This window comes from Lactuca virosa, chromosome 1, assembly GCF_052849685.1.
Source record: "Lactuca virosa cultivar CGN04683 chromosome 1, Lactuca_virosa_CGN04683_v6, whole genome shotgun sequence".
Taxonomy (NCBI): Eukaryota; Viridiplantae; Streptophyta; class Magnoliopsida; order Asterales; family Asteraceae; genus Lactuca; species Lactuca virosa.
This window is the reverse complement of record NC_136426.1, coordinates 146,950,398-147,022,486: the sequence shown is the minus strand read 5'-3', so window position 1 is coordinate 147,022,486 and position 72,089 is coordinate 146,950,398. Positions and strand designations below refer to the sequence as shown.

Genomic DNA, 72,089 nt, shown 5'->3' with positions numbered 1-72,089 from the left:
TTTTCTTTTAGGATATTATACTTTGAGCAACCTGCCCAATTATAGCAGTAAAATCCGCTTTGTATTTAGATGGTATTGTATTGCTACAGTTTGGTAGTTTTCTCAATGTAGAATGTTGCAATAGGAAGAAATGAAAATCAGATGCTATGATGAAGAAAGTTAGGAAAAGTATGTTGCTATTTCTTGCATTTAACCCTAATAGAAAATGACCATATTATACAAGGAATCACAAAGAAGGTTGATATTAATGATAACCTAAAGGGATTTACCTATAGCATCCTACTTTCATTTCTTTCTAAAACAGCATTATACTTTCAACTTTTTTTTATCAAGGCATTGTACTTTGAATATTTAACCAAAACATAACATTGTACTTTCATTTTTTTTTTTCTATTTAGGATACTATACTTTGAAAAATCTACCCAATGATAGTAGTGAAAATTGCTTTGTATTTTCGATGGCAGTGCTATAGTTTCATAGAATTTTCAAGGTACAAATGTTGTAATAAATAGAATATAACAATAAACGAACCAAGAAAAGTACGTTGCTATTTCTCGCATTCCACCCTATCAGAAAATGACCTCATTGGACAAGGAGTCACAAAAAAGTTGTTAACCCTAACCTAAACGGGCTTACCTATAAAATCCAGCAAATAGATCTTTATCACTGATGTAGTCAAGCAACACTACTACCTGCAAATCAGTTCAATAACTCAATCACTTCTGCATTTGCGACACAGGACAGTGATGAGGGCGTTTACGTCTTTTGCACAGACAAAATAATGAGAGCGCGTTAAATTAAAATTGCATATATTTGTCCCATTTGACACCAAACACAGCAACCAACATACCTTCTTAAGTGTGTCCTCAATGGCTTCATCGCTCAATTTCTCACTTCCACTTTTTTTAAGAATATCATCACAAAATGTAGCAAGTAACTCTGCACTTGAACTTCCAGCAATGCCCTTGTTGCAAAATATTTGGAATGCCTCTTTAAGAGCCTAGAGGGGATATTTCAAAGGGTAAAAAACAAGTTGTTTTGCATAATGGGTTTTGATTATATTAATAGTTTATTGGTGATTTTACTATACTAACCTTGTGGAAAAGAGTATGGTTCATGAAACAATCATTTACATATGCCAGGTACTTGTCATGGAGCTCAATCACTTTTCTAACAAAACCCTGAAGAACAGCAAACAGATAAGGTTCTTGACACAAATAAATTAGTAATTTCTGCAAATTTGATTTTAACTGTTCCTGCAAGCCAACCACATCTCTCTTTTCGGCTTGCATACACTATAAGTTCAAAATTACTCATCATTGCAGCTTTTAATCATAAATTAAAGGGCTAAAACTAAATGCAATAACTACCATAAACTTCTATTTGTTTGTTTATTATATCCCTCTGCCTTTCATTTCTTTCTATTACAGCATTGTGCTGTCTTTTTCTCTTACTAGGGTATTGTACTTTAAAAGATATTTGCTTTGTAATCTGTATTCAGAAAACATGGCTATAATTGCGTAGATTTTTCAAAGTACAATCCTGTAATAGGAAGATAAGAAAGTAGGTATTTTGTTTTTATTCTCTTAATGGGATTAATGGGGACAAGACTTAATCTGAATATCTGATAAGCTATATATGAGTGTTTCTTTTAATTAATACAGAAAAAACGACTTAACAAAGGGTTTGCCTATTAAGTCCTGACCTTTACAAATCTGCCCTCATTTATTTTTTCCTTCCATTTCCCCAAGTTTGGTGTCATTTTCTCCAATATTTTTCAAACGTCATTCATCCAGATTCCAGAGGACAAAAAAGAGACACGATTGTACAAACCTTATTGGTACTTGCTGCATCTTCTGCCTGTTTAACTAATGCTGTGCCTTCAGCAGCGACATGCTATAGAACATAGAAGAACATGACAACAAGATTACAAAAAAAAAAAAAAAAAAAACCAAGGCGCAATGGGCTTTCTACTTTTTCAGAAAATGAAGTTCATTTCAATAGAATAGAACAAACCTGCTCAAACATACGAGAAAAAAGATCCAGTCCACTTTGTATCTTTGAAAAGAGTCTGTACATTCTTGATAAATCGTCAACCTAAATCCGTGAAAAAAAGAATGATCAGAGAACAAAAGTAACCAAGAAACTATTCTAAATAAGGCTAAATGAAAGAAATAGCAATCTAGTTTCATTTATTTGTGTTTTGTATCATCCTACTGAATTTCTTTCAGTTACAACATTCAATTTTCCAATCATTTTCTTATTAAGGCATTGAGCTTTGAAATGTCAAACCCATTATAGCATTGTACTTGAATCTTTTTTCTTGTAACTACATTACTTTTTTAAAAATTACCCAGAACTATAGCAGCAAATATAGCTTTGCATATGGATGACATTGCTATAAGCCTATAACTGGGTAGAATTTTCGAAGCACAATGTTGTGATAGGAACACATGAAAGTAGGATGCTATAACAAACAAACCAATGAAAGTGTGTTTGCTATTTCTTGCATTTATATTATATGCTTAAACAACAATCATTAAAAAGTGCATACCCTGTCCTCCCTGAGCAATGCAAGACAACCTGATTGTTCCTTCTCAAGCAATTGAGTTGCATAAACAGACAACAGCTCAGTTTGAACTTTCTACATACACCAAAATGGAGATAGACACAATAAATATATATATATATATATATATATATATATATATATATATATTTGCATACTATGTAAATAATGTATAGTTTTGACTCTAGTCTATATATTATTCAACTATAATTGATGAAAAATTGATTTATAAAGATAAACAAAATTGAACATAATTTAAGCTAACAAGAAACCAAATATGATTAAAATAAAATTTTATTTTCTAGGTATTAGTAAACAATAGTAACTTAACTAAGAATCACAGATTTATTTATTTATTTATTTTTAAATAAAATAAAGTAAAACTCTCACTCAAATTACATAAATAAAAATAAGCTATATTGCAACTTTTCATTCTATTTCATGATGGAATGAAAACACTCATCCACTAAGGAATGAAAATTAACAAAATGAAAATAATAATAATAATAATAATAATAATAATAATAATAATAATAAACATTCCCTCAAAAATGGTTCATTCCATGCGATCAGACAAAACAAACAAAAAAAACTAGTTCAATGGAATGAACGATTTCCTTCCTCCATCCTACCAAAGACTACCTAGATATGATTTCAGAAAATTTAATAATAAATATAGGGAAGAAAAAAAAACAGAAAAACTGGAAATCAAAACTAGAACAAGACCACAACTCTAGTCCCAGTTGAGTAATGAAAAACTTTCTTCTTAAAAAATTTTAAAAATAACTGATAAAACAAACCTCAAGAAGCTTTGGCTCACTGCTGGAATAAAGATAATGAGAAACTCTATCCTTTTCCCTTTTTAAGCACTCCTCTGCCTGAAATTCCACAACCGATGCTTGCTTTTCACAAAATAAAATAGAAGTTTATTTTCAAGATCAAGAAGGATATTAAAAGTTTACTTTAAGCATATAATCTGGACAAGAATATTCTAGAATCCACTTGGAAGCCTTGCGTGAATAATATGCTGCTGTGTCATTAAGCATAGATGCTTCAAAATCATTCTCATAGTAATCCATTTCATTGCCCTCATACAACAGTTGTCCCACTCCTATATCAACAAATATATCTAGAACATTCTTCAGTAAAGCTCGGTCAATCTGCTTGCCTTCACGTTCTTGATCAATCTGGTTAAAATTCATAAGGGAACATATCTCAATAGGAAAGTGGGACAAATCAAGTTAGTTAAAAAAGAAAAGGGGTTAAAAGTTAAAACATACTAAAGATATTACAGCATCTGTCATTTTCTGCTCCAGCTTATGGTATAACTATCAAGCATATCCAACAGCTAGTCAAAACATGGTGCCAATAAACTTCCACATATTCATTTCTTTAACCTTTGCTTCATTATAACTATCATTATCATTATCATCATGTGACTTAGCTCCATCTAATAAAAATATAATTATCAAAACAAATTATAATCATTAAGTTCAAACCAACATATGATTTTTACCAAATCATGAAAACACGAAATCCCGGCTTCTTTTAGCTTCGGGTAGTCTTTGCTGACAGTGTAAAAGCGGTCAAGATATTGGAAGAATCCAGAAAGCCACCGCACCATGACTTTATGATTTGACCACCTTCTCACAAGCTCTCTCAACAGGACCTCATCATGCTTCTCTATTAAAGAAGGTAAGACCTGCATAAAAGAATCTATGTTAAGACCAACATCACTTGGGAAACATAGAATCTTAGCATTTATAAATGAAAAGATGTGAAAAATACTAGCAAGTATCGAATTAAAGATCAAGGGTCCTAGATGAACATACAAGGCACTATGATTGGAGTTGTCAAGGTTCTTCATGTCACAATTTACTTGTGTGAGAAAATTATGACTAGATGTAAGAAGATATATATTAGCATTATCTTATAACAATTTACATGAAAATGGGACATAGCTGGAATCTCAGAGTATTGTTTGCATTAACTTTTCCTAGAAACAAGAAATGCACAAAGAAGGAATAGAAACAAGTTGGTGAACTTCAATTTGCAAATTGCAAGTTTAAGTCTGCTCGGTGTCCTAGATGGTGCATATCGCTAGCAAATAATCATTAGATTTTTATGATAATTACAAAAGCAATACTTTTTATCATTGGTATCAAGTATTTTGCAGTTTTTTGGTGATTGTAGAAAAGCTTTTCTAATTGCCTTGGGACACTCTCCATGTGTGTAAAGGACAGTAAACTCCTCAATAAAGAAAATAAATCAACTGTGATTTATCAAGAACTATTTATCATAATTTAGGTTATGAAAAGTAATTCATGTGTACCCTACTTCTGAATAAAACCATGTCCGTATCTGCTACTCGAACTACTTATAGACAATATCTATTTAAAGTCTATGCCATCGTCACCTAATAATAGTTTTTTTCATGTTCTTTACAAGTCCCCTTATCAATAATGTTTGAGCCATACTTTCTGGCTGTGAAAAGTCACTTTTGACCTTCACCCACCATCCGAACCATTATAATGAAGCTTTATATTGTCTAAAATAGCTCCTAAAGGTATGTGATGAATTTTGTATATACAAACAAGGATATAAGCTTCCTTACCGTTGAAGTAATGTACTCTTTAAAAGACTGACAATATTTGCGATATAACTGTATTGAACAATCGGATGGCGGTATCTGTGTGCACATGTTGTAGCAGGTTCTGGAGCATAAAGTTAAAAGTATTACACAAGATGTAACTTAATAGAGCAAATGGCCAATCACAAGGTAATATAGTCAAAGAAAATATAGGTGTAGAGCATCATGTATTCCTCTAAGCTGAATTGTGGCTCGGGAAGACCTTCTAGAATATTCTTCACCTTTGTTATGCCTTTCTGCATGATCTCCCATCCTTCCTCTAAGCCTATAGTTTTTCGTTCATTCATTTTCATTACAATGTTGAACCAGATTATACCTCTGAAAAAGGAATCAAGGTAGGTGTTGTTGTCAATAAGAGGCAGACCTTTATTCACCAAAAATAAAATGGACAAAGACACAGAAAGGGGAAAACAAAGTATCCAAATTGAAAATCTGTTTAGTTTATTGGAACAATATTGCAATTCATCAGATGAAAATTGGAACAGTTAATAATACGACTAGTATTCAAGCATCTAAACAGCTCTCGGTTTCAAATTAATACGAATAGGTTGGACAAAAATCAGTACAACAAATGTTTTTAAATGAAAAGAACTAACTAAAAACGTGTGTTGAAGAAAGAAAACAATGTAATTAAGATATGAAATCTCATAATGGTAATGATTGCAATTTATATCAATCATAAGAGAGTGCGATGATACATGTTCATACAATAGCCTACAACATGAAACTCAAACAGCCAAATCACTGAAAACTAAAGCCTGTAATGGTCGAATTTCAACTAAAACATACATAAACCTATGTACGCAAACCAAAGATTACTCGAATTGCCTTACCAGTTTATAAAAATACACGCCACCATTCCTACAAACGATCGAAAAATAACGTAATAGCAAAACATAAACCCTAATCCAATATTGAGAACCTCGCATAAACCCTAAAACCTAGAAAAACCAATTCCAAGAATAAACATAACCTCACCAGAACTCCAGCTCGAAATCCCCAACGCTTTCAACTCCAAAACATCCCATCGGCAGACAAAGGTTTCAAAACAGAAGCGGTCGCAATCGAAGTCGTAATCAATTGGCTGGGAGGATCCCTTGGAATCGAAGAGCAGAGTAGGAGTAGAGAGACGAAGGCAGATATTGAGCGGGTATTTGGTTTGATTTTCAAAACATAACCGAGTAAACAAAACGGGGAGATTACATGAATGGTCCCTGTGGTTGGGGTGATCTGCGTTTTTGGTCTTTAGTTCGGTTTTTTTTAATCCCTAAGATTTTTGTTGCATCTTTGGTCCCTGACAAATGTAAAATGATTATATTGTCCTTATCTATTTCTTTATTTCTTTATTTATTATTCTTTTATTATTTATAATTTAAAATAAATAAATAAAATGGGTCTGCATACCCCCCACCCCTCAATGAAATCTTCTCCCTCCCTCCCTCCTCCCATTTTAAGTTGTCATTGATCTAAATTCGACCAACGTCTCTGGCATATTGTCTCTGATAAGTGAGAAGCACGCCACCGCCGGCCACCGGATCACACCACACTATCCTCGATCCATACTTTGCCAGGCAAGACATCCATTGTTGCACTTAGTTGTAATTAAAATAAATAAAGAAGAAACTTGAAACAAAGCCTTTTCCCACTTGTTTCATCATCAGTCATCTACAACACCACCACCCACCTCGTTTTCGATCTCTTCCACCACCACCACCCAACCTGAAACCCAAATGAAAAGAAAAATCCAGAAAAAATAGGTAAAATGGAAGCTAATAAAACCAAAATCAAAATCAAAATGGATTTGTGAAAATAAACCAAATCTTCATGTATTGTTATCTTAATATTTTGATGACCGATTCACCATTTGAAATCGATTTTAGCATCATCTATTGTGGATCTTAAACAAAGATGAGAGGAGTGAAATCAATTTTACAATGAGCCGGTATGATAGGGGAAGACGCTAGGAATAGGGGTGTGTGTTGGATTAAGGTGTCTAACATCCTAACAAAATTGGTATAATACTGATGAATAAGAGTAAAGTCATTTTTAGATTGCCCTCATAACCAAGAAATTGTCTATATTGATTTAAGAGAGATAGATGGTTTATTAATATATTATATGATTAATATATTAATTAGAAATAGTTATAAATAATTTAGAATTAATCATAAGTAACTTGGTGTTAATTTTGGGTTAAATAGAATTAATTATAAGTTGAAGGACTATAGTTGCAGTTGTTCAAAAGTTTAGTAGAGGACAGTTTCTAAAACCCTCCTGCTAGGGACGGTTTTAGAGGCTCTTTAGGAGCCTTCTGGAAGCCTTCATAAGGATAAACTAGAAACCAGACAATTACCTTATTTGAAATAATATTATTTTATGTTCAAATTAGGATTTTTATGTGTTTCATAATCAACTATAAATAGGGCCTTTGACATGGAATTTTTGGCTAGTGTATTCAGACAAGCAATAGCCAAAAATTTCATATTTCTCCCCTTTATCTTAAATCTTATAGGATTCTTGTGTTGTGGGTGTGAACCATTAGAGGTTTGCACACAATTGAAGCTAGTTTTTCAAGAAGCTATTGGATTGTCCAAAGGGTTTATTTTACAATAACAAACTAGAGGTGTGTAATTTTCGATTTTACTAGGCTTAGTTTTGTTGTTCGTGGTTTGTTGCTTCAATAGAGTTATGACATAAATCAAAATTAGGTTGCATGTACCCTTAAGAGTTTAAGATGATTTTCTGCATCTCTATTCTAATAAAAGAATAGTTTCAATCTCCATTTAACATGTGTCACTCTAATACAAATCCTCATTAATATTATGTCACATGTCAAAGAGATATATTATGTAACATCCCAAAAATCATGACCAAAAATTTCTTTTTAAAACATTAATAAAACCATAAGTATCAAATCATTTCAACCATAACTAAAGGTTTATATGTCAAATCAGCGTATCGTATCAAACATGTTCTATTTATCAAAGTAAAAACATCCCAGACTAAAACTTCTTGGTGTGTGCCATGCGATCATCTCGAGCTCTTCCCTCCGCTACCGGAAGTACCTGAAACCAAAACTGAAAATCGTAAGCACGAAGCTTAGTGAGTTCCCCAACCTACCACATACCACATACGCATAACCATGAACACATAACCACATACTGGCCCCCCGCCCGCTGCATCGGGCCCCGCCTGGCATCGAGCCCCGCTCGGTATACAGATATGTCTCTCTTAGGCCCCGCCTGTCTCCGGGCCTCGCCCGCTATACACATACATACAATCAAATAACATACTAGTATATAAATAAACTCACTCTAACTGTACCCTGATCTAAGGCCTCGCCTAACTTGGGCCCCGCCCCTGGTCTGCTACTGAAGTTGTGGAACCCCGTCCATACTCCTGCTAGTAGTGAGATATGGGCCCTTGCCCACCCTCACTCCATTCCTATCACGGGCCTCGCCTCTACTATGCTAATATTGAGATATGGAACCCCATCCATACTCAGCTAGTTATGAGATATGGGACCTCGCCCACACTCACCTCCCTACCAGGCACATACAAGTATCACAGAGACAACAAGTATAATCTAACATACAACATAAGAACCTTCCTCGGGATTGCCCCGACATCGGACTCCCAGTCCGGAAACACACTATCATCTAACATACTTCGGGCTTACCCCGACATCAGACCCCCGGTCCGGAACCTATCATACCTACACATGCAAGAATCACAAAGACCTCTAGCATTCTAACAGTTCTCGGGCCTCGCCCGGCATCAGATCGTAACCCATATCATATAACAATAAGTGTCTAGGGCTAACCCCCGGGTCTTCCTACTATACATAAACATAAACATAATGGGACGGCATTGTGGTCGTAAACCCATGCACACAGTGAGGAGACTCACCTCGTACTGCTGAAGACTGGTTGAAACACTTCTGACTGCTAATCGGCAACTCTTGAACTGCTAATCCTTCGGCTTCCCGAACTATCAATACCCTCAATAACACTTAGACCACAATACCCTCAAAAGTCAAACCAAATCAAACCAGGTCAAAGTCAACACTCCGAGTTGACCCACCAACTCGCCGAGTCCCACAATCCACATAATACTTTTGGACTTCGATCCTACTCGTCGAGGTCTCCTTGAACTCGACGAGTTCAACTTTAAACACGTTGGGACCCTTTTACATCTGACTCGCCGAGTTCACCTTTGAACTCGTCGAGTCCATCTTCATAAGTTAGGGATATTGCCTTGGACTCACCGAGTTCCTTCTTGAACTCGTCGAGTACGATGATCTTCAGGTCAACTATGAACCCAAACTGGCTGAGTCCTTTTCTAGATTCAACCACCTTACACAGACGCATGAAATATTGGGGACCCACAACCCGACTTGCCGAGTCCAAAGAACAACTCGTCGAGTTCCTGTTGGATTAATGTCTAAGTCCATAACTATAATTGGTAAGACTTGACCCGACCCGGCATGGTCCATTTGGGTTGCATGGCATCATGCATTTGGATAGACTATAATGAGAGAAATAACACTTAAGGTTGGTTAATATATTATAAGTTCTAATATATTAATAAGGTTATTTAATTAGTATTGATCAAGAATTAATTTGGAATTAATTAAGTGATCAAAAGGAGACTAATTAAATATATGGGTTGATTGTGTAAATCATTCATTCTTATATATGTGGGCTTGTGATCCAAGATTCCTTATGTTGGACTAAGTCCATGGGGTGACCCATGGATACTCCATGGAGGTTAAAATCCATGGAGCATAAGGAATGGGTAAAGTTATGAGTTACATGGTGTAACCCTAATAGCCACCATATAAAAGAATCCCATGGCTCAAGAAATCGTGCACTAATGTGTGAATATGAGGGCTAGACGATTTCAAGGAGTGTTCCATTTCTCTCAAGTCATTCCATGTGCATTTGGTGTTGTGTGAACCATTTGAGGTGTCACACTTGGGGCACTAGGCACTCAAGCTTCATGGAGACAAGCTACATCAAACAAAGGTATGTATTATATCCATTTGATTACCTAAGTATCAAGTATTGTATGCTAGATGGGGTAATACCTTGGAAAGTTCATAATTGCATGTATAATAGAGAAAACATAGATCCAAGGTATTTAGGGTTGCATGTACACTTAGGAGTGTTAGAATGCGCAAAACCCATCAGTTCCCTAAGGTACAACTCTATTCAGACGATTTCTTAAGCCAACCATCGCTCCCAAAGGTAGATCCAACCTCCTAGAGCATGCTTTCCACGTAAAGTTGCAACCTTTACGTATAAACAATTCCCAAAAGCCAAAACTAAGCTACAAGGAAGGGTTTTGCTATGGAGGAGGGCTTCAACCCTCATAAGCTTGAGACTTTAATGCATTAGGGACCTTGGAGAGTCCAGATCTGAAGTTGCAAACTTCAGATCGTGCTCCATGCAAGCACTAGCCACAAATGTGCTAGAAAAGGCCATGAAGCTCAATATGAAGGGATCTATAAAATGAATGCTCAAGGTAACAACTTGTTACCTTCTATAAGCTGCCAAACTGAAGTATGAGATGGATCTACACTCCCTTCCTTGATCCTTGCTTCCAATCCTCCAAGATGTGTACTCAAAGTAAACTTTTATCTTCACCAAGCTCAAGAAATGAAGTTGGGTGGCTAGGATTTCGTTTGTGGACTAGAGAGGGTAGTAAGGGGTTGAGTGAGAGGTCTCATGTTCTTTAAATAGGGTACAAGGCCCGAATTTAGGGTTTTCCAAACCCATACCAACTCGTCGAGTCGGTCCACCGACTCGTCGAGTAGGTCACTTAACCCGCGACGCATGAATTCGCTCCTACTCGTCGAGTTCCTCCCTGGACTCAACAACTAGACCTCTTGACTTGGGGTTTTTCTTTCCTTTCTTGACCTTCTGAATTCAGGGTGATACAACTCTCCCCCACTTAAACTAGACTTCGTCCTCGAAGTCCGCTTCAACTCACAACCCCGCAACCTCTCACGACATTTCTAATCGTCACACACCTTGCCTGCTCGATCCAATCCTTGAAAATATCATTCTGAGAACAATCCACTCACCACAACCTTCGAGTACAACACTCTTACTCAACCGGTAATCCTTCTGGTACTTACCGAGCACTTACACTTGACATCCAAGGGGTTCACCCCTTTACCCTGTGCTGTCCCTGGCCTTCCCAAGGCAACTCGCCATAAGCAACAAACCTTTTCTATCTCCATCAAGATCAACCCTTCTGCTGAAACTACAGTCACGGCCATTCCCAGTCCGGTCATCACACCAATATCCACTGAATAGCTCCACTTACTATGCTCCAAAGCTGAAAACCCCACCCCGACGTGTGAATCAGATAATCCTTCGAGTAAAAGATTCATCCATGCAACGGTTACTCATATGAGAGCTGCGCAACAGAGTCAAATCACTTACTCTGGGATTATTTAATCCCACTTAAACCGAATCAATAAACTAGGAAATTTATTAGTTTAATCACTTGATAACTGCTTGAATTAATTTGTTTTCTAAGGATTAGTAATAGCGAAAGTGAACCTAATCACATTAATCGGTAGCCAATGCCAATTAATCCATTTCACTTGCCATAAAATCAACCATAGGAATAAATGATTCAAACCTAAACAGAAGACTCCTTTATTATTGAATTTAGTTGATTTTTGTTTGCTTTAGCTGTTAGTTGCTGAGTTTGAGTGTTAGTTAAGTATTTAAGTTTCTAGTCTTGCAAAACTAGAGAAAACCCTTTCCTTTTATTACTTGTTCTTAGATAATTATAGTAATTAGCTTAATTACCATTCCCTGTGTTCGATACCCTGCTTGCTTAATTATACCACCAATTGATAGGTACACTGCCTTTTGTATGTCTAAATCATATTTAAAAAGTAGGATTAAAACTAGTGCATTCAACACACATCAATGGTTGTGTCCCTCAGGTTGTCGGGTGACAGTATTCGTTGAGTTCAGAGTGGTTTGTTGGTTGTAGGTAAGAGTTATATACTCAAGTTGTATAGAGGTCATAGTGCTCCCAAGACTTCACCTTGTAAGGGTGACATCGGATTCAGGAAGCGGGGCTGTAAGCCCAGGTATATCGGTCCTTTCAGGGTTCGACCCTCGTGGGCAAGATTATGTATCGTGTACGGTTGTCGTGGGATCCTGCGGAAGTGACATGTGAGCAGTATCCGGAGTAGTTGCTGCAGCAGACTTCGAGGACGAAGTCTAGTTTAAGTGAGGGAGATTTGTAACATCTCGAGAATTTTAAGGTTCATATTGCATGCATGGGCTTGATCTAATTAAGTGTAGAGGTTTTTCAAACCTAGAACTTTTAATTGCTAGCTTGGTGTTGGAGGCAAGGCCGAACGCGGGGCGTTCATATCTTGAACACTCAACGTTCAGTGCATGAAGTTGGACGCGGAGGCCAAGACGAACGTGGGGAATTCCAGGGAGGAACGCAGGGCGTTCGTCGTCTGCACTTAAAAACCATAAGTATGCACTATTTAAACAACTTAAGACCCAAGGCTCTTCATTCTCTCAGCCTTTACTGAATCTTAAGCCTCTTTTCGAAACCCTAACCCTAATTGTGATTGTGTGAGCTTGGAATACCATCTTTGAGTGTATTTTGGTGTTCTTGAAGAAGAGTGATCACCTTGGAGTCTCGTTAATCAAGGAAGAGCTTTTGGATCCAGGTTCTCCAGCTCATTTGCAAGTTTCAGGAGGTATAAAGTTTCTATCTTGCTATCTTATAACTTAAGATCCAGATTAGGGCTTGATTTGTGCTTCTTGTGATCATGTGGATGCTCTTTGGGAGTTTGAGCCACTCCAAAAGCCTAGGATTATAGATCCTCACATTTCTGAGTTGCTAGAGTCAATAAAAATGGTAACTTGATGGTTGAGGACCAACCATGCAAAGGTTTTGAGTCTTGATTTATGGATTGGAAGCCTTAATGGATGTTTGGGTCCTTTTGGGCCATGCAAAGGTGCCAAGTTGAGGACTTTATGGCTTAAGACTCTGATAGGAAGCTATTTTGAAGATTTGAGCTTTGGACTTAAAGTATTAAGACATAAATGTAATTTTTGGTCCCTGGTCAGGAACGCAACGCGTTCATCTCGGAAACGTCGTGCGTTCCGGCGTTGAGTCGCGATCAGTGGTCAGGCAACGAACGCCCAACGTTCCACAGGGGAACGCCCAACATTCGGTCCCACAGTGGGCTGCTTAGGCTTGTTTATGTTGAGCTTCGAACTTGGATTGGAGTTTTTGCGTGTTGGGCTTTTTGGTCAAGTGGTTCTTAGAGATTTAGACTTTTGTTTGGACATGTATAGTTGGGCCAAGATTTTAAACTGGGCCTTGGTGGGCCCAATGGCTTTGGACTTTAGTGGGCCCAATGGGCTTGGACCTTTGGGCCATCGGAGAATTATTATTGGACCAGGAATTGTTGGTCTTTGGGTAAGGCCCATATGGGGTTGGGCCCAATTTGGAAAATTGGGCCAATATTGGGCTTGCATGGATTTTGTGGTTTTAGATCTTGTTGGGCTTGGGCCTTACTTATGAATCTTGTTGGGCCAGGGGTAAAATGATCATTTTACCCCAAGTATGGATTATGGATCATGGTTTGGGACCCAATTGCTAATTGGGTGATATTTTGGTGATTGTTAGCTCAAGGAGTTGTCAGAGCAGCAGCTAAGGATTTCTTGCAGTGAGCTTCAGTAGTGCGAGTTGAGTTACCTTCCCGGTATGAGTGGGTCGAAGGCACCAATGCCGGCCCACTAGTAGTTGTTTGTAGTAAGATATGATTGTTTATGTGATAATTGTCTGGTATGCCACTATTTGTTGAGGTTTATGTGCTTATATGCTATATTATTATGTGGTAGTGGTAGGGGTAAATAGACTCCGTAAGTGGTTGAAAGAGACCGAAGGGTAGGCCAACACCCAGATATGCTAGGCAGTATGTGATTTACGTGCTTATACGCTAGGATACTATGTGGTAGTGGTAAGGGGGTGAAATAGACCCCGTAACTGGTTGAAAGAGACCGAAGGGGTAAGCCAACACCCAAATATGCTCGGCAGTATCCGGTTGAAAGAGACCGAAGGGGTAGGCCATCACCCAGATATGATGGGCAGTATCTGGTTGAAAGAGACCGAAGGGATAGGCCAACACCCAGATATGCTCGGAAGTATCCGGTTGAAAGAGACCGAAGGGGTAGGCCAGCACCCGGATATGCTAGGCAGTATGTTTATTGTATGGTATGTGATATGATGGGGGGAACTCACTAAGGTTCGTGCTTACAGTTTTCAGTTTTGGTTTCAGGTACTTCTTCTTCGAAAGGAAAGGAGCCGACATGATCGCATCGAATCACACTATGGTTTTCCGCATTATGAGATCTTTGGGAGTTGTACTCTGATGCTGTTTTTTTATGACATGTTTGGCTATTGACATATTGGTTTTGATTATGATATGGGATGATACTATTGATGTTTTCAGACTACTATTTTTTATAATTACGTAATTAATAATGAAACTTTTGGTCATGAAATTTGGGATGTTACGTCTACATTGTGAAATCTTACAAATCCTTGTTACTGTTGAGTTTCTTTTTGAGTCATTGTTGTCACTTGTTTCGAATCTCCATGAATATGAGAAAGGCATGGATGACATTGCCACCAACCAAGGAAGCCTCTAACGGTGTAGTCAAGTCCTTTCTAAACGATTTATCTTCATGATAATCGTGGACTAGGGTCTGTAAGGATCGATTGGGTTAGGTATGTTTAGGTATGAGGTTTTATAGATATCTAAATCGGAAATATATCTATGTAATGTTCGGTAACGGTTGGTTTTTGCAGGATTAAGATTTTGGGATTGAAATCCCCATGTACTCATCAGGTTTCCCAACCTAACCCACTCAATTTGTATGCATCACATGTATCAAGACTTAAGCCACTGGAAGATGTCATAACTCACTAACGACACCTACTTCAGATCTATAATCCATATCTAAAGCCAAGACTCGATGGCTCGATTCTATGTCACATAAGTGTATCTTATGACTACTTACACTTAGCATAAAGAACCCAATATTACCAAAAACAGGTTAGGAACTTTGGTTTTTGTCCATATTTAGGTAACCATATTTTTTCGTACACATTTGACCAGTAAACGTGTTTGAACTGTTCATAATAGGGTACTATCACCAGCAATTACTAGTCATATTACCCTATTTTGAACATTCAAACAAGTTTAATGGTCAAATGTGTATGAAAAAAATATGGTTACCTAAATATGAACAAAAACCAAAGTTCTTTACCCTTCTAGGTTATTATGTGTCACAATGTCCGCCATTGTTCCTCCAACTGGTGGGCACATAATCACTTCTACATATTGCTATAGGAAAACAAGGATTTTCATTATGATATATTTGTCCAAAATGGTAGCCACAATTTGTGATCCATGATTTTTTACAACAATATATTTATGTTGTGCTAAGAGTAATGTCAATAAGAAAAAGTTTGTTATCTTTTTATTCCATAAAAAATGAAACAAGCTTCTATCTATATAAAAGACATGAAAAACTTATTCATCCAAAATATAAACCGTTGTTAATGTGTGTGTGTGTATATATATATATATATATATATATATATATATATATATATATATATATATATATATATATATATATATATATATAGGTAAAGGATCAAATGAGAACACCTAAAAGGTTGAGAACGTGAGAACAAGTATATTCATTTGTGATTACATGTATTCATTTGTGATTACATGTATTCATTTGTGGAGAAATGATAATTTTTTACGCACAATCAACATGAATATGTTTTTTCTCTTCAATTGAAATTAAAAGCGTAAAATTTTTATCATTTCTCCACAAATGAATACATGGTATCACAAATGAATATACTTTGTTCTCGCATTTTCAACCTTTTTGGTGTTCTCATTTGAACCTACTCCTATATATATATATATATATATATATATATATATATATATATATATATATATATATATATATATATGGGAGGGTTCATGCGAAAATGCAAATAATTTGCGAAAACGCGAAAACAAGAAAAAACTATAAAGTTGTGCACCTCAACCTTATATTTTGGACAATAATCCATCCAAACTTCGAACTACATGATGATAAACGATTATACATGAGAAACTGTTTCATATTAGCACAACATGATTTTTGACATTTTTATTATGAAAACATGAATTTAAAAGTGTTTAAGGACTTGAAAAAAAAATAGTTGTTAAAATAGCCTTTAAATCTATATTATCATAACACAATTCAATGTAAACTTATTATCTTTAATTTATTGCAAATAAATTTAATTTTTATAGTCAATATGTTTGATTTTTTAAGATAAAATCTGTTTTCGCGCAATATCTATGTTTTCGCATGAACCTACTTATATATATATATATATATATATATATATATATATATATATATATAATCTTTAGCATCTTATAAATGCTCTTGTTGTCTTAATGTGCATGCAATGCTTCTTAACCCTACTATTTATACATGCCTTGTAACTATGCTAGACAATTACAAAGTGAATAGTACAAAATCAAATCCAAAGTTTATTGCTTCCATGAATATATGCCACAAGTTGTTCTTACTTCAAATAGTTTCCTACCAACCCATTTCAAAGTTGTGGAATGCTTAAGGAGTCATTGGTTGCATCGATGGAGAATTTGCTACACCTATCGATGAGAAGGCTCTTGCCCTTGGTGCCGACATTGTTCTACACTCAACAATAAAAAAACATTGGTGGTCACAATGATGTTTTAAGTCCTTGTGGGTTGCATTAACGAGTCAACTACTATAACTTTTCAAATTTGTAAATTGTATCATGTTTTAGATGGTGTTTTCGACTCTATAAGAAAACATTCTATTTTTTGACATGCAATCTCTCAATATTTTTGAATTGCTTGACATAAATGATGTCTAAATGATCTAATCTTTATTTTGATGCCTGAACGTTGCATATATAATCATTTGAACGATGTTAACACTCTATCTATACGTTTTTGGTGTTATCATAACCATATAATTAAACCTCCTTGAAAAGAATACTTTTTAAAAGTATAACATATAGTTATTTGAAAAAGCAAAACTTAATAATTGCCGGTAATTTACATGCAAAGCAAAAAATGAACCAAATAAAAAAAAGCTCAAAGACAATTAAAAGAGTTTTTGAAAAAATAGAATATTTCATGACGCAAATAGTTTGGAATACTACTGAGAACTCGCGTTTTATCATTTCTAACACAATCTCACATTTCATATCTACATTCGAAATTCGTCACTATTAGAGGTTAGAATTATAAATAATGTTAGTAGAAGGTTTAAAGTGTAATTATGTATAAAGTTAGTTAGTTGTTATGGTCTTCTTCTTCAGTATGTAATCGTAATCAGATAGATGAATGAATGAAAGTTTGAGAAGTTTCTTCCTCATTTCTGTTGTCTAATAGTCACTGAAACGAAGGAACTTCTATGTGACAACTGTCAAATTCAGGTCATTATCGGACTCATGCATCTTTATAAAAACCATTCATGCACAACATGCCATGACCTAGTAGTATAGATTAGGTCAAAGTCTTGCATAAACTAGGATCCAACTAAGATCTAGGACTAATATACTTAACACTTACGATTCTAGTAAGTTGCTCAACTACAATAGGAAATGCCAATGCGATAATTTGAACGAAACTTCCGAGCTTTGTTATAATTGGAAAGAGGGTGTAAAACCCTAAAAATAAATGAAAGTATTCTAATTATACCTCATTGTGTTGATAAATATCAAGCAATATTCCAAAACCCTAAAAGAGTTAAAAATCCAAATTCATAAATTATAAAGCTTAAAATTTTTATAAAATTTGGCTATAAACTCTCTAATATCAAATTCTTATTAATCAAATGATGAATTATGTTCAATAAAATAAAAATTAAATTGTCAAGTATTAATCATAATTTATTAGTTAAAAACAAGATTTTTAAATAAATCAAATTTGCTTAAGAAATATTTTTATAAAAGTTAGGGTTTTTATAAAAATTGTTGGAGGGAGTTTTATAAAATTTGAAATTAGGAGAGAGGAGGCCTAACCCACTCAATGGCCAGCCATTCTCCCCTCTCCCCATGCTCTCTCTTCCCAAAACCATCATTAGGCAAAAACCCTCACTCCACCTCTTCTCTCTTCACTCTCTCTTCACTCTCTCCCACTCCATCTTCACTTTCACCCACAAACTCTCCTCCTCCCTCTCTCTAACCACGAAAATCCTCTCATTCTCAGCCAAAATTTCGAGATTTTGAAGACCTTGAAGTGTTCTTACTTCCTTCAAGATCAAAACCAAGGTAAACAACAACATCTTCTTCCATGGTTTCAAGTTCTACTTCTTCATCTTCTTAGTTTTCTCTTCTTTTTCGGATTCTATGCCTTTCCATGGCTAGAAATCTTTATTTTCCCCTTGTGGTTTGTAGATTCTCACCATAACACAATGCATGTGTTTGAAATGGTGAAAATCCGGGATCAAACCCATGCAATGAGTGAAAATGATGCATGCATGTTCATATGACTTCAAAAACTAGTGTTACATCTTCTTCTCCATTTCTTTGGTGTTCTTGCATGATTAAAAGCATTTACAACATTTCTAGTACATCTTGGATGCTCATTCACTCCATGCATGTGCTAGAAATCGGACCTTAACAAAGGCATGCATGGTGTTCTTGTTAAATGTCCTAAAAATGCACTCAAGCAAACATGCAATCTGCCAGAATATTTTGTTCAACTTTGAACGACCATAACTCGGTCATAACTTAACCAAATCATGATATTCGTTTTGCATTGGATAGTTCCATGAGTTAACTTTCAAACCCAACTGGTCTCACTGTAAAATATTAAATACCCGATTTTTGGCAATTTTTACAAAATGGGTGCGCAAACAGCTCTTTTCTATGATTACCATTTTTGTCTTGCATGAACAATGGCTTTAGACCCAACCATAAATCTGGGGAAAAATACCTTGGAAACTTAACATATCCAGTGAATGATGGTTAAAATTTCGTGGCTTAAAACCCTACTGATTGGGCTACACAAAATCATGAACTTTAGCCACCTTTACACCTCATGCATCATTGCATGCTACTTTTCTTAACTTGTTTGGGTTCAATACCCCTATTTTCCTTCTTAATAAATTCTGAATATTTTTCCTTTTGAAAGCCCTCACATGCATGTAATAATCTGTAAAATACCAAAAGCTTTTATTATTTCTTTGATTTATTAAAATTATTGCTAGAAACAAGGGCATAAATCACATAAAATACTTCCAGAGGTCAATAAATCCAGAATAAATTCATGGATGACCCTTATGGTGAATAATGACCCCTCACAAAATTTCATCAGTTTTTGTTGCTGTTTGATATGATTTCCGATTTTCTTTTTGTTTGGGTATAATAAATCACAAAACCACTTTAGAGAGTGTGAAAATTGTATCTAACAATTTTCGCATACCTTACCTGTGATGGGTGACTCAGAAAAATAATTTCAACATTTTTCATCATGCCTTGCTATTTTTCCCAATTTTTGGTCATTATAATGGTCTAAAAATAGGAAAAATAGTTCTGATTATCCAAAATTCATGAAAAATTACCAGAACATCATGTTAAACAGTAGGAGGTTACATAAAAATATTGAGGGTTTTTCTCCACTGTAAACTATTTTTCCCTTAATTTCCAAAGTTAATCACACTTAAATACACATAAATACCCAAAACCAGATTAGACAACATGAAAACCACTTTTGGCATTTTTCCCAGGTTATTCATACTGTAAATGATGTTACAAAAATTTTTGGTAATTTATTTTAACTGTTTAATATTTATTCTCCAATTAATGATTATTTAGAGGAATAAAACAAGGAAAAATAGAAATACCCACTGAAAAATATGTTTTATATTTTTCCCAGCCTAGTTATGTATAATAACAGCTAAATAAAAAGTTTGGGTAATTTTGGAAACTGTTTTCTATTTATTTCAATTTTTATTGAAATAAAGGCTCAAAAATCATAAAATATAATTAAACAGCTTGGAAATCCATTTTTATATTTTTCCCAGCTTAATATTGTGTAATAACAGTTAAATAAAAAGTTTGAGAATTTCTATCCTTTGAATGCTATTTTTCGTGAATTTATGTTGTAATAAGGACTTAAAATTTGGAAAATTTATATTCCAATGTTGTAATAAATCGCACGAATTGTAGAATTGTATTATTCAGAAAAAGTGTAACCAATTAATACAAAACCAAATACTAAAATGTAAATTGGCATTTCACTATGTGTAGAATTTAGTATATTAGCATTAGATTTCGACATGGAAACTCACTAGTGTGTGTTTGATGTCGTAGGATCCCGGTAGTAAGACGTTGGTGCATTCCGAAGTATTACTTGTATCTTCTCGAAACATTGTGAGTATTCACGCACTCCCCTATTTTCAGTTTTTATGTTTTGGGGTGGAAAAGCATGTCCAGAAAAACTATTATTTGCATGTTGTATTTAAATTGAATTGTATCAAACATGATTGCTATTGTATTGCTATGTTTCTTTATGTATGTCTATGCAACTCGGAACATGAGAACTTATCGTACTAAGGCCCTTCCCTTATCTCTAACCATTAACTCTTTGAGCCAATGGTCATTATGGATAGCGCTATTAGGAATTGACAACTCCTCACTCGCCCGAATCGCTGGAGTGCATGATACCATATTCATCTATGGAACGATAAGCATAGATCTCGATAGGGCTTCAGTCATAGGTTTGGTTGAGACTCATTGTTTGCTCATACACATACAAAACTCGTTTCTCGTTATAGCAATAAACTTGTATTCTTTAATAGCAATCAACTTGGTTTATCATTCAAGCAATGTACTTGTATTTACGAAAAGCTTTGTTTCAAGCTCGATTTTATATACTTGTGAACTCACCAACTATTTTCATAGTTGACGCTCGTTTTACATGCTTTTTCAGGAAATAATTAGTAAGTGGATGTAAAGATTCATCATCATAGAGCATGCTGCATCGTGTTGAAGCTATTATGAAGTTTTCTTTTGAACAATGTCGTTTTGGAAAACTTGTATTTTGTTTCTATTTAAGCTATGGGTTGTAAACTTTTAAATACTGCTATGGTGATGTATCTTTATCTTTTGCAATGAAACCGTTATCGCTGTCATACCTTGCGTTTCCGCTTTAGCGGGGTGTGGAAGCATTGCATATTATAGGCATGCATTGTCATTTATTTCATATCTCATTGAATCTATGTCTCAGTCCCCTATGTCAACATCGTCATCTTCCCGCGCTACCGCCTCAGCCGATGAGTCCGGCTACGTCACTGTTATCCCTCGACGTAACCCCCCCGCCTCGGTAGAAGAAGACCCATCGGAGGATACAGAAGATACAGGAAACTCGGTGGAGATCAGCAATGACAACGCCCCGAGTCAACGACGCGAGGCATCGCCTTCATCGGTGTTGCCACAGCCACCACTTTATGGGCTTCGTATTCGGAGGACGGCGAGGAAGAGTGTTCCTATTCCAGGAAGGATAGCCACCAGCACAGCAGGACTTGGCACGGCAGGACCTAGCGGGGTAGGACCCAGCGTTGCAGGACCGAGAGCACCCTCACCGCCGCGAGTCATAGGGATACCTGTCAGGCAGCCAGGTATGACCCCGAAGGAGTCACAGAGATTGCAGTCACTGGCAGCGGGCCTACGTCACAGTCTCGCTGTGATAGCTGGGCATCGGGAAGTTTTGGATGAAGTCTTGACAGGGATGGAAATCCTGTTTTAGCATTCGATGGAGACTGCTGACACTGCTAGTGCTGCTAGACGAGTGGCAGGTCATGCGATGACCGCATATTATGTGCTTGTTGGGCTATTACTGATTGTGGTGCTGATGATTCTTGCTGGGATAGCGATTAGTGTTTGGTTCTGATTTTAGTATTTTATTTTATTTTGTCATGAAATGAAAACCCATGTTGGGTGTCTTTTGGGAAAGACATTTAAAACTTTATTTTGGGATTGATGTATTGGTTTGGTTTTAAGACAATTTCAAATGGTAATGAAGAATTTTATTTTATGTTTGAAAACTTTTACTATGAGGTCAAACCCTAGAATTTAATTGGGAAATGGTCGAATAAAGAGATTTTTCTTTTCTTTTCTTTCTCAAATCTATATGCATGGTATTAATGCAACCCCTTTATTTGACAACACGTATGGTTTCCAAAATAGTAGTGAACTAAATAATATACATTATTTCATGTATTTATACGTATTTCTACTCTTGTGTCATAGAACCATGTCAGGAAGGCCTAATCGCGGGCGCCCACAGAACGAAACACCCGATGTTGCTCAAGTGGTAGCACAACAACTCATGGCAGCAATCCCAAACATTGTTACTCAAGTAACTGCAGGACTTAATGCTAACCAAGGAAGTAGTGGAGGAAATCGGGGAAACAATGAAAGAGAATGCAACTACAAGTCCTTTATGGCCTGTAAACCTAAGGAATTCCATGGAAAGGAAGGTGCGGTCGGGTTGCTGAAATGGATTGACAGTATGGAGTCGGTCCTTCACATTAGCAAATGTCTCGAACGCAACAAAGTGGAGTATGCAACTTGTTTACTTCAGGATAGGGCATTGACCTGGTGGAATACTCTAGTGCAAACCCGAGGCCGTACAGCGGCATATCAGCTAACTTGGGAAGACCTAAAGAAGCTGCTGATAGAGGAGTATTGTCCCAAGGATGAACTTCAAAAGCTTGAATCTGAATTCTGGAACCATTCTATGGTTGGAACACAGATAGAGAAGTATACAGTCCGATTTCATGAACTAGCAAAACTGGTACCTCACATGGTTACTCCTGAGGAGAAACGGATAGATCGTTACATCTGGGGTCTGGCACCAGAGATTCGGGGAATGGTTACCTCAGCAAACCCAACTACTATTCAGAGTGCAGTAAGCCTGGCAAACCGACTAAACAATGATGTGATAAGGATGGGGACATCGACAAAGGAAAACTCTAGTAGCAAGAGGAAGCCAGTAGAACAGGGAGAGAAGAAGTATGGAGGCAAGTCAGGGAGGAAGCAGAAAGTCTCAAGAAACTTTATGGTAAGAGCCCAGGAGCAAGAACCAGTGAAAACTCAAGAACAGGAAGTGCAGGAGAGAAAGCAGTACTCAGGACCGCTTCCGAAGTGCAATAAGTGTAACTTTCATCATAAGGGAGCGTGCCCAGTGTGCCAAAACTGTAAGCAATCAGGCCATTTCTCGAAGTATTGTAAGCTGAATAAGGAAGGAAAAAGGGCATGTTACGAGTGCGGAAGTATTGATCATTTCCGTAGAGCATGTCCCAAACTGAACAAAGGGCCTGGTAACAATGGACAAGGCCAAGCCAGGCAAAACTTCCAAGGAAATCAAGTTGGACGGCCAAGAGGTGTAGCCTTTGTGATTGGTGCAGAAGAAGCTCGTCATAACCCTGAAGTGATAACAGGTACGTTTCTCCTGAACAACCATTTTGCATCGGTAATATTTGATGCGGGAGCAGATAGGAGTTTTGTTTCTTTAGCATTTAGCCTGTTAATTGGCTTGAAATCGAAAAAGATGAGGAATGCTTATGCTATTGAACTTGCTGATGGGCATGAAATTAGGGCTAATGATATAATTCCTGGTTGTACTCTGAATTTAGCTGATAAGCTCTTTAGCATTGACCTAATTCCTATAGAGCTAGGTAGTTTTGATGTGATAATAGGTATGGATTGGTTATCCAAGAATAGAGCGGACATTGGTTGTTACGAGAAAGTCATTAGAGTGCCTCTCCCTAATGGAGAAACCCTTATCATACACGGTGAGAAGCCAGGAAGAAGTTTAAACATTGTATCGAGCATGAAGATTCACAAGTACCTGAAGAAGAATTGTATTGCATTCATGGCCCACGTGCTAGAAAGAGAACCTGAAGATAAGCAACTTAAGGAGATCCCAGTGGTTCGAAACTATCCCGAAGTGTTTCCGGAGGAATTGCCGGTCTACCCACCCTCAGGAAGTGTTTCCGGAGGAATTGCCGGTCTACCCACCCTCAGACAGATGGGCAGACGGAGAGAACCATACAAACATTGGAAGACATGCTTCGAGCGTGTGTCATTGAGTTCAAAGGAAATTGGGATACTCATTTGCCTCTAATTGAGTTTTCCTACAATAACAGTTACCATACGAGTATCCAATGTGCTCCATATGAAGCATTGTATGGACGCAAGTGTCGTTCTCCATTGTGTTGGACAGAAATCGGAGACAGACAATTGACTAGACTCGACCTTATCCAGGAAACAACTGACAAGATTGCTATCATCAAAGATAGGCTTAAAGCCGCCAGAGATCGTCAGAAAAGTTATGCGGATAATCGTCGAAAACCATTAGAATTCCAAGTTGGAGACAAGGTACTTCTAAAGGTGTCGCCTTGGAAAGGGCTTGTACGTTTTGGTAAGAAAGGAAAACTAAGCCCAAGATATGTTGGACCCTTCGAGATCATTGAAAGGATTGGTCCGGTGGCATATAAACTCCGATTACCACAAGAGTTAAGCGCCATTCATGACACGTTCCACGTCTCCAATCTTAAGAAATGTCTAGCCGATGAAGCATTGATAGTACCCCTGGAGGAAATCAAGATCAATGATAAGCTAAAATTTGTTGAGGAACCGATAGAAATCCTTGTCAGGGAGGTTAAACGACTTAAGCGGAGTAAGATCCCGATTGTGAAAGTTCGTTGGAACTCAAAACGCGGACCGGAGTACACCTGGGAGCGCGAGGACTTCATGAAGGAAACGTATCCACAACTTTTCCTTTGCGACGACAAGTGATGACATAGAATGAATTTCGGGACGAAATTCTTTTTAAGTGGGGGATACTGTGACAACTGTCAAATTCAGGTCATTCTCGGACTCATGCATCTTTATAAAAACCATTCATGCACAACATGCCATGACCTAGTAGTATAGATTAGGTCAAAGTCTTGCATAAACTAGGATCCAACTAAGATCTAGGACTAATATACTTAACACTTACGATTCTAGTAAGTTGCTCAACTACAATAGGAAATGCCAATGCGATAATTTGAACGAAACTTCCGAGCTTTGTTATAATTGGAAAGAGGGTGTAAAACCCTAAAAATAAATGAAAGTATTCTAATTATACCTCATTGTGTTGATAAATATCAAGCAATATTCCAAAACCCTAAAAGAGTTAAAAATCCAAATTCATAAATTATAAAGCTTAAAATTTTTATAAAATTTGGCTATAAACTCTCTAATATCAAATTCTTATTAATCAAACGATGAATTATGTTCAATAAAATAAAAATTAAATTGTCAAGTATTAATCATAATTTATTAGTTAAAAACAAGATTTTTAAATAAATCAAATTTGCTTAAGAAATATTTTTATAAAAGTTAGGGTTTTTATAAAAATTGTTGGAGGGAGTTTTATAAAATTTGAAATTAGGAGAGAGGAGGCCTAACCCACTCAATGGCCAGCCATTCTCCCCTCTCCCCATGCTCTCTCTTCCCAAAACCATCATTAGGCAAAAACCCTCACTCCACCTCTTCTCTCTTCACTCTCTCTTCACTCTCTCCCACTCCATCTTCACTTTCACCCACAAACTCTCCTCCTCCCTCTCTCTAACCACGAAAATCCTCTCATTCTCAGCCAAAATTTCGAGATTTTGAAGACCTTGAAGTGTTCTTACTTCCTTCAAGATCAAAACCAAGGTAAACAACAACATCTTCTTCCATGGTTTCAAGTTTTACTTCTTCATCTTCTTAGTTTTCTCTTCTTTTTCGGATTCTATGCCTTTCCATGGCTAGAAATCTTTATTTTCCCCTTGTGGTTTGTAGATTCTCACCATAACACAATGCATGTGTTTGAAATGGTGAAAATCCGGGATCAAACCCATGCAATGAGTGAAAATGATGCATGCATGTTCATATGACTTCAAAAACTAGTGTTACATCTTCTTCTCCATTTCTTTGGTGTTCTTGCATGATTAAAAGCATTTACAACATTTCTAGTACATCTTGGATGCTCATTCACTCCATGCATGTGCTAGAAATCGGACCTTAACAAAGGCATGCATGGTGTTCTTGTTAAATGTCCTAAAAATGCACTCAAGCAAACATGCAATCTGCCAGAATATTTTGTTCAACTTTGAACGACCATAACTCGGTCATAACTTAACCAAATCATGATATTCGTTTTGCATTGGATAGTTCCATGAGTTAACTTTCAAACCCAACTGGTCTCACTGTAAAATATTAAATACCCGATTTTTGGCAATTTTTACAAAATGGGTGCGCAAACAGCTCTTTTCTATGATTACCATTTTTGTCTTGCATGAACAATGGCTTTAGACCCAACCATAAATCTGGGGAAAAATACCTTGGAAACTTAACATATCCAGTGAATGATGGTTAAAATTTCGTGGCTTAAAACCCTACTGATTGGGCTACACAAAATCATGAACTTTAGCCACCTTTACACCTCATGCATCATTGCATGCTACTTTTCTTAACTTGTTTGGGTTCAATACCCCTATTTTCCTTCTTAATAAATTCTGAATATTTTTCCTTTTGAAAGCCCTCACATGCATGTAATAATCTGTAAAATACCAAAAGCTTTTATTATTTCTTTGATTTATTAAAATTATTGCTAGAAACAAGGGCATAAATCACATAAAATACTTCCAGAGGTCAATAAATCCAGAATAAATTCATGGATGACCCTTATGGTGAATAATGACCCCTCACAAAATTTCATCAGTTTTTGTTGCTGTTTGATATGATTTCCGATTTTCTTTTTGTTTGGGTATAATAAATCACAAAACCACTTTAGAGAGTGTGAAAATTGTATCTAACAATTTTCGCATACCTTACCTGTGATGGGTGACTCAGAAAAATAATTTCAACATTTTTCATCATGCCTTGCTATTTTTCCCAATTTTTGGTCATTATAATGGTCTAAAAATAGGAAAAATAGTTCTGATTATCCAAAATTCATGAAAAATTACCAGAACATCATGTTAAACAGTAGGAGGTTACATAAAAATATTGAGGGTTTTTCTCCACTGTAAACTATTTTTCCCTTAATTTCCAAAGTTAATCACACTTAAATACACATAAATACCCAAAACCAGATTAGACAACATGAAAACCACTTTTGGCATTTTTCCCAGGTTATTCATGCTGTAAATGATGTTACAAAAATTTTTGGTAATTTATTTTAACTGTTTAATATTTATTCTCCAATTAATGATTATTTAGAGGAATAAAACAAGGAAAAATAGAAATACCCACTGAAAAATATGTTTTATATTTTTCCCAGCCTAGTTATGTATAATAACAGCTAAATAAAAAGTTTGGGTAATTTTGGAAACTGTTTTCTATTTATTTCAATTTTTATTGAAATAAAGGCTCAAAAATCATAAAATATAATTAAACAGCTTGGAAATCCATTTTTATATTTTTCCCAGCTTAATATTGTGTAATAACAGTTAAATAAAAAGTTTGAGAATTTCTATCCTTTGAATGCTATTTTTCGTGAATTTATGTTGTAATAAGGACTTAAAATTTGGAAAATTTATATTCCAATGTTGTAATAAATCGCACGAATTGTAGAATTGTATTATTCAGAAAAAGTGTAACCAATTAATACAAAACCAAATACTAAAATGTAAATTGGCATTTCACTATGTGTAGAATTTAGTATATTAGCATTAGATTTCGACATGGAAACTCACTAGTGTGTGTTTGATGTCGTAGGATCCCGGTAGTAAGACGTTGGTGCATTCCGAAGTATTACTTGTATCTTCTCGAAACATTGTGAGTATTCACGCACTCCCTTATTTTCAGTTTTTATGTTTTGGGGTGGAAAAGCATGTCCAGAAAAACTATTATTTGCATGTTGTATTTAAATTGAATTGTATCAAACATGATTGCTATTGTATTGCTATGTTTCTTTATGTATGTCTATGCAACTCGGAACATGAGAACTTATCGTACTAAGGCCCTTCCCTTATCTCTAACCATTAACTCTTTGAGCCAATGGTCATTATGGATAGCGCTATTAGGAATTGACAACTCCTCACTCGCCCGAATCGCTGGAGTGCATGATACCATATTCATCTATGGAACGATAAGCATAGATCTCGATAGGGCTTCAGTCATAGGTTTGGTTGAGACTCATTGTTTGCTCATACACATACAAAACTCGTTTCTCGTTATAGCAATAAACTTGTATTCTTTAATAGCAATCAACTTGGTTTATCATTCAAGCAATGTACTTGTATTTACGAAAAGCTTTGTTTCAAGCTCGATTTTATATACTTGTGAACTCACCAACTATTTTCATAGTTGACGCTCGTTTTACATGTTTTTTCAGGAAATAATTAGTAAGTGGATGTAAAGATTCATCATCATAGAGCATGCTGCATCGTGTTGAAGCTATTATGAAGTTTTCTTTTGAACAATGTCGTTTTGGAAAACTTGTATTTTGTTTCTATTTAAGCTATGGGTTGTAAACTTTTAAATACTGCTATGGTGATGTATTTTATCTTTTGCAATGAAACCTGTCATACCTTGCGTTTCCGCTTCAGCGGGGTGCGACATTCTACCCTTTCTTCATCCGCGATTTAGGTATGTTTCTTTCTGAACGTAATTTCACAGTTTATTGTTAGTTGTCACTCACATTCAGTAGTTGTAATGCTTGATTCTGCTGTGTATAGTGCTGGATTATCCAATATTTGTCTAGCGTTAGGGTTATGTTATTTTTGATTCCGTCGGTGATTTTGTTGTGTAGCATTCCGTCGGTGATTTTGTTGTGTAGCGGTGGACTATCTGCGATATAATTGGAACTTCAATCTGCTAATTAGGTCAATAATTTCTAAATTTTATAATAGGATTTGGTAAACACTGAACTCTAAACCTGATAAGTCATCAAATTACTGATTCTACCGGTAAATGAAATCGATATTTGCTTCATTTCATTGGTTACTCTTTTGTTTATGTCTGCGTTAATGTGATACTCTCCTTTTTATGCATCGCCGGTAGTTGTGTTGAGCTTGCGTGAAGAAGTTAAATCGTTTTTTTTTTTCATACTGTTTGTTCCCTGTTATTTCCTATTGATTGTGTACTCTTGTTAGTTCTTACCTTGATTCACCTGATGTTTTTTTTCCCTCTGCTTGAACTGCCATGGTGTGGATTCCTGTAGAGTTAAGTTTTAATACCAGTTGATTGTGTGTGTGAATGTTAGTTTTTGCATTGGTGTTAGGTTTTCTTTCTGTAATTTCTCAAAAAGCACAAGTTTCTTTTGATTCCACAGAAAGAGCTAGCAAAGCTGATGTCTGGTGATAGGAAGAGATGTTACCGAATTGGCCTCATTGGTTGTCAAGGTGAGTTTGTTTATTTAATTACTATTTCTTAAGTTGTTTGTTCAAGTCCCCCTGCTTTTTTTTACCTGAACTAGTCTTTCTTTTAGACAATTAATCAATTTAAGGGTAATATAGAGTAGAGCCCTTACAACTAACTCATTATCTGATACATTTTCTTTTTTCTTCTTCTTGTTATAATATGAGTTATAGATGTGGGAAAGACTACGATTGCAACTCAAATCCTTGATTACAATGACACCATTGATGAGTACCCGTAAGTCGCTTCTGGACCTTCTTTTACCATTTTTAATTTAGGTTTTTATTCTCATGTATACTTTCTGTTTTTACCTTACACTAGGGAGCTTTTCTATTATCTTAAGGGTTGCACTGATGCTAAGAGATGTCGGGTAATGTATTACTAATCTATGTTTAGTATCATTGTTTTGGATTCTTGCTTCCAAATGCATTCTGTTAATGTCACGTAAGTCATGCAGTTGGATGCTAGGGGCTATCAAGATGATGCTACCTATCGTGAAGAACTAGATCTGAGACTGCACAGACATGTAAGTCTTTGCATTAAGCTTTTGAAGTAGCAAAATAGAATATATTCTTGAATTAAGCATTCATCTATGTCAAATGAACATTGCAGTTGGATTATGTACCAATGTGTCATGAGACAAGCAAGACACAGTTTTTCATAATGGACACCCAGGTAAAAATCTTTTCCATTATACTTTTGAAGTATGAAATAAAGAACACATTTTTTGTTTTGGCTTTGAAGTTGATGTTTATGTGAAATTGTTTTATTATTCAGGACCCACTAGACCCTTTACCTGGTGGTGTCAGCGTGATCCGCATGGTCTTGCAAGCAGAGATAGGCATATTGGTGTATTCTGATGATAAGATGAATGTTCTGGATGAAGATGGGCAATGGATAGACCGCTGGAAAACTTGTGAACATATCCACCTTGCGCGTGCTTTTGGTGTTTCTAAGCTAGTGGTTGCAGTGAACTACATGACTCATCCACGATTGGGTTGGAATCAAGAGAGGTACTTTAAAGATTGTGATTTTAATTTTATTTCTGGAATATATATATATATATATATATATATATATATATATATATATATATTACACACACACACACACTTTAATGGTGTTTATATTTGTAGGTATGATGCAGTCGTGGCGCAACTGGGTATCATTTGTGTCAATGCAGGCTACGAGGTGGAAGGTAACCCATTAAAAATTTATTTTATGTTATGTCAGGCTCCATTTGTTACATATGAGAGGATGGAGCATGACAATCTTGTACTATGTGTGACATGCATATAATGAAACATTGGAAGTACAAAAATGCTATGGCCGGCTTGATGTTTCAAAGTACAATACCTTAATAAGAAAAAAAGGATTGAAGGTACAATGCTGTACTAGAAATAAACGAAAGTAGGATGCCCTAGTAAACAGATACATGAAAGTAACCATTCCTAATCAAGTTATATGGACGGTCACATTCCCCTGAAACAGATAGAATTCTCTCTTTATTAACCTAGGATTAAGGAAGTATGAAGAGCACATTTTTTTTTTTTTGTTAATGTTTGTACTTAATAGTAATTGTAGTAATATCGGTCTCCTTTAATGCTTTACAGATGTTACATTCATCCCAGTGTGCGGCTTATATGATATGAATGTGCACACGAAAGTTGATAGAAGAGTGTCCAAGTGGTGGGATGGCCCGACGCTTCTTGATGCAGTTGATGCTTTCGAGATTGAACAGCACCAACCCAGTGATCCATTGAGGTTTCACTTCTAGTTCTTGACTATATTTGATACTGATTAAACCATTCCATTAAGCTCTCTGTCTGTTTTTTATTTTTTTAAATAAACATATTTCCTGGCTACAGTTTTTGAAGAAGGGCAGATACAGAAAAGCACAACATACTTTTGCTATCTGCCAAACTGTTGTTTTTAATGTATAGTTCGGGGGATAAATCGATAAAATGGTGAAAGTATGCTGTGTTTTCTGTAATTTGCCCTGATATCAGAACCAGGGAATATAATGTCTTATTTATTTATTTTTATTTTTTTATTTAAACGGTCAAGAAAAGTGTAATGGTTTAATCACTCCAGAAAACATTTAAGTTACTAAATGGATGAAACGATGGAAGTAGACTTGTCTTTCTGTATTTTGCTTTTTGTTTCTTCATTTTTTGTCTTACTTACTGCTCAATCTTGGAAAATGAATCAGATAGATTCTCTTACTTGATACTTGATCTTCAGGATAATTGTAACGGGCCAAATCATTATCGAGGAAAAGGAGTTTTTAATTGCAAAAGTAGAATCTGGCAGTGTACACATTGGCAATATGCTTCTGTTGATGCCAGATGAGGTTCTATCTTCAAAGACATCCTTTTACACAGGGTTAAATGCAAGAAACAGCTCATCTATTTGTGTGTTATATTTATAGCATCCTACTTTCATTTCTTCCGATTACAAGATTGTACTTTTTATCTTATATTTCTTACAAGAGCATGGTATTTTGAAAAATCTACCCACAAAGTACACTTGTGTAATAGGAAGAATTAGAAGTAGGATGCTATAATAAACAAGCCAAGCAAGGTATGTCGCTATCTCTTGCATCTAACCCTCTATTTTTTGTAGTATTAAAAAAAAAAAATTCTTCCTTCCAAACATCAATATCTAACACTACACGATGCATCATGCAGGTTCAGGTGGAGGTTTCTTCTTTACTTTCTGATAAGAATAAGATCCTTGACAGTGCGGGCCCCGGTGAGTGTGTACTTGTCCACCTTCTTGGATTTGCAGTAGGAAACCAAAGGAAGGGTCTGGTACTTTCAAGTATTGGTATGTTATCTTTCTAAGATCAGTACGTTATTAATCTCTAAAGCATTTACATGCTAAGTATAGCTATGGAAAACTCCTTTCCCTTAACTACCTTAGAATTCATAATAATGCATAGTGTAGGTTACATGTTTTGGTCCTTGAGTAATGATGATATTTTCAGTTTTGGTCCTTATTTGTGGGTTTTGTAACATTTCTGATCCCTGTTCCAAGTAAAATGACTAGATTTTTGGGACTAAAATTGAAAAAAATGAGCTATTCTTGGGGACCAAAGATACTCATTTTACCGCGTTACAAAAACCTCAAATAAGGACCAAAAGTGCAAGAGAAAACTTTGTTGGGACCAAAAATTTAATTTTCCCTAATACATACTCATAATCTATAGTGCTCATTCAAATACTAACATAGATATAATGATTTGTTGTTTGATTAATTATGTAATCTAATAAAAAGAAACAAATTCTTAGATATGTACCCATGTTGTGGTATTTTACATTTGTTATCTATCTACACTTGGATACTAAATGTTACTATTGTTTACAAATCAAAATATCACTGTTCAGTTATTATTGTGTAATCTTGATTAAATCACAAATTAAGAATTTTTTTTTTTTCATAAAATAATAAAGTCATGTGATAAACTATTTAATAAATAAATGTAAACATGTAAAATAATATGTATAGTGGGACCCACATTGTCAGCAGGTACTTTAGTACTTGTCCACCTATTTTTCTTTTGGATGTCTTTATAGGATTTGATGATCTCTGTTTTGTTCTTATGCAGAAAAACCGATACAAAAAGGTACCGAATTCATCGCTCGGTTGCTCACCATCAAAAGCCCGCGAAATGTATGGAACTAGAATATATTTCCTCTTGGATTTTGATATTAGGCTTCATTAGTCTTGTTTTCTTGTTAATCTAATTTTTGGTTTTGTAGGCTGGTGTTTTCTCAGTCGGCTTCTGTAGCATACTGTTATTACACACGGCTGTTGAGGACTGCGAGGTAATGGAGTTGATCGATCGTATTAATCCTAGAACCGGGAAACCCTATCCACGGAAGCCATCGTTTGTCAACTTCGAACAGGGCAATGTTGTTGTATGCCGCCTTCGGGTTAGTTTTCATATATATATATATATATATATATATATATATATATATATATATATATATGTTAAATGACCCTTTTGTCCTTTTATATTGCTACATTATTTTCTTTCCTCTTCCCTTTGCCCCTCAATGTCTATTTACTTTCCAGCCTTCATATTGCTACACATTCATCTTTCTGTCAAGGTTTTGAAAACCGGACCAGAGACTGAAAAACGGATGATGTCATAATTACATTATTGTTAATTTCAATTATACAAAAAATAAAAAAAATTTAAAATTCCCGGTCCGGTTTTCAAAACATGGCTTTCTGTCAAAAATAATGAAAAGAAAATGAATCATGAAAACACGTTTTGGAGGTATGACATTCATGCCCTTTTTTTGGATGAAATAAATCATTTCACACTCCCTTTTGTTACTTGGGTAGCGTTTGGTATGATGGAATCGGGACGGGAATGGAATGGTTCATTTCCATAGAATTGAGTTTGCTTCTTGAGTTTTTTTTTTTTGTTTCCCATAATGACAACATACTTACATTTCTCAACCGGTGATGACAAAAATATGTAAGTACGTTGCTATTATGGTTAGCAAAGAAAGTACATTTTTCAGGTTTTAGGTTACATATTGTCATTGTGCTATTATGAGTAAAACAGATGCAAGTAAGTTGCTATTATGTGTAAAATATTGATAGCAAGGTTCAAATTCCATCATTTTTTATGGTTGTTTCTCTGATGCCTTCCCCAGGTTCATAGGACCATATGTGCTGAGAATTACTCTGATTTTAAAAAGCTTGGAGGGTTTGCACTCAGCAGCAAAGGTGAAAATCTGTTTTAAATCTTAATACATCTAAACTTTTAACAGAAAAGCACTTGGGACTGCTTTCGCCATTTTATCTATTTTAGCCACTTATACACAACTAACTGTTTCTCTGATATCTACAGAGAAGATTGTCGCCACTGGAAAAGTAGTGCGGTTTCCTGCATGACAAACGTACTGTTCCTGTTCAGTGTCACATTTGTACACAACATTCAAACATTTAAATACCTTCATTTTGGCAACACAAACACAAACCACAGCATCAACATTTAATGGAATTTACCAAAATCATGTTTTACAACTGTCTTTTTTTCATGCAACAATCCTGCCTCTCTCACCAAAGATTTATGTTGAAAACTCCTTGCAAATTTCACTTCAAAGAATTACCAACGACTTGTATGCCATTACTAAATAAAACCAGCAATGTTGCTTTAACAACCGCTATCTGTTTGCTTACATAATACATCTTACCATACTTGCCTTGGTTGCTCTTTTATTCAAGATCTCTTCTTCTTCTTCTTCTTCTTCTTACCACATCACAGTTTATATGAGACAACTAATTTTTTTTTTCTTTCAAATATGGCCAAAACAATCCACATAATGAAAAAGAAAAAGCACATCTAAGGTTGCCTTTGGTTGTGGAAAACTCTTTTCATTTTCCATTTTACAAGTTTGGAAAACTATGAAAATCGCTTTTCTAGTTTACATACACAACTTGGAAAACAAAAAATTTTCATTTTCTTAGATATTCTTTTAAAACAAAATCAAACAAACGCCTTTTAGAATTCTCATTCTCATTTTAAAATTTTCCACAACCAAACACATTCTAAGCTATTCATATAAACCATATACGCCCCCCGTTAAATTTAGATATCTGGAATTTTAGATGCATATATGGAATACCAAAATATTAACCGAAATTTTGCTTTTTACTAAACCTAATTTTGTATCGGATTTCCCTACTTGATATCTCATACAGAATCAAACCAAATTAAACCGACTGACTTATCCCCTTTCTATACTTGAAACTATGGATGAGCTTCAGACCGAACCGGCCTGAAGACCTGAAATCGTGAATTACCTTACCCGAAAACCGGACCGGTTGTAGTAGTTCAATTAAGCCAACCATAAATTCTTCTAATTGATAATAGTAATTTGGGTGTATCGGGTCCGATTCTAGGTACCAAACCGGGTTTCGGGTTTTGGACTGATTTAGACTTTAACAGTGTTGTTTATGGTTTCGGTCCGGACCAATCACAAGAATTTAAAACCAGATATACACCATCTTCACCAATCAAAAATTTATATTACATCAAAAACATAAAAGTATTTGGACTTACTTTTGGTTTGATTGTCTTCCATGGAACCAATCCAATTTTCAATCACCACCGAAGAGGAGAGGGACATATGTTGTCTATTAGAGAGTAGAAGACTAGAAGATTACTAGGTTTTTTTTTTTGGGTGGGTGTGTGTGTGTAACAGTGGAATACTGTTAGCGGATATAGGCCTTTGTGTACATGACCATTATATTTATCTTTGTATAATTGTATTGTAGTTAGGCCCGTTTGTACTGGCCCATGTGCTTTGTATGTATCTTGTACTTTATATACGTATCATCTAATGAGAATACGTTTACCAGAAAATACCACTTAACATGGTATCATAGACTTAAACCCTATCCGATCTCGCCTCCTTCTTTCTCCCTTTTTCTCATGATCTTTCTTCTGTTCTTTCTTCATCACCATGATTGGCGAATGGAGCTCTTCTTCTAAACCCACTCATAATGTGTACGTTATTACTAATATTAAGACCTACGTCCCCCTTATTCTGGATCTCTCTGCTCGCAACTATGATCCATGGAGTGACTTATTCCATGCACACTGTATTGCATATGGCGTTCCAGACCATATATATGACACCTTTAACCCTCCAAACCATCCTCCCAGAGATACCGAATGAAAAGAGCTTGATCAAGTCGTGAAACTGTGGCTATTTGGTTCTGTATCCTAAAAATTAATCACATCTTCCTACTCCATTAAGGCATCTGCACGAAAGATCCGACAAAACTTGCATTACTTGTTTTATGTTGATGTTGAATCCATTACCTTGCACCTTGAAAACGAATTGAGGAACATCACATCGGGAGATTTATCAGTTCACAATTATCTAGAGAAGATCAAGCAGATTAGTGATTTACTTGAGGGGCTTGGCAAAAAAGTCAAAGATTGGACGGTTGTTCTTCATGCACTCAACGGACTGCCCAACAAATTTAATAGCGTTGCAGGTATTATACGTTTTTCCAAGCCTCTTCCATCATTCTTAGAAATGCGCTCAATGCTTCTTGTTGAAGAAATGAGACTCAACGGCCTTCGTCACATGGTTCCAACTCACGACACATACAGTTCCGCCCCATCACTCCTTCACGTTGGAACCTCATCCTCGTCGTCATCTCGTGGGGGTGGAGGTGGCGCTCACCGGGGAAACTTCAACCGCCGAGGCGGTGGCAGAAACAATCAACACCGCCGACAACAGCAACCGCTAGTCGCTACTGGTCAACATCACTACAAGAATACTAAGCTATGCCGACGACATCTATCCCGACGACAACGGTCGTCACTACAGGTCTCCCTATCCCGACGACATGTCGTCGCGATATCTTTTGGAACCTTTGACCGCGATATCTGTGCCGACGACAAGTCGTCGCCACAAGTCTGGGCGGGAACAACGAAAATAATCGCGGGAATCTGAAAATCTATACCGACGACATGTCGTCGGTATAGGTATCGAAAAATCTATTTTCCATTTATTTTTATTCCATGTGCCAGAAAAACAAAACGACGTAGTTTTAGGGAAGGCTATCCCGACGACAAGTCGTCGGCACAGTGTTTTTAATTTTTATATATTTCTTTTATTTCAGCAAAAATCGCAACGTCGTCGTTTATGTGGACCCTATACCGACGACTTGTCGTCGGCATAGGGGTTTACCCTAAAAAAGATACGCAGGCGTCCTTCATTTGCACACAGCGACTGTCTTTCTTTTGCACTCGACGAAAATTCCATCCCAACTCAAATCACCGGCGATTAACCCTATCCAAGGTTGTTTCTACCCCTATTTCGCTTTTTATTGTTGTTTGGTAATGATTTTTACCGCAAATTTGGTGTTTTTTGGTGTGTAGGGTAGTTAACAGGTGGTGAAGCACCACCGCCCGTTTTCCTGCCTCAACCTTCCCACCGGCGAGTTGTTCGTCGGCGACCTCGTTCCAGCCACCACCGGAGTTGTTCACTGGTCCGTTTTTCAACCTTGTTCATATATTTTTTTTTTCTGATTTTGTATTGCCGCCTGTGGCCACCACCAGCCACCACCGGAGGATTACCAGCTTCTTTGACTAGCCAGAATTCGTTCATCACACAAGAACAAAACACATGTTAGTTTTTTTGTTTTCTAATTTTTATTGAAATTGAAATTATATATATATATATATATATATATATATATATATATATATATATATATATATATATATATATATATGCACAAAAAATAACAATCACACATATAACAAACAAACAACAACACAATCACACATATATATATATATATATATATATATATATATATATATATATATATATATAGAATTGTGTTGAAATTGAAATTGATCCTCCTTTGATTATATAATTGTGTTGTTTGTTTGGTATATATATATATATGTGATTGTGTTGTTGTTTGTTTGTTATATGTGTGATTGTTATTTTTTGTTTGGAATATGTATATAGTTTGTTTAGGTTGGTATGAAATTTTGTATGATTGTTTAGGTTGGTATGAAATTGATATTGTTTAGGTTGGTATATGAAATTGAAATTGTTTAGGTTGGTATGAAATTTTGTATGATTGTGATCTTTGTTTAGGTTGGTATGAAATTTTATGTATAAAATGTAAAATATGTATGGTCGTGTTTAATTTGTTTAGTTATTAATAGCAACATACTTTTTTTTATCTTGATAATTGAGATTTTTGGAATATGTTTATTGAGATTAAAGTTTATTAAGTCAAAAATATTTAAACTATAAAAGTTATTAATAGCAACATACTTTTTTTTATCTTGTTAATTAAAGTATTTTATTTTCATTTCTATTTGAAAGTTATAACATAAAACAAAATAATAAAATTACGTTGTTATTAAAAGTAATATTAAAAGTAATTTTTATCTTGTTTATGGTGTTAAAAAAAACAAACAAAAACAAAATAATATTAAAAGTACAATGTTGTAATTGAAAAAAATAAAACGTATATATACTATAAATATGAAAGAGAAGTGAAAAATAGAATGTTTTAAATATATTTCTTTATATACTTGTAAATATATATCCATTACGTCCGTTTTTTTCTCAAACAAAAAGTCATACCATTTAACTATGTATAAAATATGTATGGTTGTGTTTAATTTGTTTAGTTTATTAGCTTAAGTGAATAAAGTGATCAAATGTTTAATTTTTAAGTTACAATATTTAAACTAATAAAAATATGTTTATTGAGATTAAAGTTTATTAAGTCAAAAATATTTAAACTATAAAAGTTATTAATAGCAACATACTTTTTTTTATCTTGTTAATTAAAGTATTTTATTTTCATTTCTATTTGAAAGTTATAACATAAAACAAAATAATAAAATTACGTTGTTATTAAAAGTAATATTAAAAGTATTTTTTATCTTGTTTATGGTGCTAAAAAAAACAAAAACAAAAAACAAAATAATATTAAAAGTACAATGTTGTAATTGAAAAAAATAAAATGTATATATACTATAACAAACTAATAAAAGTACATTGCTATAAAATGTGTTTAGAAGTCTACCCTTCTGAATACTCTATCAATTCCGTCCGATTTCTTCTTCCAGGGTATATATTTCTTTATATACTTGTCAATATCTATCCATTCCGTCCGTTTTTTTCCTCAAACAAAAAGTCATACAATTTAACTATGTATACAATGTTATTTTTAATAATGAAACAGTAATGACAGTCGATAAGAGTTGGATTCGTGAAAACCGAACGTCCCCAAAATTCTTGGAAGGTCTTAAAAACTTTATGGAGATTGCCAGTCAATAATATTTGTTAAACAGATGGCAGAAGTCGCGAGGGGACATGGAGGAGACGGTGGGGATAGACCACCACACGGGGTCGCACGCGGTGTACCATTGGGTTGCCAATCTTGTAAGTTACATGAAATTTTTAAGTATTAGATATATTAAAGTTTTAAATTTCTAAATTTTCAATTCTATATGTAAATGTAGCACATGCGAAGAATGTGAATGTGAATAAGCGTGGCAAAGGGAGAAACTTAAATTTGTACGACGAGTATGAAAACAACAAGTGTAATCCTTTGGATTTGCGAATTGATATCTCCGGGCGGACGTACCGATTTGTGGGGGACAACGGGCAAATGTTTGTCAGACTGATCTCAAATCTGGTGGGATCAAAGGTACCGTTGCATTATCATACTTGGCGTCGTGTTCCTATCAAATTCAAAGATGATTTATATCCCGAGCTAGAAGTAAGTATACAATATATTTTATATGTATTGAATTTTACACTTATTAAATATTTTTTTACTAATCAAATATGTTTTTCCTTTTGTAGACTTATTTTGATCTAAATAGGTATCGGGGCACAGACTTGTGGGAACCCCTTCGAGCGGGTATCCAAGCAGACATGCAAAGAGCTTATCGAGACCGCAAGCATGATATGAAAAAACATTTTGATAGAGTTGGTGGATATCATGATGTGGAAAGGGCAAGAAGATGTCCACCGACTGATTGGTCCGCCGAAGCTTGGAACAAAATGATTGATTTGTTATTTTTGACCGATGAATACAGACGCACGTCTGACAAAATAAAATTTGTAGGTCGAAACTTCCGCACACAAGTGCTCACGGATGTAGACCCTATGCTCAACGACGTTATTTAGAGGTAATAAAATATTATAGTATTAGTTAAAAGTGTTATTAACATTTGTATAAATATATTTATTGATTTCACTTATTATAGGAAAAAATGGGAATGAAGCCGCAACATATTGAGGGTTGGAGACAAATGCGCTACAAAGAAGGTTCGGGTTGGTGTACAAGTCGAGCACAAGAAGATTGGGTAAGTGATAAACGAAATGAATGTGTTGTTTAAATATATTATTATTATTAATTATAGTTTTTTGTTTAAGGAATATTATTATTATTTTAATGTTTAAGTTTAGTTGTTTGTTTTAATTAACGTATGTTTATTGTTTTCTTTATTTTAGGAAAAAATTCAAGAAGAATATGAGAAAATGCAAAGCGAGGTTGGGGAAGGCGGAATAGTAGACGAGGAAGAATGTTTAGAACGTGCCCTAGGGACGAGACGCGGGCATGCTCGCGGGGTGGGTAGGAGACCAACCGCCAACTTCGGTTTAATTCCAAATGAACGATCTTCCACTTCAAAATCGTCCCAATCTCAACCCCAATCTCAATCCCAATTTGATTCACAACAAATGCAAGAGTACTTGCAACAATATAATGCATCATTGGCGGCATGTATTCCGGGCTTCCAACCACCACCATTTCCTAACTTTCTATTCAACTCTAACACACAAGCAACTACCTGTCAACAAGTTGCCGAAAGGATGGAAGAAGAAGGAGAAGAAGAAGAAGAAGGAGAAGGAGAAGGAGAAGAAGGAGAAGAAGGAGAAGAAGAAGAAGGATATGATTATGATAATGATGTTTGATGTTTTTTTAGTGTTTTGAACAATGTTAGTTAACAACTTGAATTTGATGTTTTGAATTTGAACAATGATACTTATGTATTTCAATTGATATATGTTGGAATGTGTTTTGGATTTGTTAAAAATGCAGGAATGGCAATGTACTAAATCTGTAAAATTGAAAAAAAAAAACAAACAGGGCCTATCCCGACGACAAGCCGTCGCTATAGGTAATTAATAAAACTTTATTTTTTATCCCCGAAAATATGATTGACAAAACCTATCCCGACGACAAGTCGTCGCCATAGGTGAAGCTATCGCGACGACATTTATACCGACGACACTATTGACCTATGCCGACACGGCTATGTCGACGACTCTATCCCGACGACATATCGTCGGTATAGGGTATGCCGACGACAAGTCGTTGGGATAGAATCCGAATTCGTCGTCGCCATAGGGTGTTACATCATCGCAACACCCAATATGGGTGGGTGTACATTCCTCCACCGCCTTCTGTTGCTCCTTCGTGGACTCCATTTGGTCATGCCCAACCATTTTGGCTAATCCTCACGTGTTTCCATCAGCAGACCTAACGACAACACCAACCAACTTGGAACACGCCCACATCGAATAGCCCAGGAATTCTTGGAAACAGGCCATCATCTTCCACTATATCTCCACAAGCCCACTTACAATCCTCAGATCCGAATCAACCCCTGTGGGCTTTACTCGTAAGTGATCAACCCACCTCATTACCAGTTTTGTTCAACACGATGACATTAAATGACCCGGTAAATGGTGGTTGGGTCATGGATACCGGAGCAACTGATCATGTTCACAACAATACATGTATACTTTAATCCGTCTCTAATAGTCATTATCCTCATTCTATTTATGTCGGTAACGGGTTTTTCAATACCTGTTATGAAATCAGGACATTACACTTTTTCTACTCCAAATATTTATCGCACCCTTCATTTACGAAATGTCCTCATTACTCCAAATATCATCAAAAATCTTATATTTGTTCGCAAGTTTACTACTCATAACAATTGTTCTATTGATTTTGATCCTTATGGTTTTACAATTCTTGATTATCAGACTCGTCATCCTTGATAGGTTTTATACAAACAATCCTATGTGTGCATGCAACCCTAATTGGATCTATGTTTTCACTATTAGACATACAACTTTATGAACACAAAAAGAAACCTGGAATTCTCCTCTAATTTTCGAAATCTACATAGGAGAATAGAATACATACCTTTTGTTGTTATATAGCAATAACAACTAGTTCCTTGAATTTCCTTAGCTCTTGAAAGCAAGTACCACAAGTGTAGTACCTCTAATGGCTCACAAACACACTAGGTGAAAGGATGAATATGGGAGAGAGGAGAGAAGGGTATCTTGCCCTAAAATTCGGCCCTAGTAGGGTTTTCCCAAGGGGTGGTCGAATTCTAGTACCTTAGGGTGCTATTTATACTTGAGGCTAGCTAGGGTTTCAAGGTGGAAACCCTAATCCCTTAGCTTAGGGCCTAAGCAAGTCCATGGACTCCTTTCCTTAAGCCCTTGGACGAAAACTCCTAGATCCTTCTAGGATTTTCGTTCAAGCCTTAATAAAGGTGATCTAATAGCCCAAAGTCTCAACTATCAAATAATTACAAAACAGCCCCTGTACTTTTAATTAATTCCTTTAATCCCAAAATTAATTCCTAATTAATTTCTGATTAAATACTAATTAATAATATGATTCCAAATTAATATATTATTCATATAATATAATAAATAAATCATATTTATGCCCTAATCAACCTCTCTCCTCAACTGTCATCCTGTCTAGTCACCAGTGTGAAGGCAACCCAAAAGGACCATGCTCACAATCGGGTCAAGTACATACCAAAATAGTTATGGACTTAGACACTAATCCAACAGTCTCCCACTTGGATAAGTCTAATAACTATTCTGCGTATGACTTCAGAACCTGATCAACAATCGTAGCTTCCAAAAGCCGATGTCAACTCTGATCTTATCAGATACGCGTGTCCTTTAGATAAGGGATCATATATTCCTCCATTCTACAAGATATCGTATAGACATGAGACATGGATTGAAATCATTCTCTCAGTCTATGTGTCGTTTCCCGATTTCCGATTTATGACGACTGACTAATTGAACAAATCAAATCAGTCCTGGCCCGGCCGAGCACTTTCCTTTGTCATCACTAAATCATCGAGGGGCCCACTTATATCGCTTTTATCCCACCTTGGGTAAAAGGAATGGATAAACTTTGACTCAAATGCTTGCTTGCACCTACTAATCGAATCACACACAACAATAAGTTTTATAACACCAAGTTACTGGTGTGTTTATTTATCATCAATGTGCGACCGACCAGCAAATAACAACTCACACGTCTCGGTTTCAAGAATATACAATGTTATCGTCTCACCAATCACTCGTGATAAAACCATGAAGTGATTCAAGTGAGCGTGGGTTTAATCCAATACTTTAATCTTATCAAAGCACTCATGAACTCTGCAGCAAACTTGTGTTATGTCTAAACACTTTAGACAATCTACAGACAGATTCATGACAGTCTTCCTTCATACCTACTTCCAACGTATGACCGACTGTGGAGGTTCGAATAACCTAGTTATTCTGGAAGTCAAAACATGAAAAATGAAACACAATAATAATATTAATCCTATATGGTCCCAAAACTCTTGAGCGTAAATAAAAACACTTTTATTTAAACACCATATTGATTACTCATTATTCATTGCTTACTGTTTCAGAAAATCAACTTATTACTCGAATTATAACCACAATTGTCTCATGCTCCAAGCATGCACACTTTGGTTTCCTATGGTCCATACTTTACGAAATAGATCAATTGAAAAACTTTTCCAATGAAACTCATTTCACAATCCCCAATCCTTATTATTAGTATAAGAATACCAAATTCTTGCCACTTTTAGAATATGTCAGATTCTAACATTTTATGCAATGATTCTTTCGTAATGTCATAGCACAAAAGTCACCAAGACCCGGCTAATGAAATTACAAGGTATTCTATTGGAAATTGTTACAAGACAATTCCATAGACGTGAAGTATCACATTCAAAGTACATTCCTTTGAACATCCTTCTCGCATAAAAGTTTCTAATCTAAACATATTTCTTAATATCCAACTCCCATTAATGGAAACATTTCCATATTTGCCATATGACAACTCATTCTTAATAGAATCTTATCTATTCATAATAATGTCAATTTAGTACATCCAGTACTATACTTGCAACTACTCACAAGCGACAAATCCTCAGTGAACCTCAGATTGTCCTTTGATAGTTGTTTAATTATTTTAGTCAAAACCGATTCTAGTCCCTTTTTCCCTCTTAATGCCCTAGGTATTTGGAAAATTTTAGAACGGTCAAATATTATAGCATATGCAATCGATCCTATACTCGAAGCGTATTGGACACGATGCATAATGTCTCACATAAAGACATGATACTTTATCATCCTTCTGCCATAATATTTTATGTGCCATGTTCCCACAATTCGAACTATGAAGAGGGATGCCGTAATCATAATCGAATTTTGAGAATGCACTATGTATCCTTGACTAAATTTATTAACATTTCTCGATCTAAGCTTTAGAATTTTGAAAGGAAGTGTAATATTCTCTCCCTTAATTATGGCAAAACAACTTTTCAACCTTTGCAACTTTGCAAAGTGAATCTTTGTTTTCTATAATTAATATTGCTAACTTGCAATACTTACCATAATAATCATGCTCCCACTAACATGACGATTATTTTCTTACCAGCATAACACTTATGCTCCCACTAGCTTTGACATGTATTCAGAAAACAATTGAACTTCTAGAAAACAATGCTTATTGAATTCCTTAAGTTCATATTTCTAATACCTAATGCTTTGATAAGTCTTTATCTAAGCTTTTTAAGCTTATACACCTTTGCCTTAGATAGCTCACATGTGTGTCTAAACAATTCAGAATTTATGTTACTAAGTCCCAAATGTTCAGATCAATTGCCAAATCTCACAATTCGAACTATGAAAAAGGATGCCGTAATCATAATCGAATTTGAGAATACAATTTTCACAATTGCTATCTTCTTAAAATCTCTCTTAGTGAAAGCATGTCCTCACAATCATTTTCATGAAGGAGGAAAACCTTATGACACTTAGATTTTATGATGTATGTGTTCCTATCCATGTGAATTTATCAAAACGAAAGTTTGCGACAAATCCAAAACCAAATGGACTGAACTTGTTCAATCTTGATTTCTTGCCTCATGGTAACATGAATGGCCACCATGTCTTCCAAGCAACTCACCCTTTCATATCAATGTACTTTCCATTGATCAAGGTGCTTTGTTTTTATGCATTCAAATGAGAACTCATAGAACTCACACACATAATTAACTCAATTGGAATGACACAGAAAAAGAGTATGTCATCCACGATAGGCTTTAAACCTCAAGTCGTGTGCTAGTGATGATCAACTAGGTTTACTCTTGATTTGTTCTTGAAACTTTTCAAGACCATTAAGACTCCCACTGACTCCTTGACATATAAGATTCTCTTGTCAAGAAACATTTCTTGACAAACAAATATTCAAGAGTTAGTGTAGCCTTTTGTCAAGTTTAACACTTCACACTATTGGTCCTGGTTGGTCTTTGTCTTATCCAAGACATCACAACTTACCAATTTCAAATGTGCAAGAATAAGAAAACTTTTCCAAATTCCACATTTGTCGAGTGTTATAAACCTACTTAAGACTTGTCACTCATGTCAGAATCTTGACTCTAAGACTTGATATTGGAACGAAGTATGATTGACTTCTTGATTTAACCATTTCTACAATTCTCGATTCCTCTTCTTAGACATGCAATTGCACTAAGACTCACTTAGAGGATCAATTGAGATATGGTTCTTAATCATTAAGACTTATCATAAAACACAATAAAAGGTACTCTCCCTTCTTCTTAGAATAGAGAAACTTTTATCTTTCTGCCTACTTGATTCTTCTTATTCGTTCTGCTATTGATTGAAACTCTTTCAATCAACTCAGAATTATACTTAATCTTATAAGTATAATCATATTTACTAACCTTTAGTAAATCATGACGAATATCTTTATCACTCTTGTGGTGGACTTGATCAACGCACAACCTAGTGTACTCGATCTCCTGGTCCTTCTCTTGACACTTTGCCAAAGAATTAGTCTAATTTCCAAAATATGAAGTTTCTCATTCATCACGCAACCAAGTTGTATGATTCCAAGTTTCTGTCCAATTGAAACTTGGGCGATGAGAATCTTCCTTTATTTGGCAAATCCTCGACATTTCACAAATAACATAATCAAGAATCACATCCAATTCATCATTGCTAAAATTAGAAATACATAAACATCCATTTTCACATATGCCATTGTAAGGATAAATAAATAGGACGAAATCAAAATTCATTTTATTGCGGAAAAACTTGTCCTTACAATGCAATTCAAATGAAAACTATGCTATTTCAATTTCTAAGCAATCTATTCTAACTCTAAAGTAGTAGCTCAAAAATCCGATCTTCAAGCAATGCGATCGAAATCCATTTCTTCACGATCAGATTCAGCTTACTTCTTCCCTTAAGCTTCCTCTCTTTTCTTCGATCCTACAAAACATCAAAATGTAATCTTATCACATCATGTATTGAAAATCAAAGAATAGGAACTTATAGAGTTAGTTATTGGATATTACCTGAAGTAGAGCCATACGTCTTGACTCTCCCATCTCTTAGATCTCTCAGGTAGACAGGACAGCTTCGTCTCCAATGCCCCTTCTCTTGGCAGTAGAAGCAGATAGACTCTTTTGGAATGGCACAAGGAACTTTCTCAGAATTTACCTTTTCCGGATTTCCAATGTCACCATTTTCAATGTCCATTGAAGTTTGGGAGTTTGATTTGCCAGAAAAATTTGCTTGATTATCACGCCAAATCATTTCTGATTCAGCAGCTATAAGCAAATAGGTCAAATCAATAAGGGTCACGTTATGGTCCATCATATAGTACTCTCTAACGAACTCACTATATGATTCAGGAAGTGACTGAAGAACCCAGTCAACAGCCAATATTTCTGAGATATCGACACCCATCATCCTTAACCTATCAATGTGTGACTTCATCTCTAAGACGTGTGCACACACATGTTTCCCATCTTCGTGTTTACTTGCCAAAAGGGCTTGAGTGAGCTTGAACTTTTCAAGCCTTTGAACTTGTGGGTTAGGGAGAATAATTGGAGGAGGTGGAGGAAGTGAAGCATGACTCTCATTTCCTTGATCGTATCGTGGAACGTCATCTTTATTTGGAAAGCTTGTTCCAAGGGACTTGGGAAGACCATTGTAAGATTTAGACATCTACAAAACGGGAGAAAATTTAGGTTAGTTGATAAGAATCCTTGATGTAACACCCAAATGAAACATCAAGGCTAGGATCCAACATAATACTCTACAACCTAGAAGAGGGATGCCATAATCTAGTTGCAGAATATTTAAAGGTAGGTAAATGACGATTTACCAATTTCCACCATGAAAACGAAAAAGAAATTTAAGTTTTAAATGAGTTGAAACTCCTAGATCTTTTGAGATTCATTGAACTTTTCAATGGCATGTTTAATCTCGATTATGCCCTTCTATTTGTGACTGGGATGCCGAGGATCACAAACAAGGTGTGAATAACCATACGAATCACGTGGTGCACCCAATTGCTACTATCACCTAATCAATGTATCGGTTAGCCACACACGCTCCATTGATCTATGATAAACATCGAGCCACCCTTCGCCACCAATGTCAATCCCAAATTAGTGTGTCGGTTAGCCACACACGCTCCACTAACGTTTGACAAGGGTACGAAGTGTAATTCCATGGATTAGCATACAAATTCACATTTTGCCCTAAAGTAACTAAGATTGGGAATTTGTAAAAGCATTTAGTTACTTTGTACTTCATTATACTTATAATGGAAGGTTTCGTCCTATCCTACCCGTTCGGCTAACGACCCTCCACTAGTCAAGAGTGCGGTGGGTAAGAGTGGATATCCATTCAATCGCCATTTTATAGGCAATTTCCTTAAACACCCCCTTATAGACCAGCTTCGTGAATGAGGCCTACTAACGGTAAGACTGACTCTTTACTCATATATATAATATTAGACTTTTAATGTTACATATATATAGTATAGGGTGTATTTTACACTTTTAAAATACTAGGTGGTTTTATTAACTTTCTCTTTTAATTAAACTTTTAATTAACTTAACAAAACCATGATGGTGTAATTTGAACTTTTCAAAATACTAGAGTTTTAGAATTTATATATTACATAATTAAACTATTAATCAAAATTTTAAATTCCAAAACTTGAGGGCAAGTTTTGAAACATTTCAAAACATTAGGTTTTAGAATTTAAATATTTCAACATTAAACTCTTAAACAAAATTTTAAATTCCAAAACTTGAGGGCAAGTTTTGAAACTTTTCAAAACATTAGGGTTTAACTATTTAAATTTCAAAAACAAAACTTTTAAGTTCAAATTTAAACTATAAAACCTAAAGGGAGTAATTTGAAACTATTCAAACTTACTAGGGATCAAATAACAAATAATATAAATCAAACAATTAATTTAGTGATTATCTATATTTGACCTAATCCAATTTTAGTCACAAGATAATTACCAAATAATTTGAATAATCTATATTTATCATATAAAGAAACTATTATTCAAAAGATTTGAAATTATCTTTTGTTTTGGTAAGGATAATCATTTACATACAATAAAATTCGGATTTTATTATCAAAAAACGATTTTGGCATCAATCCTACAGCAAATCAACAAGTAAATCCCGAAATATACTCTGTCAGACTCCTGGACTCGCCGAGTCAGTCCTGAACTCGCCGAGTCAGTCCTGAACTCGCCGAGTCAGTCCTGAACTCGCCGAGTAGGGCCAACTCGCCGAGTCCAGATACTGACTCGCCGAGTTGAGTCGGGCAGAGGCAAAAAAAAATTGATTTTCAGCAAGAATTCGACAATTGCATCACATACAACAGAAACCAATCAAGGCTCTGATACCACTGATGGGTTTTAAGCATAAGAACAATCCTATGTGCTCATACAAACCCTAATGCTTGGATCTAGGTTTCTCTATTGTACATGCAATGAATCCAAGACTTACAAACCCTTGATCTATCAAATAAGAACTGAAATAAGGGTTTAGTAATTACCTTTGATTGTTATATAGCAATAACAATCAATCCTTGCTTTGATTGGCTTCAGAAAGCTTAGTGCCTCAAGTGTTGCACCTCTAATGGAGTCACAAACACCACTAAGCAACTTGGATGAAGAGGGAGGAGAGAGGAGGCACCAAAAATGGCTGGACACCCTAGAGGAACTCTTAGCCACGTTTTTGGGGCATAGGGGTCCTATATATACATGTAGGCTATTAGGGTTTGCAACTAGGAAACCCTAATCTGGCTGCTTTGGCCCTAAGCAGCCCATGGACTCCTTTAACATATCCCTTGGACGATTTCTAATGGGCTTCCCATAGAATTCGTCCAACCTATATATTATTAGGTGATCCATAGCCCAATCGTAATTATCTTATAATTACAAATCCAGTCCCCTAAATTCAATTAATCTCTTTTAGCCACAAAATTAATTCTTAATTAATTCTTGACTAATATTAATTACACTATATGATTTCTCCTTTAATATATTATTCTTATAATATATTAATAAATCATATTTAAACCTTTCTCTCTTTAATTCATCCTACATATTGCTATGGTGAAGGCAACCCAAAAGGACCATGCTCATAATCGGGTCAAGTACATACCAAAATAGTTATGGACTTAGACACTAATCCAATAGTTTTGACTTCCATAATAACTAGGTTATTCTTCCGGAATGACTAAGTTATTCAAACCATCCACAGTCGGTCATATGTTGGAAGTAGATATGAATAAAGACTGTCATGGGTTGGCTTGTAGAGGTCCAAGTTGGTGGACAAAGTTGTGCTACAACACTCATGAGTGCTCATAAGTTCTGAGTATTGGATTCAACCCGCGCTCATTTGAATCACTTCATGGATTTTATCACGAGTGATCATGAGACGATAATATCTTATATTCTTAAAACCTAGAGATATGAGTTGTTACTATGAGTTGGTTGTACATTGATTGCACGAAAACGCGTTCGGTAACTCGGTGTTATAAAACGTGCCTTTGTGTATGATTCAACAAGTAGCAGAACAAGCCATATGAGTCGAAGTTTATCCATTCCTTTTACCTTTAGGATAAAAGCGATATCTGTGGGCCCCTCGATGATTTAGCGATGACACATGTGAGTGCTTGGCCAAGCCAGAACTGATTTGATTTGTTCAATCAGTCAGTCATCATAAATCGGAAATCGGGAAACAACAAATGGACAGAGAGAATGATTGATAATCCATGTCTCAGTCCATATGATATCTAGAATGGAGGAATATATGATCCCTTATCTAATGGACAAGTCATTGACAAAGGTCAGAGTTCGTTGACAAGATCAGAGTTCGACAGCGGCTTTAAGAGCTACGATTGCCAGTTAGGTTTTGAAGTCATACTCAATAATAGTTTTAGACTTATCCAAGTGGGATACTGTTGGATTAATGTCTAAGTCCATAACTATATTTGGTATGTACTTGACCCGACCCGGCATGGTCCATTTGGGTTGCACTTCACCGGCACAATTTATATGGATAGTCTTTTGAGAATAGTATATTTATGATTTATATTAATATATTATATATATTAATATGGAATCATATTATTTAATTAGTATTGATCAAGAATTAATTTAGAATTAGTTAAGTGATCAAAAGGAACTAATTAAATATGGACTCTTATATATATATATATATATATATATATATATATATATATATATATATATATATATATATATATATATATATATATATATATGGAATGGGCCAAGTTTATTGAAGCATGACTCTTATTTCCTTGATCGTATCGTGGAACATCATCTTCATTTGGAAAGCTTGTTCCAAGGGACTTGGGAAGACCATTGTAAGATTTAGACATCTACAAAACGGGAGAAAATTCAAGTTAGTTGATAAGAATCCTTGATGTAACACCCAAATGAAACATCAAGGCTAGGATCCAACACAACATTCTACAACCTAGAAGAGGGATGCCGTAATCTAGTTGCAGAATATTTGAAGGTAGGTAAATGACGATTTACCAATTCCCACCATGAAAAACGAAAAAGAAATTTTTTTAAATGAATTGAAACTCCTAGATCTTTTGAGATTCATTGAACTTTTCAATGGCATGTTTAATCTCGATTATGCCCTTCTATTTGTGACTGGGATGCCGAGGATCACAAACAAGGTGTGAATAACCATACGAATCACGTGGTGCACCCAATTGCTACTATCACCTAATCAATGTGCCGGTTAGCCACACACGCTCCATTGATCTATGATAAACATCGAGCCACCCATCGCCACCAATGTCAATCCCAAATTAGTGTGCCGGTTAACCACACACGCTCCACTAACGTTTGACAAGGGTACGAAGTGTAATTCCATGGATTAGCATACAAATTCACATTTTGCCCTAAAGTAACTAGAATTTGGGAATTTGTAAAAGCATGTAGTTACTTTGTACTTCATTATACTTATAATGGAAGGTTTCGTCCTATCCTACCCGTTCGGCTAACGACCCTCCACTAGTCAAGAGTGCGGTGGGTAAGAGTGGATACCCATTCAATCGCTATTTTATAGGCAATTTCCTTAAACACCCCTTATAGACCAGCTTCGTGAATGAGGCCTACTAACGGTAAGACTGACTGTTTACTTATACATATATAATATTAGACTTTTAATGTCATATATATAGTATAGGGTGTATTTTACACTTTTAAAATACTAGGTGGTTTTATTAACTTTCTCTTTTAATTAACTTAACAAAACCATAAGGGTGTAATTTGAACTTTTTCAAAATACGAGGGTTTTAGAATTTAACATTTCAAAATTAAACTTTTAATCAACTTTTAAATTCCAAAACTTGAGGGCAAGTTTTGAACTTTTCAAAACAATTAGGTTTAAAAAATTTTCGAAAAATTAAAACCTTTTAATCTTAAATATTAAAATTTGATTTAATAATTATCCAAAATTAACCAATTAATTTGAATTATTAAATCTTGGAGGATATCTATTAAATTAAACAATTAATTTAACCTAATCCCTTAAATCCCCTAAAAATCGAAATTATGGGATGGGATAATTCAAAATCTTTAATTACCAAATTTAAACACTTAAAAGATAATTACAAGATATGGCATTATCCAAATCCCTAAAAATTAGGATCTAATCTTGGGGAGGAGGCCAATTTCGAAATCCTAGGGTTGGATAACCTTAGAATTCGAAATCTTGGAGGCTAAGGAAAGGATTTTGGGAAACCCTAACCAAATTTCGAAATTTAGGGTTTATGAACCCTAATTTCGAAAATCATGCCTTTAGGGTTTATTGGCTATAAACCCTAATATGTCAAATTCATACTTTTGTATAGAATCTAATTGAAAACAAAAACCAATGCTCTGATACCACTGATAGGTTTTATACAAACAATCCTATGTGTGCATGCAACCCTAATTGGATCTATGTTTTCACTATTAGACATACAACTTTATGAACACAAAAAGGAACCTGGAATTCTCCTCTAATTTTCGAAATCTACATAGGAGAATAGAATACATACCTTTTGTTGTTATATAGCAATAACAACTAGTTCCTTGAATTTCCTTAGCTCTTGAAAGCAAGTACCACAAATGTAGTACCTCTAATGGCTCACAAACACACTAGGTGAAAGGATGAATATGGGAGAGAGGAGAGAAGGGTATCTTGCCCTAAAATTCGGCCCTAGTAGGGTTTTCCCAAGGGGTGGTCGAATTCTAGTACCTTAGGGTGCTATTTATACTTGAGGCTAGCTAGGGTTTCAAGGTGGAAACCCTAATCCCTTAGCTTAGGGCCTAAGCAAGTCCATGGACTCCTTTCCTTAAGCCCTTGGACGAAAACTCCTAGATCCTTCTAGGATTTTCGTTCAAGCCTTAATAAAGGTGATCCAATAGCCCAAAGTCTCAACTATCAAATAATTACAAAACAGCCCCTGTACTTTTAATTAATTCCTTTAATCCCAAAACTAATTCCTAATTAATTTCTGATTAAATACTAATTAATAATATGATTCCAAATTAATATATTATTCATATAATATAATAAATAAATCATATTTATGCCCTAATCAACCTCTCTCCTCAACTGTCATCCTGTCTAGTCACCAGTGTGAAGGCAACCCAAAAGGACCATGCTCACAATCGGGTCAAGTACATACCAAAATAGTTATGGACTTAGACACTAATCCAACAATCCTCTCATCCATTGTGATAGCTCCGGACCTCTCTATCCTGTCACCAACTCATCAAGCTATGCCTTTATCTCTACCTCTTCCGAGATTTGGCACCAACGTCTCGGTCATCCCGACGATCAACTCTTGCAGCATTTACTGTCAAGCAGTACTATTTATTGTCCTTTACCAAAAACAATGTTACTTGTCATGCTTGTCAACTTGGCAAACACACTAGACTTCCTTTTTATTTATCTGATTCTGTTGTTTCTGAACCATTTGAAATTATTTATTCTGATGTATGGACATCTCCTATTTCTAGTAATGGTGGTTTATAATATTATGTTTTGTTCCTTGATCACTACACTCACTATCTTTGGATGTACCCTATTAAACACAAATATGAGTTTTTTCAAAAATTCTTACATCTCTCCAACCTAATAAACAATCAATTTGGGGGTACCATCAAACAAATTCAATGTGACAATGGGAGAGAGTACAACAATAATTCCTTCCATGACCATTTTGTTTCTCGTGGTATTTCTTTTCGATTTTCATGTCCACATACATCTCAACAAAATGGAAGATCCGAGCGCATGATTCACATTGTAAATAATATGATGCGAACTCTTTTGTTTCACTCTCATCTCCCTCCCCCGTTCTGGCCCGAGGCCCTTCACATGGCAACTCATTTACTCAATATTCTCCCCTCTGTATCGATCTCTAATGAAACACCTCACTATCGTTTGTTCAAATGTCATCCCACATACGACCACCTTCGTGTGTTTGGTTGCCTCTGCTTCCCTCTCCTCCACACATCTCATAAACTCCAACCCCTCTCTACTCCTTGAATTTTTCTTGGGTATCCCACATATCATCTTGGTTTCCGCTACTTTGACCTTTCTACTAGACACATCATTATCTCTCGTCACGTTACATTTGACGAGTCCATCTTCTCGTATGGCTCAGTTACCCCCACCACCCTCATATGATTTCCTATATTTGACTTAGATATCTCTCCTAACCTTCACCACATTCTTCACCCACCTCATACTTATTCATCTACTCCAACTACCCCTCCTTCCTTACTCCCACTCCTTCCCCACCCTCCCCCCCTTCCCAAACCAAGGATCACCCTCCTCCCTCCTCCAATTCATCACATGCACACCCAATCCAGGAGTGGCATCGTTAAACCTATTGACCAACTTAATTTACACTCCACCTTCCCCTCCTCTGTCCCGAGGTCCCATATATAAGATTTGAAAGATCCAAATTGGCATAAAGCTATGAATGAGGAATATAATGCTATTATTAGAAAAGGTACTTGGGTCCTTGTACCTCGGTCCCCCAAGAGCCAATGTGATTCGGCCTATGTGGTTATTTAAGCAGAAATTCAATGCTGACGGGTCTCTTTCTCGCTATAAAGCCCTGTTAGTGGCTAATGGACGCAGTCAGCAATAGGGGATCGAATGTGATGAGACTTTATGTCCAGTTGTTAAATCGGCTACTATTCGTATAGTGCCCAGTTTGGTTGTCTCTAGGCACAAGCCATTCATCCGTTGGATGTGAAGAATGCATTTCTTCGCAGGCATCTTTAGGAGACTATCTACATGCATAATCTGTAACACCCGAAATCTAGAAGGTTAATGGTGGAATTATGCCAATTTCAAGTCGAACTCGGTGAGTTGGAGGAGCCAACTCGGCGAGTTGAAGATGAAGAATCGTGAGGAATTAATGGGTCTACTCGACGAGTTGGGGAGCCTCAACTCGACGAGTAGAGGTTGTTTTGGTCGCGGAGTTAATGAGACAACTCGACGAGTTGGACGCTGTTTAGGAAACCCTAATTTTTAGGGTTTTGCACCCTATTTAAACACCTTAATTTTCAGGGGTTGGCCTCATTTCCAACCTCCATAGCCCCTAACCCTAATCTCAAAACCCTAGAGCCTCCTTGAGTGTTGTGAGCTCATTGTGGGTGTGTTTTGGTGTGTTTAAGGCTTATTGAAGGAAGATAAGCTTGGTGCAAGGTGGTGGTTCAAGTAGGAGCTTTCAGATCTAGGTTCTCTGCTCCATTTCAAACACATTTTGGGTATAAATCTCTAACCTTGATTAGTATTGGCTTAGATCTCTTCTTGGGTTTATTTGTATGCTTTTAGCCATGGATGGGTGGTTGTTGAGGAAGTAGAAGTCCCAAGTGTTTATCCTTTCCATATTTATGATCTTCATGAGTTCTTTTAGCATTAAGGTGCCAACTTTATAGTCCTAAGGGCTTCATGCATACATTAAGTCCTTCTTTTGGCCTCTTTTAAGATTTTGAGATTCTTTTAATCATGAATAAGTGTAAAGCTAGAAACTTTACATGGCCATTTAGCCTCATATGGTTAGATCTACATCTTGGAGTTGTGTCCTTGTGGAATAAGTGCTTAATGATTAAGTCCTTACCATTTTAAGTTTACGCTTTGGGTTTTGAACCCATTTTGGTGGTTCTTAGGGGTAAAGTTGGAAACTTTACCCTTCGTGAGGCCATTTCAGTTAAGATCTAGGTTGAGAAGCCCTTAGTTTCGAAAAGTTCGACTTAATGAATTAAGAGGCTGGATTCTAGAGAACTCGGCGAGTTCATGGGTGAACTCGACGAGTTGAGGGGGGTTGTAACGTCCCGTTCTTGGTACGCATCTAATTTATTTAAGTATTTATTTTATAAGAGCTACTCGACGAGTTGGTAGCCCTAACTCGTCGAGTAGATGCCAGTTTGGACGCGGGATTTAAGTGGTCTACTTGACGAGTCGAAAGTCTTGACTCGACGAGTAGGTCCGTCAGGAAGAAACCTTAATCTTTAGGGTTTGCACCCTATTTAAGCATCATATCAGGCCTCCACCCCAACCTCCATCACCTCCACAGCCCACTCTCGAAATCCTAATCAACCTTGTGTATTATTGAGCTAGTTTCTTGCCATTTTGTGTGATTTGAAGCTAGGAGAAGGAAGGAGACCCTTGGTGATTCAAAAAGAAGCAGTAGATCCAGAGCTTGTGTTGCATTTCAGACCCTTTGGAGGTATAAAGCTTATACCTTGGTTTCTTTTCACTTAGATCTTCTTCTAGGGTTGCATGTTGTCATTTTCGGGCCATTTCCAAGTTGTGAGCTTTTGGGGACGAAAGGACTTCAGATCTGGGCACTCTTGAGCTCTAGAAGCTCAAAGTTGCCACCTTTGTTCAACTATGTCCCCATTCCATGCATTAGGCCTTCATTTTAGCTTGGTTTTAGTGTTTTAGCTTCATAACACCATGCATGCACGTAAAGTTAGCAACTTTACGTGTTATGCTAACCTAGGGAGTCCAGATCTATGAGTTGGAAGCATTAAAATCGATTAGAATCGACTGTATAGTTTTGGCATGCAAGGGATTCGACGAGTTGTTCATGTGACTCGGCGAGTCGAGTCGTGTTCCCCAAACCTTTTCTGTTTTCGAGTGAGCTCGTTGAGTTAGTAAGTAACTCAGCTAGATGGACGAGATCTAGACTAAGAAGCTGAAGAACTCGGCGAGTCTGTGAAGGGACTCGACGAGTTGACTCAATTTAGCACGGGTTTGATAGCATAGAACTCGACGAGTTAGCAGATAACTCGGCGAGTTGGGTTGACTGGGAGTTGACCTTGACTTTGACCTTGTCCAGAGTGGTGACTTTGACCAAGGGTAAAATGGTCATTTTACCCTAAAAAAGGATTTTCAGATCTTGACTAAGTATTATTGTGATTTTGATAGTCGGGGAGACGTTGGAGCAGCTAGCAGATATTCCTCACCGTGAGATTTCACAGATAGCTTTTCAAGGTGAGTTTTCTCCTGTAGGAACGGGTCTAAGGCACCAAGGCTGGCTCGTTTAGTTAGTAGTAGTTCCGGATTACGGTCCGATGCCGGGCAGAGCCCGATGTAGAGTTATATGTTTTTCCGGATCTCGATCCGATGTCGGGGGGGTCCCGAGAAATGCTTGTATGCCTATATGTTTGATGTCTTTGTGATTCTTGCATGTGTTTGTGATTCTTGCATGTGTTTGTGATGTGTTAGGAGTTCCAAATGCCCTACGAACTTTCTAGGGTTTACCCGTTGAGTCCCTAAAGTTTTTGTCGGGCTTTATGGGTCCCTAAACTAGGATATGACCTGCTCTTTTAGTCCTTGTCAACCTGTAATAGCCGGTTCAGTGACCTTTTAGACTAAAAAAAAAACTCTAATTTTCTTCTAAAGCTGATTCACACTCAATTCATATTGATCCCCAAACTTATTTTTTTTGGCTTTATAGGGGCACAAAGTGAGTTTTTTTGGTCTAAAAGGTCACTGAACCGGCTATTACAGGTTGACAGGGACTAACAGAGCAGGTCATATCCTAGTTTATGTACCTATAAAATCCGACAAAAACTATAGGGACTCAACGGGTAAACCCTAGAAAGTTCGTAGGGCATTTGTGTCATTTTCCCTATTCTATATCTATTACAAACTTCTATATGTTTCTAAAATGTTCTATAATGTTCTAGAGAGGTCTAGGATGCTCCAATGTCTTATAGAATGATCCATAACCTTCCAGGGTCTTCCATGTCATTCTAGAGTATTCTAGAGTCTTCCGGCGTCTTTTAGACTCCTCCATAGTATTCCATAATGTTTTAGAATCTTCCAGATCATTCTAGAACATGCTAACTTCTTCTAGACAATAACATTGATTCTATTGGGCTAGTGATGACCTTCAACAAGAGCTACAAATAACATGAAGCGGTGGGAAAAAAAGGTTCGAGAAGCGGTGAAGAAGTAGAAGAGAAGCAGTGGAAACAGATATTGGGTGAGAGAGTCGGTGGGGAAGTTCGAAGATGAGACGGTGGAAGGATCGGGAAGTGAGGCGATGGAAAAAAAGAGAAGAACAGGTTGAGGCGGTGACCATGGGTAGACTAACCCATGTAAGATAACCCATGAACACTACCTGTGTTAGATACTGTTCCTAAGGGATCACAAAATTAATATAAGAATGACATTTTATTCCATGCATTTCCACAACTTTAATGCAAAGTGATCATCTTCATAATAAAATACCACATTTAAATGAATATATTTGAGTTAACTTTGATACAGTTACCAAACGAATATATTCATACTGTGACAACCCGGAAAATTTTTGCTTCTAAACCCAGTCAATCAACTCCACTGAGTGTCAGACTCATTGGTAATGAGTTCTAGCCCGGTTAAAGGTCATTCTAAGGAGTTTTAAGCTAGTACACTTAAGGAATGAGTGTTAGAATGTACTTGCTAGTGACACTGTCCAAGAAATCAAAGCTTAACCTCATAATAAGGAGTTCACGGCCACAAAGCAATGAGTTTACGGCCGTAAACTCATGTGGCCGTAAACTCATGAGTATATATATGATACTTTGTCATTTCTAGTCATTTCTTGCATTCCAACCCCAAGAACTCGAGTTCTCTCTCAAGTATCATCGGACTTTTCATCCTAGATCTTCAAAAGAAGTAAGTATTCTTCCTTGATTTGTTGTTACATCTCTTAATCTACTATCCTTCCATGATTTCATCCATGGAAATCATTCTTTTCTTAGATCTTCAAGTTTCACCAAGAACACATACTAGTGTTCTTGGCCAAAACCGACCATTTCAAGTTTCTAGATCATAAGTACTCTTTCCTATACTTCATATCTACTAGGAAGCCTTGAATCACACCCTTGAAACATGCATTTCCCAAGAACATCTTGAGTTTACGGCCCAAGATCTCCCTTGGCCGTAAACTCAATGTTGAAGCATGTATGGACCATAAACCCTATAAGATGCAAAGCTAGTGACCCAGAACTCTTCCTTGATGATTGTAGGACCTTAAACTTCTCTCAAAAACACAAATGATCATAAGTTTACGGCCGTAAACTCCTTTGGGCCGTAAACTCATCAAAAGCCTCAATAGAGGTGGTCTTTCCCATACTTGTGTAGAGCAAAAGTCCCTAAAACTTCCCTAGCCTTCAAACCCATACTTGTACATGTTTGACCATGAGTTTACGGCCGTAAACTCCCTTGGGCCGTAAACCCATGGTAGTAAACTCATGTTAGTGTCATTTCACTTCCCTTTGATGAATCACATGTGATTCCAACACTTGGTCAAAGTGTTTCCTAGTCCCGGAAGGTGTTTCCTAGTCCCGGAAGGTGTTTCCTTTCATATAGTTGTTTATAAACACTATATTCATGCCAATATATGTCATTATATGTCATTTATGACTTATTGTGTCTCGGGACTTCATTCGTGGAACTTCTCATCCTTACACGCATACCCGTTTGAATCACCCACATCAGGTGAGTTCATACCCCGTAATGAATCTTTTAACTGTTTTAAATGCTTTTAAGGGGGGGAATACAAGTTGAACACAATGATAATTGTGTAATTGTTTGTTATAAACATCTTTCAAAATGTTGCTTATGTCTTTTATAAGTGATCAAAACATTTCAAAAACTCTTTTAAAGTTATGTTACTTTGTAGTTAATCAAACTCCGTTTTAAAGTACACACATAACTTAGTAGATAAATGAGTCTTTTCAAACATTTCAAGTAAAACTCTAGTAAACTATAATAGGTATAGTTTAGGAAGATACTATTCATTACTTCTAGTACAATGAAGCACACAAAGAGTCAGTTCATACATGAGACAGAACATACATACATACTAGACAGAGAGAACATACAATACAACTAGTACAGAGAGAATACTATGATGAGAAACAAACAATACCATACATAGAGAATACTATGATGAGAAACAAACAATACCATACAGATCAAACATACTAGGTTGCTATAGCATGAGAACATACAAGATCTAATTATACCAATGAATCACTAACTCATTGTTTTAAACAAAAGGTGATAGTTATATAGGGTATACATGATCATATAAAAATGTGAATTACACGGCTTGCAAGAATTTGCAGAGGTCGCATTTAGTTCCCTGAATCTCTAGACAAAGAGAGCGTTTAGCAGGGGTACTAGCCTTCACATTATGACCATAATAAAACAAACATGTTTTAGGTCATCAGTACATCCGCATGTCATTATAAACGACAACTGTGTACTTACATTTCCCATTACTTTCATAAAGTGACAGTACCACTTGAAAGACAAATACAAACTATTTTCGAGTGAAGATAGTTATAAACTAGGGAAAACATACAATTTTACGAACGACAAACAGAACAGTCGAGTCTAGCACATAACAGTAGATGCCTTGGTAGAAGGCTACGTTTAAAAGAAAGGACCATAATGCTAATCTTATGATTCCTTAATGTATACATCATAGGATATATATATATATATATATATATATATATATATATATATATATATATACCAATAGGATCCGACAGGTAATAGGATGTGTGTTCTCCGCTTCATTTCATGTTCATTGTTTGGTTGTGGGCTTGGAACGAATTCACCCAATCTATTTTCTATTCGATTATATATATATATATATATATATATATATATATATATATATATATGCTTAGTATACATTAAGTCATCATAAGGGTACCAGGTATGGGTCAGGTCATAGGACACAGAGTCAAAGCACAATTTTTCTTGTACAAAACTTACTTTCCAAATCAGAACTTTTGGTATACAAAACTAGAAACTTAACCAGTAAAGGGTTTAATCCATTTTATTAAAGCAGTATAAACTTAAAGGACCTTAGGTGATTAACTCTATAATACTTTAGTTTATACATCATGAATATATATAATTAATACCCAATAGGTAGTTGGATGTGTGCTTTCCGCCTTACTTCCTGTTCCTTGTTTGGTTGTGGGCTTAGGGCAGATTCACCCAGTTAACTTTCTATCCGATATTAGATCATATATATCCAGTATAAACTAAGTTATTATAAAAGTAGTCATTGTGGTCACCATTTTATTATAAGAAATTAGGGTTTTCTTAAAGGATCTTTTCATCAAATATAAACGAACCATTACAACTAACTCCATGAGTAACAAGTGAATACACCAGGGTTATATACAACCATGATCTAACAACCAATGGAATGTGTGCAATCCGCCTTACTTCCTGTTCCTTGTTTGGTTGTAGGCTTACTCTGAGTTTTATATAACTTGTATCCATTAAGTACTCATAGAAAGGGTTGTAGAGTCATTTTTACTTATCTTTCATTAAAGTAGGAAATATAGGATTTTCTAGAGGAACAAGCGAACTTTTCTAAACAGAACTTACAAGTTACTACATTTTACAACTACATTTTCAACAACATTTTACAACTTACTCACATCACTAAAATCTTATGAACTCACCAGCTTAATTGCTGATCAACTCTTTCAAATAACTTGTATTCTCAGGAGCCTATTAGACAGGTACCGTGCTGGGAATTCAGAAGATGGAACATTATAGCTTCAAGTCTTGTTTTGTTATTTGCTTATGAATTCTATGTTTTGTGAACACACGCATTGTAAACACTTTCTTTCTAAATGAAATGGGTGTTTATTACTTGCTTACTATATACATATCTTGTGATACTAAACATGACGTCCTCCACCTCTGAACGTTTCCGCCGTTCCGGTTTTGGGGTGTGACACATACTTTTATATACGAGCTTAATTCTCAAGATTTCAAAAATGAACCAATGATTTTTGAGGATAATGTTTCGTTTATTATGCTATCAGTAATTTATTATTATTTAACCAAACTAGTAGTTATATATAGAATAAGGTGTACAAAATAAAAATAAAAATTGGAAAGTGGTATATTTAATTATACTAGGAAGTCTTTAAACTGAATTTGAAAATATCTTAATAAATATAAGAATGACTAAATTGCAAAATTGGTCCATGTGGTTATCAAAAAAATGTGGATAGAGTCCAAATTTTTTTCAACTTGCACCATTGGTCCAAAATCGAATTCTTTTTGTGGTTTTGGTCCCTAGAAAAGTTGAAATGACTTTTTTGCCCTTTTAATTTTATTTTTGATTTCTTTACTCTTTTTTAACATTTAAGAAAATGAAAAAGAAAAAAGAAAATGGCCCACCCTCACCATATGTACCCTCATCTCTCTCTCTCTCTCTCTCTCTCTACATCCTTCTTCCCCATCTATCCCGTTTTTTCTACCCTGAATCCCCAATTTGGAACATGATACCCCATCGTTCACTTCACCACTTCTTCACCTAATCACAAACCAAACACACTGAAATCAAATTAGGTTGTTTGTATGTTAGGACCTGCATCTTGATCAGTTCCAATTGTTGAGAAGCTATTGACAAAAAACCTAATTTCGCTACTTTGGGCTTCTTGATTATGTTTATCAGAAGTGGGGCTTGCTTCAACTATGATCTTCGTCGAATAAATCTCATTTTTACCTGATTAGGTTTGGTGTCGCATCTTCAATTTAGGGATGGGAATCGGTTTTTTACTTCTTCCCTATTGTTTTGATACATCTCATAGTTTTTTTATGCTTCATGTCTCAGAGATCGATTTCTACCATTTTCCGGAGAGGATGGCTAGCTCCGAAAAATGTTACAGGTTGGTTTCTAGCATGGATGGTTTAGATTAACCTCCCACCACTGCATGATATTTTGGTGTACTCATCGATCATATTAAATGTGTTGTAAAAGGGATTTTGCAAATCTGAGAGAGAGAGAGAGAGATACAGGGAGGGTGGGTTTTTTTAGTTGAAACTGTTTTTTGAGTTGCAAGTAGGTGTATCTACATGTGAAGTGTTTTTTTGTGTTTTGATATTTGATCAGTGGTTGTGAAGAACATGATGAACATAGGTAAGTTTTGCAGATTAAGTGCTTAACATAGAGAAAGCGAAGGGATGAATACAACAATAGCGGTGGTGGGAAGGAGAAGGGGGAGAGAGAGTCAAATAGATGAAGAAAGTAAAAAAGAAGGGTGGGGGTTACGGGTGGGTAGAATATTATTTACAGGTGTGGGTGGGCCGATTTCTTTTTCTTTTTCTTTTTTTTAATGTTAAAAAAATAGTAAAGAAATTCAAAAATAAAAGTAAAAGGGCAAAAATGTCATTTCAACTTTTCTAGGGACCAAAACCACAAAAAGAATTCGATTTTGGACCAATGGTGCAAGTTGAAAATATTTTGGACTCTATCCACATTTTTTTGATAACCACAGGGACCAAATTTGCAGTTTAGTCATATAAGAATCAATCAAACATACGTTTTTCTTCTAGAATATATTATATTTAAACTAAAACTGAAAATCCTTGTTCTAATAAATGAATAGTTTTAATCTGTTTTTGCCAAATGTCACTCTAATACAACTCCTCATTAATATTATGCCATGTGTCATGTAGATATATTAGGCAACTCATTTCAAAATTCAAATTTACATTTTCTAATTATATGTTAAATTTGAAGTTATAATATCTTTAAAAATTTGATATATCTCTTAATTAATAATTTATTTAAAATGACTTATTTAAATAACTAATTAATAATTATAAAATTTTATTATAAAGTTTAATTAATTTTATAACCGTGGTTCCCACGGGTTATAAACTAGTATCGTAATAAATATAAGGATCAATTAAATATTCGGTTTTTTTGAACATATTATCTTTCTGAGTAAACTAAACATTTGGTCCATGTGGTTTTTTCAAATTCATATATTTGGTACTACTATTTGATTTTTGACATGTCTGGCTACTATGGTTTGCATTTATTGCATAGGTGGTCCCTAGTCCATATGGAAAGACCATCTTATCCATTTTAATATGTTTTTTCTTTTTCTTATACTTATATATTTTAATAATACCCACACCCAATCCCCCCCCTCCCTTTTCCCCTTTCTCTATTTCTTAACGTATGATGGTAGCTAGGGGTGAGCATTTTGATAGAATTGAACCGGACCGGCTCTTGGACCAGACCGGTTATGGAGAATATTATGGACTGTGGACCGGACCGGATGAGTCGCGTCTGTGTCCGTGTTCGGGTCCAGGTCCGGGTTTTTCGGTTCTTGGACCCGTTTGGACCGGTACAACTTTAATTGCATAAAGTACAAGTCGTTAAAATAAGTTTTTGGGTTTGATAGAACTCGTTAAGACGAATATGTTGTTGGGTTTGATACGATACAACTTGTAAAAATGATTACGTTTCCGTTTCATGCATAACTAATCTATCTTCATGTATAATATTATAACTTGCAAATTAATTTTCCAAATAAAAGCAACTAACCTATAAATAAAGTTCACCAAGATCCCTTTAATATGATTTATCTGTCAAAGATACATAAAATTCAGAATTATAGTCTAAAATAATAGTTAAAAAACTGAAATATTTCAGCTTTGATAGCTCAACTTTGAAGGATTGTAACTCATTGAATATAATACCAAAATCAACAAAATTATAGTCTAAATTCATTTACAAACTGTAAACTAAATGTTGGAAAAAACCGCAGGTCAATCCGACTTAAAACGAATGAGTTATGGTTGTTTAAAAAATTTCACAGATTACAAAATTTTAAAAGTCTTGCTGAAAAGCTGAAAATTTTCAGCTTTGATAGTTCAACTTTGAAAGACTGTAACTCATTGAATAAAATACTAAAATCAACAAAATTATAGTCTAAATTCATCTACAAACTGTAAATTAAACGTTGGAAGAAACCGTGTGTCAATCCGACTTAAAACGAATGAGTTATGATTGTTTAAAAATTTTCACAGATTATAAAATTTTAAAAATGTTGTTGAAAAGCTGAAAATTTTCAACTTTGATAGCTCAACTTTGAAAGACTGTAAATCATTGAATATAATACCAAAATCAGAAAAATTATAGTCTAAATTCATCTACAAACTGTTGTCACAACTAGGAGTTCTAAGGTTTTTGTAAACATTAACAAGGGTAACATTTGTGGCTAAAACTTGAAAGTATGCATGATGTTTATTCAATGACAACAAAATTTCATTAAACACTCTATACAAACACTTCAAATGGTCAACAAAAGATTGGAAACCCTAAAAATCCCGGTTTAAGTCCATTATGGACTAGGATTTCCTTATTGGGCCTAATGGACCAATAAGCTTCCAATTTGACTATTTTGGGCTTAGGACCCTTAAATGGGCCCTAATTGGACCCACTTTCATGAAACTTAACATTTTGGGCCATAATGGATCCAAAATGAATTGGTTTACCTTAATGGGCCTTATTGGGCCATAACAAACCTAATAAACTTTAATGGGCCGTGAAACCCATTCTTTCATGCTAATTGGGCCGTAAACCCTCCTAAGGGCCCAATGGGCCGACAAAACCATCAAAATGGGCCTCTTATTATTGGAACCAAGCATTAAAGGCCCATTCCATCTCTCTTCTTTCTCCCTCTCGGCCCAACTATATATATATATACAAAAAAAGGGATTAATGGGGATTATAATGCCTTGACACCTCATTTTTGTTTAGGGGATAATTAGGAAATTACTCAACATGTAACCAAGCACTCTTATGTTCCCATGCACTCACCTCTCTCTTCTTCCTCTTATTACCTCTCGGCCGAGAGAACCAAACACCCACATCAAATTCCTTTTTCAAACACATTCAAATCTCACAAGAAACATTCTCATTTGTTCCTAAGATTTTCGAGATTTAGAGCTAATTCAAGAAGGTTTACCACCTAAAAGTCATCACTTCTTGGTAAGTTCTTGCATATTCAAGTGTTATAACTCCATTTCATGTCAAGAAACTCTTCCTAATCAAGTATGTGTAATAATACTCTTAGAAACTTCCTAAGAAGCTTGGTCAAGACCGAAAAACCACACCATCTTCTTCATCTTTCCTTCAAAACCGTGAGCAACTAAGCAAGGTGAGTTCATACCCCCTTGTTTTCGGTTTTTACTTGTTTTTGGGGGGAGAATACAAGTATTATGTGATGATCTATGTGTGTTTGCATGTTATATGTGATTTCTTTGGTTTTTGGTTGTGATAGTGTGTTAATACTTGAGATATTTCGAGATCTATAGTAAAAGTGTGAAAGAATCATAAACAAAAACATAATAAACAACTTACATCATAGATCTAAGAGTCCTTAAGTTTAATAAGTGAAAAACAAAGCCAAAGATCTTTACAAGTGTCATTTTGCAAAAATAACAAAGATTGGGTTGAAAATTGATAATTTTCGGTTTTATGAGGGTTAAAAGGTATTTATTTATATAAAAGCTGATTTTTATGAAAATTATACTTTTCAAAGGGCCAAAAACATAAATTTTAGCTAATGGGCTTTAAATTTGGGCCTCGCGGATTTTGGGCCCAAACTTGCGAAAATGGAGAAGTTTTAGGGACTGAATTTGTAAATTCATACAAGTATGAGTCTAAAACATAAATAAATAAGTTTCAGGGGTTGAAAATGATTTTATTACCAAATTGGACTAAAAATGCAAAGTTTTTGATTTTGGGGTCAAAATTGTAAAACTTACAGAAATTGAGCCAAAAATGTAAACTTTTTACATATAAAGGCTGGAAATGACAAATACAATAGTTTTGGACTGAAACTATTATTCAAATAAAGTTTGGGTCTAAAATGTCAAGAAAAACGGTTTAAGGACTAAAAATGTCAATTTTCATAAAAGGGGACTAAAAGTGCCATTTTTATAGATAAAGGAGCTGAAATGGTCAAACTAAATGTTTTTGGGCCAACTAGACAAATACTAAATTATTGGGTTAAAAACATTAAGTTTATAACGCATGGTTTTCAAAAACATATATATATATATATATATATATATATATATATATATATATATATATATATATATATATATATATAATCAAAGCTTCGTTATAAATCAAACGTCAAAGTATTTTAATACTTCGAATAAACATCGAACTTACAACAAATACCTACATTACGAACTTAAGATCAATAAATTATAAATGATTCAATGGTTGGGCTCAAATATCTTCTATTCGTGCTATTGGGCCTTTGTGGCCCGATATCATGATTATTGGGCCCAATATATTCAAACATGTTTATTGGGCTTCCGGTGACCCAATTACATATCTAGTGGGCATTTATCAGCTTTAACATGCTATTGGGCCTTAATGGTCCATTTGCATTGCTAATAAGACCCTAAACCTTTATAATATGCTTATAGGGCTATAATGTGTCTGTAGCATACTCGACAGCCTGTAATAACATACAAAGTTAGTGGGCCTCCGTAGTCCTCTTTCTTCGTCTGTAAGGCTTACCTTATATTCAAGTAAACATAAATCGGTTTGTAAAACAATGTTATTCAATTTCATTTAGATTTAGTGAGTAATAACGGGTGACACCAATAAGTGTCGGTCGTAGTCTGTAGTTATAATCAAAGTCTCTTGGAGGGAGAGCGAGAGTTTGTGTATAGATCTATACGGGGGTGACTCCCCCACACCTAAGCTGTTCGCTACAGTTAGACTCGGCCAGTCTAGGGTGACAAAATCTTAATTCAAAACTGGCATTCGCTAGAATGCCAAGACAGGCGAATTAGTCATTATTATGCATGGTTATAACGACTCACATAGAGATCCATTACCATCTAAGTAATCATTGGGAAATCATGTTCATATGCTGTGACGATACAATAATACAAAACTATCATACTACTTATATCGGAAAACATCGGGTTTTCCGGGGGAACAACATTATTCACTCCTACATACAACAACTATAATACAAGAAACTAATATGAAAAACATTTCACTTTTACACGTTTTGAAATCATTCACGCATATACTTATGGATCATCACACCTTTTTTTGTAAACAATTGCCGTTTCAGAAAATATCGGATTTTCTGGGTTTTACAAACAATACAAAACATTTTCATATCAAACCTGCTTATGAACTCACCAACATTATATATGTTGACCGTTTTCAAAATAACTTGTGTTCTCAGGTAACCGTTAGAATGAAGAATTATCAAGCGTGTGTCTGAATGTCTTTTGTGTGATGTCATTTGATAAACAATTTATGTTTGGGATTATGTAATGTAAACAATGTACTTGATGTGAACAATGACGGTTGTAATGTATTAATGCATGGTGATGTTTATGTTATGTTTCATGTATATTCATTGTGATGATATTTCAATTTAAGTCACACGAGCCCTCGGACGTTTCCGCCGCCTGGTTCGGGGGTGTGACAACTGTAAATTAAACGTTGGAGAAAACCGTGTGTCAATCCGACTTAAAAAGAATGAGTTATGGTTGTTTAAAAATTTCATAGATTACAATTTTTTTTTAAAATCGGGTCCAACCGGTTCTATACCGGGTAAAAACCGGACTGGACCGGGAAAAAAACCGGACCGGTTTTGATGGATTCCTAGAACCGATAACCGGCCTGGGGATCCACAAAAACGGTCCGGTCCGGTCCGCTCCACCGGTCCAAATGCTCACACCTAGCTATGGATGTTATTTGGGTCGGAACATGCCTATAATGACATGGAGACCGAAGCTACCAATATTTTTTATTTCTTCACCATCATCGGAGAAACCAAAAATAGAATACTGAGCTACCACTCTTCACCACCATCGCAGCAACCAAAAATAGAAGATTGAGCTACTAATGCTCAATCTTGTATTTTTGGTTGCTCCGATGATGGTGAAGAAATAAAAAAGATATTGGTAGCTTTGGTCTCCATGTCATTATAGGGCGGCAATTTAAGGAAGAAAACTTGATAATATTGTAGTGTTCTATATTAATTTACCAAGTCCTATACTCGGTTGCCTAACATGGGTTATATCTTAATTTTCATTGCATTGAACAGTTTATCATATCCATGCGTGCTATAAAAAATCACATAAATCAAATCATTTTAACATGTTTAAAGTTGTACCTGGACACAGTGTTGCAAAACTTGGCCTACTCGGCCGATTACTCGGAATCGGCCCTCCACCGATGCGAGTAATGTGAACTCGGCAAAAAAACTCGGATTAAGTCAAACTCGGTCAAAAATCGGTCAACATCTCTCTAACTCGGGCCTACTCGGTATAACTCGGTCTTACTCGGACCTACTCAGTCAAACTCGGCCAACTCGGTCAAAATCGGTCAAACTCGGTCAAAGGGTCAAAATTGTCATAAAAAGAGAAAAAAATCAAGAATTTCAAGATTAATATGTATAATACACTTAATGATTTATTATTTAACACACACATGTGATTATTACTACATATATATCTTAAATTTTCAGTAATTATTTATGAAGTGAGACATTTGTGTGTATTTCAGTTTTTATGTAATCACATGTATCTAATTTTATTATATATTTCAATTAAATTATGATTTTGATATATATCATTTTCCTAAAAATATTTCTACATGAATTACCGAATCCGAGTACTCCCCGAGTACTCCCGAGTACTCGCTACTCCCCAGTCGGTCGAGCAGGTACCGAGTAACGAGTTCTACAACCTTGCTTGGACACGAGTCAAATCAAATGATGGTGAGAGTCACCTTCTCCTCTTCGGACACAAACAACATGAAAGGTCTTTCCCAAGCTCTGTTGTTGATAGGGATGAAAGTGGGTCCAAACCCGAACCGGATGGACCCGGAAAACCCGGAACCGGTTAATGGGATTTTGAAGAACCGGAAACCGGACCGGTATATAGGAACCGGTTCCGGTTCGATTCCGGGTAAAGTGGGTCTAGAACCGGAAAACCCGGAAACATCAAAGTGGGTAGGTTGGAACTAGAAAAAGTGGGTTTAGAATCGGAAAAACCGAAATTTTTTGGTAATTACTTACTACTTAGTGGGTCGAATTTTGAAAATTTTCATATTGATATCCCGACTTTGGGGGAATGTAACTCATTGAATATGAAACCAAAATTAACAAAATTATAGTCTAAAATCATGTACAAACTCTAAAATACACTCTGGAAAAAATTGCATGTAAATCCAATTTTAAACGAATGAAATATGCATGTGTTAACATTTTCACATAATACAAAGTACAAAAACAAATAGCTAAAAAGTTGAAGATTTTCAGTTTTAATATCCCGACTTCGGAGGACTGTAAATCATTAAATATTAAACCAAAAATGACAAAAAAATATTCTAAACTCATGTACAAACTATAAACTACAAGTTGGAAAAATCAACATGTCAATCCGACTTCAAACGAATTAGATATGCATGTTTTAAAACTTTCACCGAATACAAAAAACTGAAAAACTAAAAACTTCCAGCTTTGATATCTCGACTTTGGGGGACTGTAAGTCAATGAATATAAAACTAAAAATGGCAAATTTATAGTCTAAAATCATGTACAAACTCTAAACTACATGTTGGAAAAAACCGCATGTCAATCGGAGTTGAATTGAATGAGATATGCATATTTTAAACGTTTCACAAAATCCAGTTTCGGCCCTAAAAGTGGTTCCGGTTCTAAACACCGGTTCCGGTTTTTAGACCCAGTTTACCCGGAACCGATGGACCCAAACCCGGATTACCCGGAACCCGGATAAAGCCAATTTTTAAACCCGGAACCGGAACCGATTTTATATATTCCGGTTCTAACGGTTCCGGTTCCGGTTCCGGTTTTCCGGTTCTAAATCTCATCCCTAGTTGTTGAGCCTCTTTGAACCTCATCTGCACATACAAAATAAGTAGGGCCAAAAACATAGTTCCTAAGTTTATAGAAATCATAATTTGTGGTTAGATGATGTTTTAAATAATTAATGCACAAAGTAATCCATGATTAGTTCTATAATCCATAAGAATTTCAAATCAAGTTATAACTTAACTTTAATGGAGATGCACTCTAAATTATCAAAAAGGGTATATCCTAAAACCAATTTGATTTATTTTTAATTGAACCAAACCAATAGATCAATTTTCATGATCGTGTATGCACAATCAAACAATTTGAAGTGAAATGGTTTCTTGAAGGCAAATATGAAATTAATTGTGCTGGAGTGATTTTTTTAATCTTTAATATTAAAATATATAAATAACTAAAAAAGTAAAAGAAAAACACATTTATGTGCTACTCCTAAGTATATGACTATATATGTCTACATGCATAAAAACACCTTTAAATTATTTTACATTTGTATGATTGTATCCGTTGTAGTATATGTATTGTATGATTGTATCGGTGTAGGAATGACAACCAAAATCGAAAAATTCAATCAACGAAGACGAAATGTACAAAATTATTGAACCCTTTGACTTGACTCAAATGTTTGACTCGAAGAAAAAAGTAAATAATCAATGCTATATTATGGGTTGAGTCTGAGTCATGACTCGGATGAGTCGTCGTCTGACGCGCTCGCCGATGTTGACATTTTGTGGTGTTGACTTCCACCACCGTGTCTCTTTCCTCCCTCCTCCTCCTCCTCCCCCTCCACCTCCTCCTACATGTGTGGGAGGGAACGAC

The 72,089-nt window shown here is 35.6% G+C and overlaps 4 protein-coding genes and 1 long non-coding RNA gene across 9 annotated transcripts in view; 4 read left to right on the top strand and 1 right to left on the bottom strand.

Moving 5' to 3' along the window:
* LOC145159751 (cullin-1-like) overlaps window positions 1-6,354 on the bottom strand; it is a 9,731-nt gene extending 3,377 nt beyond the window's left edge. The window contains exons 1-13 of one of the 2 annotated variants that reach the window (XM_079078793.1): window positions 6,193-6,354; window positions 5,346-5,537; window positions 5,184-5,283; window positions 4,086-4,271; window positions 3,850-3,897; window positions 3,532-3,756; window positions 3,370-3,447; window positions 2,555-2,644; window positions 2,017-2,097; window positions 1,834-1,896; window positions 1,095-1,181; window positions 851-1,000; window positions 637-692 (exon numbers count right to left, since the gene is read on the bottom strand). In XM_079078793.1, coding sequence (XP_078934919.1) covers window positions 637-692; window positions 851-1,000; window positions 1,095-1,181; window positions 1,834-1,896; window positions 2,017-2,097; window positions 2,555-2,644; window positions 3,370-3,447; window positions 3,532-3,756; window positions 3,850-3,897; window positions 4,086-4,271; window positions 5,184-5,283; window positions 5,346-5,512 — 1,331 coding nt within the window. In that variant the 5' untranslated portion in view covers window positions 5,513-5,537; window positions 6,193-6,354. Of the gene's footprint in view, window positions 1-636; window positions 693-850; window positions 1,001-1,094; window positions 1,182-1,833; window positions 1,897-2,016; window positions 2,098-2,554; window positions 2,645-3,369; window positions 3,448-3,531; window positions 3,757-3,849; window positions 3,898-4,085; window positions 4,272-5,183; window positions 5,284-5,345; window positions 5,543-6,192 lie in introns of those variants that run through there. The other variant, XR_013737899.1, reaches the window with a different exon arrangement.
* Window positions 6,355-28,834: 22,480 nt separating this feature from the next.
* LOC145159733 (eukaryotic peptide chain release factor GTP-binding subunit-like) lies at window positions 28,835-34,808 on the top strand. 3 transcript variants are annotated; one of them, XR_013737896.1, is made up of 16 exons: window positions 28,835-28,988; window positions 29,674-29,743; window positions 29,933-29,996; window positions 30,081-30,129; window positions 30,217-30,285; window positions 30,372-30,434; window positions 30,537-30,772; window positions 30,896-30,957; window positions 31,373-31,523; window positions 32,004-32,112; window positions 32,450-32,588; window positions 33,370-33,434; window positions 33,524-33,697; window positions 34,301-34,350; window positions 34,436-34,508; window positions 34,633-34,675. XR_013737896.1 is itself a non-coding variant. In XM_079078772.1 (15 exons), the coding sequence occupies exons 2-15, from the start codon at window positions 29,692-29,694 to the stop codon at window positions 34,674-34,676; spliced, it is 1,350 nt and encodes a 449-aa protein (XP_078934898.1). In that variant the 5' UTR covers window positions 28,835-28,988; window positions 29,674-29,691; the 3' UTR covers window positions 34,677-34,808. The 3 variants fall into 3 exon arrangements, 2 of the variants coding, with proteins under 2 accessions (XP_078934898.1, XP_078934905.1); XM_079078772.1 differs by lacking the exon at window positions 34,301-34,350 and having other exon boundaries at window positions 34,633-34,808; XM_079078779.1 differs by lacking the exon at window positions 34,301-34,350 and having other exon boundaries at window positions 32,004-32,144; window positions 32,503-32,588; window positions 34,633-34,808.
* Window positions 34,809-36,156: 1,348 nt separating this feature from the next.
* LOC145107015 (uncharacterized) lies at window positions 36,157-37,926 on the top strand. The gene is made up of 3 exons (XR_013707711.1): window positions 36,157-36,791; window positions 37,425-37,603; window positions 37,684-37,926. It is a non-coding gene; the product is annotated as an uncharacterized LOC145107015 (long non-coding RNA).
* A 1,704-nt stretch (window positions 37,927-39,630) lies between these two features.
* LOC145121787 (uncharacterized) lies at window positions 39,631-41,263 on the top strand. The gene is made up of 5 exons (XM_079057490.1): window positions 39,631-39,721; window positions 39,802-40,061; window positions 40,148-40,408; window positions 40,555-40,653; window positions 40,802-41,263. Exons 1-5 carry the CDS (start codon window positions 39,631-39,633, stop codon window positions 41,261-41,263), a joined length of 1,173 nt encoding a protein of 390 aa, XP_078913616.1.
* Window positions 41,264-72,045: 30,782 nt separating this feature from the next.
* The window catches only part of LOC145159721 (NAD(H) kinase 1-like), a 3,554-nt gene continuing 3,510 nt past the window's right edge, over window positions 72,046-72,089 (top strand). The window contains exon 1 of one of the 2 annotated variants that reach the window (XM_079078761.1): window positions 72,046-72,089. This exon is cut by the window's right edge and continues 192 nt beyond it. The gene's annotated coding sequence lies outside the window, so the exon portion shown is untranslated. The other variant, XM_079078754.1, reaches the window with a different exon arrangement.

Excerpts from the sequence above, each read along its gene's own strand:
- LOC145159733 (XM_079078772.1), top strand. The coding sequence starts at position 29,692 with ATGTCTGGTGATAGGAAGAGATGTTACCGAATTGGCCTCATTGGTTGT. Across the intron at positions 31,524-32,003 it reads CAACCCAGTGATCCATTGAG|GATAATTGTAACGGGCCAAA; the intron begins GTTTCACTTCTA and ends CTTGATCTTCAG. Across the intron at positions 34,509-34,632 it reads GTTTGCACTCAGCAGCAAAG|AGAAGATTGTCGCCACTGGA; the intron begins GTGAAAATCTGT and ends TGATATCTACAG.
- LOC145121787 (XM_079057490.1), top strand. The coding sequence starts at position 39,631 with ATGGCAGAAGTCGCGAGGGGACATGGAGGAGACGGTGGGGATAGACCA. Across the intron at positions 39,722-39,801 it reads ACCATTGGGTTGCCAATCTT|CACATGCGAAGAATGTGAAT; the intron begins GTAAGTTACATG and ends ATGTAAATGTAG. Across the intron at positions 40,409-40,554 it reads CGTCTGACAAAATAAAATTT|GAAAAAATGGGAATGAAGCC; the intron begins GTAGGTCGAAAC and ends CACTTATTATAG.